At 37.6% G+C, this 72,089-nt stretch overlaps 3 protein-coding genes across 3 annotated transcripts; all 3 read right to left on the reverse strand.

The window, feature by feature from the left end:
* Positions 1–13,450: 13,450 nt before the first annotated feature.
* Positions 13,451–14,760, reverse strand: LOC149834172 (uncharacterized). The gene is made up of 2 exons (XM_090010002.1): positions 14,530–14,760; positions 13,451–13,707 (listed from the first exon to the last, which is right to left on the reverse strand). Exons 1-2 carry the CDS (start codon positions 14,749–14,751, stop codon positions 13,621–13,623), a joined length of 309 nt encoding a protein of 102 aa, XP_089866128.1. The 5' UTR covers positions 14,752–14,760; the 3' UTR covers positions 13,451–13,620.
* Positions 14,761–24,519: 9,759 nt separating this feature from the next.
* Positions 24,520–29,759, reverse strand: LOC149834173 (alpha-xylosidase 1-like). Its single transcript, XM_090009296.1, has 4 exons — positions 29,554–29,759; positions 28,783–29,471; positions 26,942–27,884; positions 24,520–25,480 (listed from the first exon to the last, which is right to left on the reverse strand). The coding sequence occupies exons 1-4, from the start codon at positions 29,757–29,759 to the stop codon at positions 24,520–24,522; spliced, it is 2,799 nt and encodes a 932-aa protein (XP_089865422.1).
* Positions 29,760–53,382: 23,623 nt separating this feature from the next.
* LOC149834174 (uncharacterized) lies at positions 53,383–63,026 on the reverse strand. Its single transcript, XM_090010003.1, has 3 exons — positions 62,869–63,026; positions 53,960–54,162; positions 53,383–53,840 (listed from the first exon to the last, which is right to left on the reverse strand). The coding sequence occupies exons 1-3, from the start codon at positions 62,968–62,970 to the stop codon at positions 53,585–53,587; spliced, it is 561 nt and encodes a 186-aa protein (XP_089866129.1). The 5' UTR covers positions 62,971–63,026; the 3' UTR covers positions 53,383–53,584.
* Between the last annotated feature and the right edge of the window lie 9,063 nt (positions 63,027–72,089).

Below are 72,089 nucleotides of genomic sequence, written 5' to 3' on the forward strand. Positions count from 1 at the left end.
TATGTGCTTATCCCAAAAGAGAGGACAAGGCTCATCGATGAAGAGTTCTGCTTGAAAACTCACATGAGGAGTTTGACTCTGATGGGGATATGCCTCTTTTGAGTCACACTGTTATCTTCGACTGGACGGACAACAAAGCAAATTGTCATCCTGCGAACGGACGGCAAAGTGCTTTGCCATCTTAGGGACTCGACAACAATCTTGTTTGCGATCCAAGGGAGTGGACATCAAGGGACCGGATGACAATCTATTTGTTGTCCCGAAGAGTGGATGACAAACTAGTTTGCTGTCCAAGGGACCGGACGACAAACTTGATTGATGTCCGGCAAACTGCTTTGATGTCCAGAAGATCGGATGACAAACTGGTTTGCCGTCCAAGGGACCGGACGACAAACTTGATTGCTGTCCGGCAAACTGCTTTGCTGTCCCGAAGATCGGATGACAAACTGGTTTGCCGTCCAAGGCACCGGACCACAAACCTACCAAACATCAAAGCCTGAAAATTGAAGAACTTGTTTTATTTTGGGTATTTTTAATATTTTGGTAGGATTTTTCTAAAATTCTAAGGATTATATCTAACTTTTTAGGTTTTTTCCTAAACTAGGGCCGAAAATGACTAGGTTTTGAGATTTCTGCCTTAGAACTTGAAAAAACACTTTCGAACCATGTTTTAGAAAAATTGGGTGTCTACAAAAGCATGTTTTATGAGACATTTCTATGATTGCCACAAAGAGCAAAAAGACGGGGTGTGGGGTAGGGTGAGATGCTGTGCTCATTTCATGATTTTAATAGAAAAAAGCATCCAATAAGTACAAAAATATGTGCTTACAGAAGTTGCTGTGGTGAAAGATTCCACATTCACTTCTGTTTAGACATAATGGATAGAAGGCAGAGTACAGTTAGTTACAGAAACTTTCGATCTGAAGCTGCTAGTGTTTTGTAACCCTGGCCATGTCAGTCCATCATGTGAAAGTTTCACACTTCTGGCATTTGAATCACATTATCCACTGGAGTTTGAGTTGCAGTCATAGGTGAGTTAAAATCAGATGTTTGTGAGGAGGATTGACATATTGTCCAAGATGCTCTGCATAAGCAAGAAGTCACTAGTCATCATTTAGCAATTATAGTGAATTACATTTTCACAACCTTTGTATACCTGATTATCAATGTCTGATTGTTGAAAGAGTGAGATTAGGGAAGTTTGTGCATATTGCGGTTGATTTCTCTGAGCAATAAGATCTAAAGTTACAGAAAACTCGTGAAGTAACGAAATAGTAAAGTTGGACTCGGTCCAACAGATAAGCCATGCTACAAAATGTACTCATAAGTTGATGAAGGTTTTGTATGCTGTCCTCTGTCGTAAGTAAACTTCTGTTTCCCAGGACTGAAAGGAAAAATGATCAGGTTTTATATTCACTGATCTCAACTAAAACCAAACCTAGCTCACTTTAGTATCGACCTGCCTCCCTCAACATTGTCAGGAGTAATATGAGAATGCATAAACATAAAAATATCAAATTAATTACAGGAAAATAGTAAGCAGATCATGAAGTTTCAGATTCTCTTTGAAAAAGCCACATGTGCTCCCAAAAATAGACAAAGGGGAAGATTCATCCGCCAATCATCGCGATCCTTGTAATTGAGATTGGACATTGAGGAATCCAACTTGTAGAAGTGTCAAGTATCTGAGATATTAAAAACAGAATCACCGACCCAGCAATCATAATTGGCTCCTTGAGACAATTTTCAGTAGCAAAAAGTTGGAAGTATGGGACATCAATTCTTTGTTGGGATACTATGGACATAATCGATAAAGATACAGTAAAAATTTTGAAACAGAACCACATACATTATCATGATAGCACCAGAGACACGAGAAATACTGTAGGAACAAACTCAATCAAGGTTTATTAAGATTTCATTCTAGAGTTCACACCATAAAAAAATAGCAAAGAGATCTATCTCCTCAATCATTTCTACTTCTTGATCCAATTTTATTTCAAACATTTAGCAGGCTATCACGGGGCCTGTTTTTTCAAGACAGATACTAGAGGTAGGAATGAAAAGGGACAATTGCGTATACCATAAAAGAAAGAGAAACCGGAATGAGACCTTTCTATAGCTTAATGAGTTGTTTTGGGTTTTAATTCTGAATCCATTACATAGGCATCAGAACCCAGTGGCAGAGAGGAGAGCTGCAACCAAACAATACAACAAAGCTGCTTTTAGAGCTACTTGTTACAAGCTCGTGGTACAGGGGATTTGGATCTCATATGCTAAAACTTTATTTACCTGTAACAAATATGATCTGAATGAAGAAATAATAAACCTCTACTCAAAGTCCACCGGGCTAGAAATTAGTAAGAGAAAAATACAAAATATTTCAGAAAATTGCGAGTAGACTTTTCAATTTAATTTGCTTTCATTAACTTGTAAATCTTGCCTTGTTTGATAGAAACAAAAAAGAACCACTGTATATTTCGGTGGACATATCATTTCTTATATACCATCTGATTCCTAATTAGTGTAGGATACAGTACTAGTTTCAGAACAAATTATGTTCGTTCATATTCAGATAGAGTTTAGGGAATACATCAACTTTGTCTCTTGGAATCAACTTTAAGTTCTACTAGAAATGAGATAAATTCAACTATGTATAATGCTCTCTTTCCAAATCAAAATTATGGTTTGGGCTGGCTAGATTTTCTTAAAGTGCTGACCTAAAATGCCACTAAAGGCCAGAAACATAGACATTAATCTGGTCAGAGTGGAAAGCGAAAAAACAATAAATTAAAATTAGAGAGAAAATTGCTCACTTAAGGACTTGAGATACAAGTTCAATGGTTTATCATAGATCTAACAAGACGAGAAATAATGGGATAATAATGAATGCTCTGCTTGTCGATGACAACAAAAAGGAGAGGTTTGCATACTCTCATTTCTCTGGTGTTCTATCACAACTGATCACTATATCTTTTTTTATAACAATAGAAGTCACATGGAAATCTGTAAATTTGAGCTTCTATGCTCTCAATGGATCAGGGTCGTATCTGAAAAGTTGGAAGCTGCAGCCAAGCAGGTAGAAGTTGTGCATTATTAAACACTATTTGTGAAAGTTGGAGGTAGATTGTGAAAGGGAGGGGCTCACCAATCACACCTATATAACTACAACCCGAAACTCAGCCACTGTTGTCTGATGGGGATAGTATGGCAGTAGATTGGAGCAGTAAGTGGTTACTCTTCATTAGATAACAATTAACAACCTCAAATAATTTTTATAAAAGTCAATGTTATCCAAATCGTCAAATCGAATTGGTCAGTTTTGAATTTGATTCAGACCCCACTGAATGAGCTGATTCAGTCCGGATTTCCGATATATCGGCCTACATTATATTGTTTTTTTCTTTCTTATTTTCTTTGAATTGTAAAAAAAAAAAAATTATTTGTCTAAATATACCAATTCAAAACAATTCGCTTCAAGCGGATTTGGACAGATTCAGGCATTTTTTTTTAATACCCATTTGATTCAGAAACAGATTCTGACAACACAGGATAAAACAGTTCCTAGATAACTAGCCATTTGATGTACTTGGATAAAACGGTTCCTAGAAAACTAGCCATTCGATGTACCGGATAATATATTTTTTTTCGAACTACAAAACTCTCAATTAGATTCTTCCTTCTCATGATCTGTAATTTGACTCATTTTTCTTATAAAATACGAAGGGCTTGAACCAACTGGCCGAAAGGGAAAAAGAGATACTGCGGCACGGCACAATAAAACTCTGAAGCCGTTTGGTACAGCCGAATCAGATGGTTGTACACATGCTCATTTTATTCTAAAAGCAACTTGATTACTTGATTCATTTTTTGGGTACCAAGTTACAGGACAGACCCAGCAAATCTGGTCAAGTTTCTATTATTCTTAAGTAAAGGTAGGCCATGTGAGACTCCGGACAGCAGGGCAGGGCATACATATCATTTCTATTGCGTGAGGTCACTATCCTTATCCAAATTGTGTGAATATCTTTTGTTTGTCCTGACACTCTTTGCCCCCGGTTTACACATATTTTTTTTTTCTCTTCTTTTAGTATAAATGTATAATATAATCATATTTCTCTGTTCTTTATCCCCAAAAGTGCATATCGTTGACCTCTTTCTCTTAGAGATATTTTGAGAACCCTCTATAGCATCCCATGGTCGAACCTGGAACCCTTTTTATTTTTTTGATCACTTTGGGGCCCCCCAATGACGTGACAGCACAGGCCCCCCACACCAAAAGCGCAGCCTCTTGAGGCTCACAAAACCTAAGTGGTATCCTGGTTTGGAGGTGCATGCATCCCGTAGTGACAAGCCGTTTAAAAACCACCAAGTCTTAGCAGCTGAAATATCAGTGAGAAATTAAAAGATTTTATATCTCATATTTCTTTGACGAAATATCAATAAATTAGGTTACAAAACTTAACTTTGTTTTCCTCTTCTAAAAAGGAAGAAATGCTGCCTTAAACTTTAGTAATAAGTTTCAACCCTTTTCCATGTTCATGATTCTACATCATTTGGTTCCATCCCTTCATGGTTGATTTAGTTCTGTATCATTTTCAGTTTCGTCAGACTGGTACTAAGCGAATCTTGGTACGACCCTGGCATACTTATAAGTTATAACACAGAGCTAGAGAGAGAGAGAGAGGTGCCGTTGAAGGTTACAAGAGTTGGGGGTGCCAACTGGTGGGTTTGGTTTCCACTCAGGCAGAATACCTGATTTGAGATGATGGTACAGAGTCCGAACCTAAGTCTAATCGGACTGAACATAAGAGAATCCATACCCAGATCCTATAAGGATTCCATGAACCAAACCCACACCATAACTAGTAAAATAATATTTTTTACACTGAAAAATTGTGGATGTTAGTTGTAATTCGGGTTGAACCCGGGTCTGATACAAAATTTCACATACCATACCGGGTTTCATATATTAATCAGACCGTTCAGGTCCCACTCAAATTCTAATCGAACCTTCTTATTTATCCCCAAACCCTGACCCTGTAGGTATGGTACGAGTTGGGTATGGGTCAAACCTGACCCACACCCCTATTAAGAGAAAATTAAAAACGAGTACCTTAAGGGAGTAGGCGGGCGGTCAGAGTTCCATTGCTTAGGGCAAAAGATAAACGCTTGCTCAGCGAAAGCTTGGTATCCATGAGGACAAGGGATGCGTCACGGGTTTATACGACAGGCTTAGTCAGGGCAACTAGGTCTCTAATTCTGAGGATGGTTTACTGTCCTTGGTGAAAAAAATGCAAAAACCAAGTAACAGATGATGCCGGAATTTCCCATCCCCCATCGACTAAACCACCTTCATCCATATTGGAAGCTCCAGAATGATTAATCATGGAGTACGACAGCTTAGAAGAAGCAATTCTCCGCCATTGAATTAAGATTAAGCAGCATGATTCACCAGCCGATTGCTCTCTCTCTCTCTCTCTCTCTCTCTCTCTCTCTCTCACTTTCGGCTCTCTCTCTCTCTCTCTCTCTCTCTATATATATATATATATATATATAAAACCAACTATTTCTGTTTTGCCAGGCCTAATATAAATATGCAAGAAGGAAGGCGACTATTTTTGCAGCGCATATAACACAATAATACAAAAGATGAAAACATCAAACGAAAAGGAAAACATCTCTGGGCTAACTTTGTATATGGGGGCGATCATTGCAATTCAAATGAGAACAAAAGGATGAAATTGCAAGTCAGGCTTGTCTTATATCAAAAGAGAGAGAGAGAGAGAGAGAGGGAGAAAACAAAGGAGCGCTTTCACTGCTTCGATTTCTCATTGCCAGATTTTTACACTTGTTTCCTTCGTGGTGCCTCATGGATTTGCCTTAGCTGCCAGATATCATCGTCCCACATTCCCATCTGCCCGAAATCACCACCGTCACCGTACTCGGGCTCCGCGTACAAACTCAAGAGATCCGCATCAGAGCAAGGGAACCAGCCCAAGCACAACCGCTCCTCCAACTCGTATTCGAAGAAACCAAGACCAAATGCACCACCATAACCATCCATTGAGAACTCGTCTACGAACCGATCGGCGAAGTCCGATGGTCGCAATTCTGACTCTTTGTCTACAACAAAGGCGTCGTCAGCTCTCTTAATCGTCGCTCTTAGTGCATCTCCATCGCCACCACTCTTTGGTCTGTCGATGGCGTCGATCATAGCCATGAGATCGCCGATGCTGCTGCTTGGCTGGCCGATCATCTGCACGCCTCCATGCTTCCTTTGATTCTTTTTCACCATCTCGGCTGCCATGAACACATCGTCTTCCCTGCTTCTCTTCCTCGAAGAAGCCTCGAAATAGTTCATTCTTGAATGAAAATCTCGGACAAGATCAACAGAGAGAGAGAGAGAGAGAGAGAGAGTACCAAGTGGAGGAAATGAATCATGAATACATAGCAAGAACAAAACTACCCCGAAGGGGATGTAACCGCTAGAAATAGAATCATCCGTTTGAGGGGAATACCGCCAGAGCTGCACCTGGTTTTGGAGGAAAACGGATGACGTTTCAAAGGCTAATTTGTGGTATTTGGGAAAGGGGAACCACCTGGCTTCACGTGGTTTTCTTGTTGGGGTTCCCACCATTTGTGGTGCAAACCAGAGGGAGTTTTTGATCCTTTGACCCGGTCCCCATGCATTAGAAGCGGGTGAGGATTGCTTTTATTAGTGATACCGGCCCGTTCGGTTCTGGTGGGCCTTGAAGTGTCCATAAGGATTGCCTTCAAACTTTTGCATCGGTGGCCCCGCCAGTAGTTCCAGTTACCCTTTGTCTTCTTTTTTGGTTTTAGCCTCATACACACACAAGAGAGAGAGAGAGAGAAACTGAATTTCACTAACCGGACGAAGACTAACTACTCACAGGAAACGATTTGGCGATTCATGTTTGACATGCCAGTTCAGGAGCGATGTGTGGTTGCACAAAAAACATGTACTGCGTCTCCCTAAGTAACACCTGTCTGATGTTTATAATTTATGCGCACATTTGGTCCTACAACGAGTCAGTTGACCGTTGATTTCCCAAATAAGGTTATTGCGGTCATTGATTTTGCTTCACAAAAGAATATAAGACAACATAAAATATTTTTTTAATAAAAAAAATAAGAAAATTTTCAAAAAACATGTTTAAAGTTTTGGCCATAATGGAAAACACTCTTAAGTTTTTTCCATATTGTTGAAAAACAGTTAAATTTATGCTCTGTTCATTAAAAACATACTTCCATTAATTTAACTTGGGTTATGATTAACCACAGTTGAGTAAAGTTACTGAATTATCCTGACAATAATAATACTTTTGAAAACAAACCTACTGTGTCTTGGTGATATATATTCACCCAAGTATTTATAATTATATCCAACATTTGATGGTAAACCATAGGTTATTTTAGTCAACCATAAAAATGTTTAGGCATGTCTTTAAAAATATTGGAAGCTTATGCGTATTATCATAATTAACCAAAGTTTAGGCGCGATAAAAACGTCATTTAATACCTCAGGAGAGAAACACATGCAAAGTTAGCTGTTCAATGTAATAACTCAAATGCTTGGATGCTTTATGTGAATAGTTGGACACGTTAAAGTGCTTTTTAAAAATTATTCTAATTTCTTAATTCACGCCTCTCTAAACCATGAGCCTTAGTCACCGGTAGAGCATATTATAATAAATTCATGGTTCATAGAATCCTTGCCCATCGCACTTCGTAACGGCAGCACCGAAACATGTAGACGTTCGCCGTGCGTTGAGACAAATAAAAGGAAGAAGACATGAGATGGCTATGCCATCAGCTTTGCTTTGGTTTGCTTGGTTTGATTTGAAACCATCGGGTTGGGGGTGGTAAACTTGGTCCTCTCTGTTTTTTCCATGGACATGGAGCACAAGGTAAGGTGGTTGTCTAGGCTTTCAGTGGTTGGATCTGGATCCAGTTTCTGAAAAGCTGATACAGTGTCAGTTCAATCATGTTACCTTTATATCTTTTGAAGATCGAGAGGCTCATAGCTTTGCTCATACATGGTACGTACTTCAGCACTGCTTTGGTTTAGTGCTTTTTGAAAAAATAGGGAAGCATTGGAACCCGTTATTTATTTAATAAGAGCTCAACTATATGTCCCATAAGGCACGGCAAGCCCATCGATATGTACAAAGATTAGAATATCAGATACGGCTCTTTGACACACACACACGCCAAAAGCAAGCCCATGGTGTGATTTTCTCTATAACCAAAAAAAAAAAAAAAGTCATTAGATGATGAATTGATGATGCCAAGATGAACGTATAATATTTATAATCGTAGCTGATCAAAGCATTTTGAAATGAAACATAATTACGTAATGTTTGCGCACAGGTAGCATGGAGACATGAGGAGTGGAGGCCTTGTACTATCTACTCTATAAACGAGGGAAGGGACCTACACTTTTCATGCACAAACATGACCTTTGTGGAAAAGTGTTTGCCACAAAACCAATGGTCTTTCAAATCTGGTGGGGTCATGCCCCTTCATCGTCTCCAACACCAAAAACTTACCTTAGAGCTAGTCAAAAGTATGTCACACCAGTCTCTACTATGGTCAGTCACACTTGGACCCCACTCTCCCAGGAAGCATAAAGCATGCAAACACATGATGCAATGAAAGAATAAGAAAGTAATCCAGCACACAAAACACCAAATTTACGTGGTTGGACAAAATCACTTACATGAACGAAAAAAATACAAGAAAAATCTTTATTTGAAACTAACAAGCATACGATGTTATAGGGCTATCAAGGACAAGAAGAAATATACTAATATGCAGAGAGTATGAAATAAATCTTTATTGAAATCGGCAAGTATGTGATGTTACAGGCCTCTCAAGAACAACAAGAAATACACTAATTAATTTACAGCCAATACGAATTACCTTAACTCTATATGTCGAAACTGAAATCTGCACCACCTTCATTCTCCTCTCTTGTTGCAATCTGAGCAAGCAACTTGTTACCCTTGTGAACAAGAACCCTCCAAGAACCTCTCTTAAAATTTACACACTTATAACCACTCTCTATACTTTTTTATACAGAGGTCTCACACTAAGTTTTTAAAACAAAGAGGGAAACCCCCAATGAGGTTTCCTTGGTAATATAAGAGAAGGATTCTATTTGGAGATTCCTTAGTAATATAGGACAAAGATTCTAAGTGGATTCATGTCTTATGTGGCAAGACAAAGCCACATTGCCCGAACAATCTTCACCTTGAGTTTGACTTGTCATCACCCATGTTAAAAAAAAATCTCTCACCTTCAATGCCCCCTCTCCCTTGGGACCATGCTTCTAACTTGAAACATTAACCAAGTCTAAGCAATGCCATAACTTATCACCTCTAAGACACTTAGTCGATATATCAATTGCATTCCTTCATGTGAACCTTTACCATGTCTAACTCTAAATCTTTTATTATATTTTGAATCGTATAATATTGCACATCAATATACTTTGACCTAGGGTGACTTATTGGATTCTTTACCAAGCGAATCACACTCTTACTATCACAATAAAGATGCACATTCTTTTGCTCAATGCCAAGTTCATTAACTAGACCCTTAAGCTATATGACTTCTTTTGCTACTTCTGAAGCTATATATATTCTACTTTAGTAGTGAACATAGCAGTCATTGATTGAAGCATTGTAACACTCACACTTTTCAAAAAAAAAAAAGTTTTCGGATCCAACCCGAATATGGGTCCATTCCCCCCCCCCCCGTGTTTCCATTTAAACCACTAGTGGGGGGGGGGGGTCCTTTTTAAAACCCTGGCCCTCTGTTGAGATCCCCTCTCGACAATGCCATTGTTGGGATCCCCTCCCAACTCTTGCCCCCTCTCTCTAGACTCACCCCCCTTCGTCAGAGGTCTGGCTCGACCCCTACCCCTTTGGGCATCGATTCCCCCCACCTGCGTTGTACGCCGCCTGAGGCCCGAGCCTCCTCTGAGTCGAGCTCCTTCAGAGGAGTCAAGCACAGATGGAGGCCCAACCCTCACCGGCCACTCTCTTTCTCTCCCTTCTCTTATTTCCCTCACCCGAGCTTCCTGTCTCCCTCTCACTTTGCTAAAACCACTGCCCAGCCTCGCTCTTTCCTACACCTCACCAGAGCTTCTCGTCAAGCCGAAGCTTAGCCAGAGGCGCCGCCTCCCACATGTATGCACCCTCCCTCTCTTCTCCCTCTTTTTTCCCCTTTCTCTCATCCCTTTGTTAATGGCAGGGAGGAGGGCGCCACTTCTTTCCTTCCCTGCCTCTTCTTCTTCTTCTATTTTGCTAGACAGGAGGTAGAACCACCACCTCCTATCGCTCTGCCCTCCCTCTTTTGTTTACGCAAACAGGGGGAGCTCTTGTCCCCCTCTCTTTTTGCGTAGAAAAGAGGGGCAACCCTTCTGCCCTCTCTCGTTTCCCTTGTGCAGCAGGATGCTGCAGCTAAGTTATGTCACTGAGCTGGACTAGGTTTGAACCGATCCCAACTCGGTTCTCTAAACCAGAGGACCGAGCCTAGGCTCGATCCCATCGAATTTGGGGTCCAGGCCAGGCTCGGCCTGACTGTCGAGCCCACCCTCTCCCGTTTGTCACATATCCTATTGAGCTAAGCTCGGCTAGAACCAAGCTAAGCTCGGCTAGAACGGAGCTCAGCTCGATCTTCGCTTCCAGATTGAGTCAGCTCAGCTAGCAAGTCGAGCCTGGTTCAGTCAAGCTTTTCTATCCGCCTTTTGTACTGAGTCGGTTCGAACTAAGTTCAGGCTTGACCCCTGCAATGCAAACATTGCTTACTCGTTAAATTAAAAAGGTTTCATCATTTCTTTCATAGTACAATAAAATACCTTTTAGCGCACCACATCAGCGCAACAGAGAAAACATGTTTACCAAAGCATAAGCCTTTAAAGACCTACACTCTGAATCGTCAGCAAGTTTGACCATTTCTGAGGAAAGGAAAAGTTGCATATAAGACAATAGCAGGACAATTCTAAAATATGTGTATAAGCATATTTAATATATACATATAGGGGTGGCAAAACCTGACATGACCTGCCAACCCGCCTTTTAGGTGGGTTCGGGTTTGGCTTAAACGGGTTCGTGTCATAAATGGGTCGACCCACCTAAACCCTTTATTAAACAGGTCGGGTTCGTGTTAGGGGTATGCCAACCCAGCCGACTCGTTTAATAAACGGATTAGGCGGATGGGTCAACCTGACCCAACCCGTTTATTAAACGGGTTAACCGGGTCGTGTCCGGTTACCCATTTAATAAATGGGTCAGGTTCATGTTTGCCACAGTCGAACCATTTAATAAACGGGTTGGGTTCGTGTTGAGGTATGTTGACCCGCCAACCCGACCCGATTGCCACCCCTATATACATATATGCTTTTAATTTAAGGATATAGTTTTGTGAATCCTTGTCCATTTACCTTTATGTCATTTACTTTGTCATCACGTTGCTATGTGCACAGGCTTCTACTTACGCATTTATTTAGTTAAGGTATGGTTTCGTACTTCATGCACTACTTATACAATTTATTTAACTCGATGTGTGGTTTGGCACATCGAGTCTTGTTTTATATGATTTACTTTTCCATCGTACTATTATGTATATAGGCTACTACTTATGCATTTATTTAGTCCAGGTGTGGTTTCGTACTTCATGCACTGCTTACACAATTCTTTTAACTTGATGTGTAGTTTCGCACATCGAGTCTTGCTTTATGTCATTTACTTTATTGTCATGTTATTACATGCACAAGCTACTGCTTATGCATTTATTTAGCTGAAGTCTGATTTCATACCTCATACATTGCTTACGCATTTATTTAGCCAAGGTACAGTTTCATACCTCATGCATTGCTTATGCATTTATTTAGCAATGTACAGTTTCGTACATCGTGCACTACTTACATAATTTATTTAGCCGATATAAGGTTTCATACTTCGTGCATTGTTTACGCAATTTATTTAGCTCGATGTGTGGTTTCACACATCGAGTATCGCTTTATGTCATTTATATTGTTGCCGAGCAGTAATGTGCACATGCTTATGTTTGACATACATATACTATATTGACAAACTGTAATGTGCATAAGCTTATGTTTTGATATGCATGTACTATGTCGGTACGTTGTAATGTGCACAGACTTACACTTACTTTTAAAGACACTGATTTACGCATGCTCGCTGAGTCTTTTAAAAAAGATATTTCATGCAATTATTCAATGTTTGAAATATTCATTATTTCAAAAAGCAAAAACAAATATTTGGTGGTTGCATATTCGCAACCAGGCCTTTTTCTCAACCCTGTATAGCTCTAAGAGGAACGTACAGTCTTTTGTTATGATATTCGAATGACTAGGATATCCTCGACCTAGAGCACGAGACTTGAGATTTCAAAAGAATGTTGGTGTTTCTTTCTAAGAAACTGATACCCCTCTCATCATAACAACACTATCAGACATGCATGGTATGTTAGTATTACGATGATTGTATGAGATGTTCATGGTAACCTTGTAGCATGCAAATACAAAATGATAAAAAAGAAATCACATAAATAGTGATAAATGGAACATTGAAATTTCTAATGATGTTGGGGTTTCTTGCTGAGAAATTGATACCCCTTTCATCATAGTGATACTATCAAACATGCGCGACATGTTAGTACTATGATGATTGGATGAGAGGTTTATGGTAACCTCATAATGTGCACTGACACAATGATGAAAAAAAATCATATAAATAGTGATCATCACCTCCATAGGCAAGATGATCGAGTTGGTTTGAAAGACTAGAGTATATAGAATGAGTCGTCAGTTAAATATAACCTGACATACCTATTAGTCATTATACTTTCGTCAAAAGAGATGATGGGATGCTACAAAAACTCTGATGGATAGGTTGTTAACAACTATACTCCTCGAGCAAATGACTAGACGTCTCCAGTCATCGGGGTTAGGGAACTGGGCTACCAAAAATTATCTTAGGTGGTAGGTCCCAATGACTTACACTACAACAGAGCAGTAGATTAGCGACGACCACCTTTCGTCGCTAATCCGTCGCTAATCCGTCGCTAACCATGTTAGCGACGGATTAGCGACAACGCGGCGACAGTATGCTTACGTCGCGAATATTTCGACGCTAACTGGCGACGGAATTATTCCGTCGCCAAGTCCGTCGCTAATTGCGACGGAATAACGAGCGCTATATTCCGTCGCCAATCCGCCGGTACTAAACGGCGACCACGGCGTGGCGACGGATTTAATTCCGTCGCTAAGCCGTCGCTAGATTAATATCAATAGCGACGGAATCATCCGTCGCTAATCCGTCGCAAAAACGAAAAAAAATCAAAAAAAATTTATTTAAAAATTAATTACGGAGAACTGTACAATTTATATTTCCTGTACAATTTATATTTCCTGTAAATAAAAAACAAACCACACAAAAAAATTCATATAACAAGTATCTATAATAATTAATCGTTCCACCTTAAAACTAAGAAGTTTAATTATTTACAATTCAACAATTACAATTAGGAAAAATAAAAAAAATAGAACTTCTTCAACACAGTCCTCTAATCATCGCCAAGATTTTGTGCGTCTTCTTGTTCATTGTCTTTATCTGTCCCTTCAGCTCCACTACCCTGATTATCGCTAGCAGCCTACACAAGAAAAGAACAGTCAGTATTGATAAACAAAATATAATGAAATAAATTACACACTATATGTGATTCTATCATGTGCTCATGTGTGATCTAAGGCAATAAAAAAACTCTATATGTGATTCTATCATGCTCATATGTGTGCTAAGGCAGTCAAAAAATTGAATATGTGATTATAGCATGTTCATATGTGTTCTAAGGCATATAAAAAAACTCTATATGTGATTCTACCATGCTCAGATGTGCTTTAAGGCAAGCAAAAAACTATATATGTGATTCGATCATGCTCGTATGTGTGCTAAGGCAGTAAAAAAATTGAATATGTGAATATAGCATGCTCATATGTGCTCTAAGGCAGGCAAAGCCAAAAATTTTATATGTGATTCTATCATAAATGATATATAACATGTTCATATGTGTTCTAAGGCAGTTAAAAAACTCTATATGTTATTATAGCATGTTCATATGTGTGCTAAGGCAGTCAAAAAACAGAATATGTGATTATAATATGCTCATATGTGTTCTTAGGCAGTAAAAAAACTGAATATGTGATTATAGCATGCTTATGTGTTCTAATGCAATCAAAAAAACTTTATATGTGATTCTATCATGCTCATATGTGCTCTAAGACAGACAAAAAGTTAAATATATATATATGTGATTCTATCATGCTCATATGTGTGCTAAGGCAGTAAAAAAATTGAATATGTGATTATAGCATGTTCATATGTGTTCTAAGGCATCTAGAAAAACTCTATATGTGATTCTACCATGCTCAGATGTGCTTTAAGATAGTCAAAAAAACTATATATGTGATTATACCTGAGAGGGACCTGGAATCGAAGATCCCCTATCCTGAACAGCGGCCTTGATCTCATTTCGGAGAAAGGGGGCGACGGTGTATTGGAAGTAGTTATTCAGTGATTCATTAATGATCTCGCGTACATCATCACCGGAAAGAATAGTCGGCTGCTTGGAGCTTATGTCGGCGCAAGAAGTTGGTGAGCCGTAACTGGAAGAACCAATAACTGGTGAAGTGTTCATATTACTCCCAAACCCGAACACGCGACCTTTTTTGGGTTCACCTGCTGCAGTCACCCATGCTATAGGATCTCATGTGTTTAGCTGTCTTTGAAGACATATACAATCGCTGCAATCTAGGAGTGATAGGAAAGTAGCGGAGCGACTTGTATGAAACTTCCTTTGATCTCGTGCTACCATTGCCTCTTGTCTTTGGCTTGAACCGAGGATGCCCACATGACGGGCATGATATGTCGTTTTCCTGCTCCTTGAAATACAACATGCAGTGATTTGGACAAGCATCAATCTTTTTGTAACCCATACCTAGAGCGTTGACCATAACTTTCGCACGATAGAAATTTTGTGGCAATTTCTCATCTTTAGGCAACATACTCTTCACAATCATGCACAAACGGTCAAAACATGATTGACTCAAATTATACTCGGACTTCAAATTCATTAGTTGAAGAACTGCAGACAAGATAGTGTGACTCTCACAACCGTTCCAAAGTGGCTCATCAGCATCTCTAAGTAAATCATAAAATCTACTAGCTGCATCGTTTGGTGATTCTTCATCTACGACAGTTCTTACATCACTAGAACTCATAGCAGAACCCAGTTCTGTTCCTGCAGCATCAAATATCAAATTCATATATGGATTATCGTGCACCACATTCACCCGTGCATCAAAATCGTTTCTAAATTCTTCTCCATGAAACGTCCAGTTCTGATAATCACTCACAAAACCCTTCCTGTATAGGTGATGTCTAACGCCATGAGGTTCTACAAATCGATTATTCTTACAAATCTTGCAGGGACACCTAATCCGACCTGTGGGATCTACCGTACTGACACTTGCCGTTGCAAATTCAATAAAACTGTCGACACCATCCATATATTCATGCGATAACTCATTGTCTACTATCCTACGGTACATCCATTCACGGTTTGCAGTCATTCTGTCGTATGATGTTACGAATAGTATCCTAACCAGTTAAAAGAGAACCATCAGAATACTATGATGAAGAAAATATCAAATTTATCATGCAATATATGATGTCATACAATCACAAGAATTATGATGCATGCATTGATAACTTAATATTTTCATGTGCAAACTATTCATGACACGATACATTCATTTGAAGCATGCTTTCAGTATACAATTTCACATGGAAGACATAATCAAATTGAAAGTAACTACATGTAAGCATGGATACAATCACATCAAACATTGCAATACATCGAAATAATTCATATCAAACAAATATCAAACATGTACCTGCAGCAAACACACTTCAATATCCCACTAACTACTACCATGCATAGCATGGACTCCGTACTCCAAAAATAAGAACACTTCCATATTCATACATTAAAATCATGCTCAGCATGATCTCCGAACTCCAACAAAGTAGTCATAGATATCAACAACTAAGTGAGTGTGTGAACAATAAAGTGTTATATTCAATAAATTAAATAACATGTGATGCGCTTGCATCACTTACTCACCACGGGTATTTACCCGATTTGCATTGTTTTTGTCACTTACTTACCACGGGTGGCGGGGCACAAGCAAGTTCTGTTGAGAAATCTGCAAAAAAAAATGATGTTTTAAAATGAAGTCACCATGAAATTATTCGACCATATTAAATCATAAAACCTTAAAATACAAGAAAATAAATTATAAATAAACCAAAACATCATAACCTATAAGAAAAATAAACCATAAAATTAAATAAAAAAGCCACAATTTAAACCTTAATCAAACAAGGAAAAAACCTGCCCAAATCAAATACAAAAAAATCCTTAATCAAATTAACTAAAAAGTATTAATTAAAAAAATGTGATTTAAATCCCTAATTATAGAAAATAAAAATAAAAACTCTAAATAAATAAAAAAAACCTAATCAAATTAACTATAAAAGCCTTAATTAAAAAATTTTGATTTAAAGTCCTAACCAAATTAACTAAAAATCCTTAATTAAAAAAATTATGATTCAAATCCCTAATCATAGAAAATAAAAATAAAAGCTCTAATCAAATCCAAGAAAAGCCTAATCAAATTAACTATAAAATGCCCTAATTTTTAAATTTTGATTCAAAGCCCTAATAAAACAAAATCAAATAAAAAACCCTAATTAAATTAACTACAAATAGCCTTAATTTAAGAAATTTGATTCAATTGCTTAATAAATGAAAATCAAAATAAAAAATCCTAATCAATGAAAATCAAAGAAAACTAAACAATAAAAATAAAATAAAAACCCTAATTTCTGAAAAAAGAAAAAAAAGAGCAAGAAACCAGGGGGTCGACCCCCGGCCGGACACGGCAGGGGGTCGACCCCCGGCCGGACATCAAAAGGGGTTGACCCCCTGCCGGACAAGGCAGGGGGTTGACCCCTGGCCGGAGACGGCAAGGGGGTCGACCCCGGCCGGACAAGGCAGGGGGTTGACCCCCTGCCGGACATCAAAAGGGGTTGACCCCCTGCCGGGGTTGACCCCCTGCCGGACACGGCGGGGGGTCGACCCCCGGCCGGACATGGCGGGGGGTCGACCCCCCCCCCCCCCGGCCGGACACGGCAGGGGGTCGACCCCCTACCAGGGTTGACCCCCGGCCGGACACGGCAGAGGGTCGACCACCTACCGGGGTCGACCGCCTGGCAGAGTCGACCCCCTGCCGGAAAACGCAGGGGGTCGACCGCCTGGCAGAGTCGACCCCCTGCCGGAAAAAGCAGGGGGTCGACCTCCAATCCATTTACGTACCTGCGGTTGCTCCGGGCAGCGACGGCGGCAGCGGAAGGTTGACGGAAGGAAGAGGGCGGCAGGAGGGAGAGGGCGGCGGGCGGGAGCAGCGAAAGGAGAAAGGAAAAAGAGGGCTGGGATTAGGGGTAATGCGACATATAGCGACGGCTTAGCGACGGATTAATTCCGTCGCTAAGCCATCGTAATTCAAAAAACAAAAAAGGCGACAGAAAATATTTCGTCGCCTAGGCCGTCGCTATGTTGCGACGGAATCTTAGCCGTCGCAATTCCGTCGCTAACTGTCGTATTTATTGCGACAAAACATTCTCTCGCAAAATCCGTCGCTACTTAGCGACGGATTTTGCGAGGGAATAAAATCTGTCGCTAGTTTCGTAAAATTCTACAAATATAGCGATGGATTCATTTCTCTCGTTAATCTGTCGCTAAGTAGCGACGATATAACTCCGTCGCTAATCAACTATTTTTTTGTAGTGTTATGCAAAAGTATGGATGCATCATCTTCAATGAGTGACCTCAAGAGAATTCTCTCTCGGTCATTGGTCATTCCCTTAGAAGCAAACTCAGCTAGTTATTCGGGGTATCAAAATATATAGCACAACAAAACCCCAGACAATCTTAGTTGTTTCTATGTTTCTCCTTTACGTACTCTCAAGACAGTTAATATCAAAACAAAGTTATCATGTTTATTTTACTTATTTTGACTTACACACCGTGAAAAGAACCACATATATGTTAGTTTGCTTTTGAATTTTGTTAGCATGCTCATTATGTACATTTTGCTCACTCTTTAGAGACATCTGATAAAATTGGAACGATACAAAAACAATATTAGCATGCTCATTTTTACTTATGTTAAATTGCATATCATGAATGAAATTACGCATGTGTTAGTCTTATTCTGATTGTTATATCTATACATCTATTAGATTTTTATCGATCTGACCTCATTTTATAGGTATAAGTAATGATTAGGTCGATATGACAAGCGGTGACACAATAGCGTAATGATATCAAGGTGAGACTTCTTCCTTGATGTTTCGCTCTTGATGACATTTTTGGTATAAGAGTTTCTTTGAAGTTTCATCTTTCGTATAAACTGTAAAACCTCATTTTGAATCTATTTGATTTCAATGAATGTATGGAGTTACAAATCCGTTGTGTAATGAAAAAGGTTTACCCGTAATGCGCCCAAGGTCCGTTGACTTATTATTTCAAACACATTTTTTTGCTGAACTGTTATTTTAAACTCTGATAAAGGAATGATTACAAGGCTTTCAAAATTTTCTTAAAAAGTTACAAGTCTAATATTTTGGGGGCATTATATAAGCATATATTTCCGACTCACTAACCCACCAGCTAGAATAAATATATAACCACTATTGGATCTTCTTTTATCTAAGTTCTCTATAAAGTCTGCGTCAATATAATCCACAACATCACATGATGACTTACCTTGCACAAATATGATATCAACATCTATAGTGCTTCATAAATATTGAAAAAACCATTTAATTGTATTACAATGCGTCTTTCTTGGATTTTTCATATAATTACTTACCACACTCACATGTACAAACCTACTACACACTATGGCATACATAAGACAACCCAGTCCATTCGCATATGGTACCTTAGATATGTATGCTTCTTCTTCCTTTGTTTTATGATGCACAAGTTTAGATAGCTTGAAATGTTTAGCAAGAGTACTTTTAGGTTTCACTTTTTTCATGTTGAATCTTTTAAGTACCTTTTAAACATACTTTTTTTGTAAAACTCATAACTTGTCGTCCTTTTTATTTTTATGAATCTCCATGCCAAAGATCTTTGCAGCACCAAGATCCTTTATATCAAACTTCTGACTCAAGGTGGACTTTAACCTCTTAACTTAAATCATGCTTTTGGCAATAATTAGCAGATCATTCACATATAATATCAGAATAATATATAAATCATTATCAAGAAATCAAAAGCAAACATAATTGTTATAATCACTATGGGTATACCCAACCTTAATTATGGAAGAGTCAAAATGCTTATACCACTGTCGAGGAGATTGTTTCAACTCATAAAGCAATTTCTTTAACCTACAAACAAGACTCTCCTCGCCTACTTTCTTAAAATCCGTAGGTTGTTGTATGTAGATTTTCTCATCGAGGTCTCTATGAAGGAATGCAGTCTTCACATCTAGTTGCTCTAACTCAAGATTATGCATGACAACCTTCACCAACAACATCCAAATCAATGTGTGTTTCACAACTGGTGAAAATCTTCGTTATAATTGATTCCTTCTCTCTGCGACAATCCCTTCGCTACAAATTGAGCCTTGAACTTTTTACCTTATTTTTCTAATGCATCTTCTTTCTTCCTGAACACCCACTTGCACCCTATGGCTTTCTTGTCCTTGGGTAACTCCATCAAGTCCTAAGTTTTATTCTTATAGAGTGACTCCATCTTTTTATTATAGCCAACATTCACTTATTGCTATCATTTGAGTTGATAGCATCTTTATAGCATGATCAATCACCTACACCAATAGTTAGATCAAAGAAAATTATATCTTCAAAATCATACCTTACTAGCGCTTTCTAGAACCTTATTTTTCTGTCTTTTGTCGAGCTATAGGGTTGTTCTTGCTTTTGAACCATACTAGGAGCTTCTTGAGAAGAAATCACATATTTCCTTGTTAGTAGATCAATTCCATCAACCCTCGCCTTAATTATCAGTTTTTTTTTCATCATTTTTTGTTGCATATAATTCTTCTTATTTGCTTTCACCATATGCTCTTCATCAAACACAATGTCCCTACTTATGATAACCTTATGAGAATTAGGATCCTATAACTTTTACCACACCACCACCTTCTCATATCTGAGAACTTAGCATCAAAGTTGGAACATTGTCCATTATGCATACGAATATAAGTAGAGCATCCAAAGACTTTCAAAATAGAATAATCAGTTGGCTTTTCGGTTCATATCTTCTCTAAAGTCTTGCAATCAATTCTTTTAGATGATAACCTATTGATAATAAAGCAAGTCATGTTAACTATCTCTAGCCAGAAGCTTTTCTCCAATCCTATATTGAATCTCATACTGCAAGCCCTTTCCATATTTCAGTCTTATATTGTACATGGTTTGAAATGTATATATCCCATATATTTTGATTTGATTGTTATCTTTAGTGTAACCTCACCAAATTTTTAACCATTTTTTAAAATCATTTTCGTATTATAAGATCTGATTTACTTATAAAAAAAATGGTCTTACAATTTTAATATCTAAACAATAATTAAGGTTTAAATTTTGGGGGTGTTACAATGAATGTGAATGATGTTTTTTATTAAGAACAAACATCTAAATCACCAGGTTTTTTTTATGCTGCAAAAATGATGGGTAAATTTTTCTTGACTAAAAAAAATCATGATCTGAGGACATTTTCCCATTGAATCAATCATGTTGACTGCATGTGCATGGTTAAATTTATTCAAACAACTTTCATCTTGAGAATCCAACTAGATTGCACCTATAATAGACTATATTATATATACCTTCAATCAAGAAATTTCATAAACTCAATGAAAATAAGAATTTGCATTCATCCAACTCTCAACTGTCCTTGATCCCTCCCACATAACAAGTATTTATAGAAAAAGATAAAACCCTAATTTTATGATTGATCTTGGATAAGATATGAATACAAAAACAAACTCAAAACAGAAATTCATATCTTAAATACTATGAATCCAATTGAATCCTAGATCACTTATGAACCTGGCTTGCATGCAATTGCACTCCAGTATCAATAGTGGTGTCGTCTCTCTACTTGTTTATCAAGAGTGAAAGCTTTGTACGATTGGGGGCCCGGTGTGGACTCCACCACTACATGCATGATGGAAGAAAGGATTAAGAGCATCTCGAAAAGTCCAATGAACCAGGCCAAGAGTACCTGGGAAAGAAATTATTAGTATTTAGGGATTTGGTTGACTCAATCTTGTTCACTCTTAAAGTCTTTTTTAATAGGATATGATTTGCACCTATATAAATCTCCATGACCAGTTAATTGAGTTGAAACATGAGTTATGTGTGTTGGCCTTGAGCAATGATGTTAAAATCGTTTCGGCATTTGATTGTTCAAACAACAACATATGTGTGCTGCTGTTGTTCATGCGCCCAATATTTGACAAAAATGAGGATGGAGGTTAAAATCAAAACCAATGCGGGGATGAAGGCGGGGATGGACTTACGCTTTCCCCCGCCCCGTCTCACCCCACCCCACCTTGCCCCATTTGGATCAGGGATGGAGGACATGAAACGAGGATGGAGGTTAAAATCAAAACTCGTGCGGGGATAGAGGGGAGAATTTTGAGACAAGGCGGGGGTGGAGACCTTGTCCCTCATGCCCGCCCCCGGCCCAGTCCACTGCCATCCCTAGATTAAAAAAAGAATTATTTTAGCAATTATTTAAGATTAAATTATATTTAATTATTCACTATTTTGCAGGTATTATTAAGGGAAAATAAATAATTTTAAAGGGTAAAAGTAACACAAGCAATTTCTGAAAATGTAAGGTGTTTTTTTTTCTGAAACATGAGGTGGCTAAACACAAATTCAACCATACATTAAGCATATGTAAATTGCCCTTATCACAACTACATTGTAATAAGCCTTTTAGCTTGCGAGATCTCCACAAAATCCTTCACCAATGTTTGGATCACAGTTACCGGGGTGAGGGTGCTTTCGGAGAAAGAAGTACCACGCTTCTCCCATAAGAAGAAAATGTCGGGAAATTAATTCGCTTTCCATTTATGCGGAGTATTTCTCATTTGTTGAAACACACTCGTTTCTCAAATCGCTTTTCTTTCTTTTCCGTTATGTTTTTCACTAGCTTTATCATCATTTCATCTCGTTTTTTCTTTCATGTTAATACTTTTTTTTTTGTTTTTCTTGTTTCTCATTTTCTTCACATTTCCTTTTTTTCTTCTTACACTTTCACAATCGCTTACAAAATGAATTCTGCTATATGCTTTAACCTACTTTTTAACACTGGCTTCTCTACTTTCGCTTCATGCATAGCTTCTCTTAACCATTTTATTTTCTGCTCAGTTTGGCTTGGATGACAATAGCGCCAATAACCTTTGGAATACAAACTTTTCTTTTCGGCCTTGTTTGTTTCATTTGGTGTAAGGTGAATAGAGTGCTACTGTTTGCACTGTAGAGAGAGGATTTTGTCAGACAAAACATATATCCTTTTGAGAGAGAGAGGGAAAGGATCTTGTCACACAAAGCATTGTTCTTCTTTTTATAAATGAAGATAACAAGGTAGATTCTAAATGGTCTAATCAGTCTAGCCATTCAGCTATCAAATTGATTAGAAATCATTTTGTACATGACTCAAATTTTTACATGCAGTCATTAAATTGGTTGTTGGACTGAGATAGGGTCAATTTGACTGCAATGTGATTGCATATATAGTTTTTTGTTTTAAAGGCAAGCTGGGGTTAGGCAGACCCCACCAGTCAACGTAACATACTGCTTCTACCAACCAGGGAGCCCCCCTTGGTTGATTTTATCTTTTTTTTTTTTAAAGCCAAGCTGGGGTTAGGCAGACCTCCACTGGGGTTTTGAGACTGCAATGTCTGACAGCTCCTACCAACCATTGGGGAGACCCATTGGTCTGACAGGCTGTATCTTGAAAATCAAGGGTGATCAAGTGCACCATCACACTAAATGTGCAATCAGGATTGCACACTTTGAATGCACTGCTGCGCGGCTGCGCCTAATCACCCTCTATCATTGCTTGGGCTCCACAGCTGACAGGCGTGCAATCACATTGCACTTTGCAATTGATCCTCCATCTCATTAAGGTGAACATGGTTTCCAGTGAGGGAGGATCCCCTGCAATGTTTTTGCATACTTGTACTGCTGCACCAGATCAACCTCCACCATTGAGATTCAGCCTATCAGCTGTAGAGCCCAAGCAGTAATGGAAGGTGATCTGGTGCAACTGCACGCTAAAAGTATGCAAATACATTGCACCTGATCTTTCCTCGTTTTGAAGAGGTCTATAGTGAAACCAATCAGAGTCTTGGTCCAAAATTTTAAATGTGCATAGACCTAATCTTTCTTCGTCGTACCATTATATCTCAAATTAAATTTTTATTAGACTTTGCCCAACCATGTTCGTTGAGACAAGAGTTACTGCCTTTCCTAGGATTGGCGCCATGTCACATAGGTATCGGTATGACCCAACATGAAACACAAGCTAGAAGTACAAGTTCAAAAATATTAAAAAAGAACTGGTTTGTAAATTTTAATAACAAAAAATTATTTTGTAACCAACAAGGGCAGCAACTTATAAAAGTTGCCAGTTTAAAATATGCATATGTACGGATCACTTCGACCTTACAAGTCCAAATAAAAATTTGCACCACCTTCTTTACCCTTTCTTATTGCAATATGAATAAGTAACCCTCAACTCTTGTGAACAAAAACTCTAAAAAAAACTTTTTTTGAAATTCACTCCTTAGAACCACCCCCTATACCTTTTTTTTTTTTTTTACAGAGGTCTCACACTCAGTTTCCAAAACAAAGAGGAAAACTCCAGTGAAGTTTTCTTAATAATATAAGAGGACTTTATTTGAGGTTTCCTTAGTAATACAGGAGAGACTTTGAGTGGTCCCATGTCTTAAGTGCCAAGACAAAACCCCATTACCCCCAACACATAAAATTGGAATGATGCATCACTGTTGCTAAAACTGCCCCACCAACTGAGTTTGAGGAGTTTTTATTTGAGGTTTTTTAGCACCAGATTCTTTTCCAGCGCTAGACAATTACACCCTTATGGTGGGAATTTTCCATTTCAGTCGGCAGTATGCAGACTGGAATCTTTAGGCAAGCGTAGCGCTCAAGCAAGTGAAACAAAAAGTGCAACTTCCTATAATATATTCAAGAATTCACAGTTCACAGCACCATTTAATTGAGGAATTACATCTTTATTTAAATCGAGAAAAGGGAAGAAGGCAAACTCTTAGGGCCTAGCATCAATATCAACCTCCCATGATATAGAGAACTTCTTTCCCAAAGGCAAAGCCAGTCCCCCAATCTGTACCATCATGCTGTCCTTCTTGCCCAAAGTGCCCTCTCTTTCTCCTCGAGTCATCCCCATATGTTCGATCAGGGTCTCACTGAAAGAGAACTCATTCTTGGATGCCAAAGACAGGGGCTCCCCATCAACCCCTACCTCAAGCCCATGACCACCGCCAGCCACACCAAGGACTACCACCTTCTCAATCACAAGACCCAGTCCCACTGCAAACTCCCCTTGATCAACTTTTGACCAGACCTTCACCTTACCCTTTTCCACACTAGCATGCAAGTCCACATAAGTAGACTTGGCACTTCCCAACTTCATCTCTGGATCCTCATCATCATCTATAAAAACCTTTCCGGTCGCGTCGCCGTCTTCGGTGCCAGAAGGAAAGGCGATGACAAGAGTGAAGGGTGTTGTTCTAGAATCCTTGGAGTGGAGCCCTCCGCGCTGCATGGGAAGGATGGTGTTCTGGTAGAGGTGGACATTGACAACATTCAAGGGGGCATCAAGTGTGAAGTAGTTTCCTTGGGAAACAATTGCCTTGGCGAAGTCAAAGAGACTGTACCATGTGCCCGGAGGGAAGAGGGCCTTGACTGTGGTGGCATTGGGCTCGAGTACAGGTGAGACCAACACACTGCTTCCAAGCAAGAACTGGGTGCTGAGTCCATATGACTCGACAAAATTGGGGAACGAAAAGAACACAGGGCGTGCTATAGGTGCACCAGTAGTGTGTGCCTCGTAGTTTAGAGTGTAGAAGTAAGGGAGCAATTTGTAGCGCAAGCCCAGTGCGTTGCGAGCCGATTCAGCAACCGTGGCCCATTGATAAAGCTCCTGGCGAGGTGAGGCCAAGTTGGCATGGTCCCTAGAGAAGGGGTAGAAAGCACCAAGCTCGATCCACCTGGTTGAAAAGAGTGTTTCTTATATCAATGACTGAATGAGGAGAAATGTTAATAATTGAAGTCAAATACAGATACATGTATTATATTACTTTGGTACCATACAAGCCAAGCTCACTTGATCCAACAGTCTTTAGTAGTGATTCTCATCAGCTATTAGAACATTGCTATCTTAAAAGAAAATAACAGTCAACTTGATTTATAATACTCCACATGAAACACACCTTAATATGTTAAGCGCACCACAATGGAATGTGAATTAAATAAAAGAATGAAAATTTCGGGCATGATTGGTGGAGGAGAATTTATTATGCTGGTTACCTTCCGGAAACTAGGGGAAGTAGATGTCTACCAAATATTCTGATCAAGTAATTAAAATACATACGTGTAGATACGGAATAAAGTTAATATAAAAGAAAAGTAGCCATTAAGAGAAAGAAAGTCATATAAAACTCTAAAAAGGATGTGTAAAACAAACAAGATGGTTTTCAATTGTCAATGTAGAAAATAAAGAAAGTGGTGTTCACAAGGGGATGAACTTGTCCAGTCTAATCAATGAACCTAATAAAAGGCTTCTGATAATGGGAGCCACTCCAGTTTTCTGAAACATACAAAGTTTTACTTTGAAAATTTGCCATGAGTGGGGAAAAACTTGAGAAAGATCAACACCTTTTACTGTTTTATTTTTGACTGGTTTATCTTACATTTTTGAATTATTGGTCTTAATTAATTAAAGTCACTGACATGAGTTTCTTACGATTTGTCCACTGCCGTTTGCATCAAGCCCACACCATCTAAGGCGACAGTTTTCAAAATAATGACATGTTTTTGTCATGATTTTTAATTTTCTACTAAAGAGCGAGCCTACCCCCACCAAGCTGCACGGTTTTATGATATTCTCCACAAGAATTCACAATCGTTCCCAGACAACACGGCTGTCATGCACTTTTTCTGCAAAATATGCCTCTGACACAAAAGGTGGGCCCTGTAGACCCACCTACAAAACCAAGCCAAGCAACACGACACCAAGAAATGTCAATCAGCTAAGTTCCATAAAGACTGAACAAAATTGGTTGGCCTAGTATTATGGATAACCAAGACTCTTCCAGCTAATCATGAAGCCTCTTTCAATCAAGATCTGCTAGACCCAACTTGCCAAAGCAAGTTAGAGAAGTATGATGATTTGGCCTGATGCTTAAGATTCCAGCGGCTCGAATTAAAATTCTGAGCCTTATAAGTCAATACCCTAGTGAAGAACCAGGAGTATGTGTAATCAAGACTTCACCAGCAGCTCGACTGGGTCCACTGATTATGGAAATGGATCCCATTGGAACACGGTCCTTTCAATGTACTCAAAATACAAACATATACTCATAAAAATGTATAAACCTACACAATCACATAGACACATAAATGTACACACAAGAACACATGAGAGTCAATTTAGAGTATCCAAATAATACCTACTGCATAACTCCTCAGTTGGGGCAGGGTAGAAACCGCAAATATCCGATCCAACCATCGGCATTCCGAAAAGTCCGAAATTGAGAATGGTAGAAATGGAGTACCTGAGATTATCCCAGTCCCCCTTATTATCCCCTGTCCAATGGGCCGCATGTGTGCCCGACCCAACAAAAGTCGACCGGGTGAGTACGAAAGGCCGCTTGCCATCCGTCGACTTCATCAATGCCTTGTTTGTGGCTATGGCCTGGGAGAAGCCATACAAGCTATGTGCATTGTACTCTAAGACACCGTTGTAGTGAGTCGCACTAGTAGCAATTGTCTTGAACCCGATGGGTGCACTCATGCCAGATGCATTTATTTTGTAAGGTGGGTTGTCCCACTTTGACTGGGTGAGATTGGTGCAGTCCAAGCAACAAATCCATGGGTAGCTATTTGGATTTGGGCAAGGGTGGTCTTTGGGCATTGTACATTTACCAGTGCAGAAGTTAGATGGCTCGTTCATGTCGATCCACAGGCCATCCACAGGGAGCAATTTCCTAAAAGTGGAGATCTCATTGGACCACCAATTTACAGTCTTTGGGTTAAGGAAATCAGGGAAATAGACCATACCTGGCCAAACTTGGGCCAAGTAGGGCTGACCATCGAGCTTAATAAAGACATCATCAGCCATACCACGAAGGTAGGTTTTGTAGGTTTGGTTAACGTTGATTCCTGGGTCAATAAGGACCACATACTTCAGGCCAAGGCTGTGTAGTTTGGTAAGAAAGGCATCCATCTTTTGGGGAGGGAAGTTGATGGGATCAAGAGTGAAATCTTTTGCGGCATCCATGTGATCATCATCTGTCCACATGACGTCCAAAGGGATTCCAGCGTTGATGTACCCTTCAACCACGCCTGCTACCACCGACACATTACGGTATCCCCATCTACATTGGTGGAATCCTGTAATGATCAATGTACAAATCACATTATAAGAAGAAAAAATTAATAAATAAAGAATTCAAAGTAAACTAGTAAAGTAGTGTTCATTATTGTTTATCAAAAGGTAAAAAGATTTGAAGTGTCCTATACACTGGAGAAAGAGAAACAGACTGAAACAGACTGCACATTTTAGTATAAAGTAAGAAAAAGACTCGCTCGTTTAGGATCTGAAAAGTGGGGCAGTACCAACCAAAAGATATCCTAGAGTAAGAACAAAGCACATGGCATCTTCATCCAACACCATATCACCAGTGCTAGAGCAAGATATAGCACCACAAATCACCTGGTTCATAACAAGAAGAGACTCCTTTACCTGAGGATCTCCCTCAACGCCAGGGCTGAGGGAGGTGGTGATTCAATTACTTTGAAACATGGGACATGATTTGTGTGTACTTAGTGTGTACTACCCAAACATGGGTATTGGACTCGGCTCTCATTGATGAAAAGAAAGAAAAGAACCCTAGTACACCCTTTATACCTTTTTTACAAGCGCGCAATAAATGCCACAGGCGTTCAGGTTGGCTCTGTCCTCTTAAATAAAGCGAATAAAACAGAGACTAGATTGGTGAGGACTCGGGACCGAGGAACACCGTCTCGACATTCTCTATAGAGTTCAAGGAAGTCCAAGTTCCCTGACTAACAAAATCATAAGAGATGCTCAGCCATCTCCTCTTGCAAAAAATTACAGATTCAAATAATAAATATGAAAGGACTAATTTGGTGTCACCCAACATCTAGAATTTCCTGGGTTTTTCAAGCATCCATGGAAAAATGCATCAAGAGTTTCACAAACAATGGAAATGTCTTTTTCTATTTTCCTTTTTTTTTAGGGGAAACGAAGAACTTCATTTCTGCTTACCAAGAGCCCAGTAAGGCATAGGAGCAGGGCGTCCAATAAAAGTGGTATACTGATCCATGAGCCCCAGAGGTGTTGGGCCAGCAAAGAAGTAGAAATCAAACACCCCACCAATAACCTTATACGTCAAAGATGAACCTCCATAGAAGATATCCATTCCATTGCTGTTCAACAACAGGACTCCATGAAAAGACACCTCCCCTCCATTGTTCCTGAGCTCAACGTAGTATGGATGATCCCCATACAAATCTGTATTGAGGTTGATAGCAGAGATGTCTGTGGTGTACAGAGTGTAGGGATCATTGGGCTGAATCCGAATTCCCTTGCCCTGCGTGTTCTCTCCCAGTCCATACAAGGCAGAGTCCTGAGGCAACCTCGTGGAGATCTCAAGATACTGGTCCTTGAACACCATGTTGCCATAAGGGCTGCTCTTATCCACAGTGGAATTGAAAAGAACCTCCCCATTTGATCTTCTTCTCACAGAGAAACCAAATGGGTCGGTGGTGAAAGCAAATCTCAGTTCATTTTTCCCATATTCAGAGGACTTGAGCAAGAAATCTTCCCCTTTGAGTTTCCTGGTGGATGAAAGGGGGGGAGGAGGAGCAGCTCGAGGAAGAAGGTTGTAGGGCACCTCCCATCTTAGGCTTTCTACGTCTGTGATATGCACCCTTAGTCTGTCCTCAGTCTCATGCCTGTATATGATATACAAAACCACGTTAAGATATAAAAAATGCGAAGAGAGAGAGAGAGAGAGAGAGAGAGAGAGAGAGTCACTTGACATAAAGCTGCAACTTGGGAATGTCTGGACCATAAATATTGGTTTTCTTCTTGACCTCTAGGAGACCAATGAGGCCTCCATCGGCTGATTGTTCAAGGGAGACAAGGCGATAGCCTTTTCCGATTTTGGAACTAGAGCCGAGGACAGAGAGAAACAGGAGTGAAGAAAAGAAGAGTATAAGCAGAGGTGGAAGAGGAGACATGGTTGTGTTGAAAGTTGGGATGGACGGCAACTAGGCAGGAAATTTATAGAAATCTAAATGCAAACAAAAATTTATTCAAAAGCTAGAATATGTGGTCAAAAAAACCGTGGACTTTATTTACAGGTGATATTGTCGGGTTTCGGGATATAAAGATAAACTCATGAACTCCACAACGGATAGTCATCATATTCTTTTCCTGTTTTATTTTTTTCCTTTTTTTTTCTTCTCATGATTTATCCATAGTTTTTTGCAAGATCTTGGGCAACCTTTATTATTTTATTCATATTATTCAAGATGAGGACCATTTGTCAGCAAAATATCTCTAGATTTGTTGATTACGAATTTGCTTTTCATTTCATTGCCATTATCCTTGTTTAGATAAAGAACACGTAACATCAGCAACAAATTAACCTCAAAACTGAAAAATACCACATAACAAATGCCTACTACTAGGTTGTCAAGGTGTTGAGTTGAACACCCTGGATCAAACCCCTCTGTGCAAGGGTGTGTCCTTAGCTTTCAGAGGTCGGTCACCTAGGAGAGAGTTGTCGTGAAGACTCTGATTTTTCCTCACTTTGGTGAGGGTTCCTCGTTATAAAAAAATATTTTAATGTTTACTTTAACAAGAAAGAGGAGAGAAGCTCTGCTAGGGTTTCTCCTTCGTGTGCTACCCGTCGATTGTCCCCTCTGTGATCGCCGGCCGGCACCTATCGGTTATCGCAGGCTCCACCTGGGGTCGTCTCCCTCCCACCCAAGCACTGGTGTGCCCAAACTAGGTGGTGCAGCCATTGTTGGACTCTCGTTCTTCCTGTGTCTAGTTCCTAGGGGCAGTTGAGGAATGAGGTCAGAGGACGAGAGACCCGCTCCTCTCCCTCCATCCATGGGGGAGGAGGAATCTGACGTGATGCAACAGCGTGTTGGGCGTGTGTGTGGCGGATGAGGTAACTTTCCAAAGTTTGAAAGAGAAAGGGAATGTGCAGTCGACTGCCTCATTGGGTTTGCAATCTGCATCGCCCTCTTTGGTGGGGCAACAGAGGATGATCACAATCTTTGGGCGTGAGTGTTTCTGGTTCGGGTGGTTCGTCTTTGCGGGTGCATACGACCCTGCATGTTGCCGAGGGTGTGAAAGATGCAGAAGACGTTGCAGGGTCTGTTCCGATCGGTGTCCACGTCGAGGACGCTGGTGCATGCATCGTTTAGGTAGATTTGGGCTTTGTCCACGTTACTGATGTTGGGACTGCTCTCGCTCAAGTGGGTGCTGTGTCGAGGAGCCTCAGACAGCAGGAAGTTGCTGAGAACGTTGTATCGACCATGGGTGGTCATTCTGTGGTGGGGTTGGGTGTTTCCCAGTCGGCTGTGGGTGCAGGTGGCTTGCTGGATCTTGGTGCATATTCCCACATAAATCCTGTTTATTCCAGTGTAGCGGAAGTGTGTGGTGACTCTGATGACATGAGTTCTCTATCGCAGTTCGCTGATCATGTGGTTTCACCAGAAGTTCAGCGCTCTTGGGTGCAAATTATAGGGTGCAAGCCGATTCCTCGCAATTCTGACCTCCCACAGCCTTGTGTCGCAGATGGGAAGAAGATTGTGTATCCCACAGGTCTTTTACGAGCAGAAGATGAAAAGATTTGAGCATCCGCTCGTCTGCAAGTAGGATACTCGTCCCATGAAAAGAGATTTCTATGTCTCGGAACTGTGTAAGAGATCGAAGTTGATCTCCAAGACAGATTTTTCTTCGTTGTCGAATAGTGAGTTCGTCGTTCGTTTCGACAATCGCGAAGATATGTTATCTGTTCTTCATTGAGACCCGTGGGCACTTGCGGGTAGAACGCTGCTGATGGAGCAATGGGATGGTGCTGGTATCTCAAAATTTCATGGGTTGCTGTCGGTTCCTGTTTGGGTTCGTGTTTATGGACAAACGCCGGCTGTTTGGTGTAGCAATGTCTTTGTTATGATTGTCAAAACACTTGATGCGAAGCTGGTGGACATTGATGATCGCATGTCTTCGCAGGTGAGATATCACTTTATTAGAATCTTGCTTGAAGTTTCTGTCAATTCAGATCGGATTTTATCTTTGCCTTTCGAGTTGGGGGATTCCTTTTGCGATGAACTAAAGTTTGAACATGAATCGTCATCGAAGGTGTGAGGAGTGTGTCATTCACGCACGCATGGGACTGACCGCTTTGAGAAGCATCAATCCCAAGATCCCCCCCCCCCCCCCCCCCACCAAGCAGTCAGGAAGAAAAAAATCTCTAAAGTTTGGGTTCCAAAGGAATTTAACAAGGACACGGTTAACTCCTTCGAGGTCCTTAATGAAGTGCAGGAAGATGTTAATGTGGGGAATGATTCTCCATAAGAGGATAGTGTTTCAGTAGTGTTGTGGTGGATGTTCCTAGCCTTGTGAATGAGCCGCCCTCTCCTAGTGTTGATATAGGAGATGCGGCTAGTGCGATCTTGGAAGAGGAGTCAGTCCTGGTGCAATTGGTAGTGCATTTCCTTTGGTTCCTGAAAGAAGACGAGAATGTGGAGAGTTAAATTTTATTCTCTCTATTTGATTCAAAGAATAAAGAAGGAAAATGATGCATATTTATATTACAAAACACAAATTAACTGTTGTACATGAAACGGAAAAACGTGATAGCCGATCCTCTCTCCTTAATCTTAGTAACCGTATACCTGACTCCTTGATTATCGTCTGATATCGTGGGCTTATCTTATTTCATTTGCTCCTTGATATCTGATCTACCCGAGTCCTTGATTATCGTCAGATAACGTGGGCTTATCTGATTTCATTTGCTCCTTGATATCTGATATACCCGACTCCTTGATTATCGTCAGATAACATGGGTTTATCTGTTCTCATTTGATCCCCTTGATTATCGGAAGATACCGTGCCCTTGAATGTAGTAACCGAATACATTAGTTGGAGAGATAATCTTGATAATGATACACGTTTTCCCGATTTTTAGTTCCTTTAACGGTTGTGATGGAGGAGGAGTTATCGCCACCTTTTGGAGTTCTCATGGAGCCACAGGATGTAAATGACCAGCTGGGAAAGGTGTGTGATGATTGTGGTGATTTCTCTATCGCTACTGGTCTGCCCCTGAAGGGACCGGATATGCTGTCTCAAGAAACGAAGAAGAAGGTTGGGAGGCCAAAGAAAGAGGGCTCTTCGAAGCTTGTCGTAGAGAGTACCATTACCCTTCGACTGCGTGGTGGGGTTGGGGGCAAAAAATAGGTTTCTTAACGAAGCTTCTTTCATGGAATGTTCAGGGATTTGCTAAGGCTTTAGCACATGGAAATCCAGAATTTCATGTGTTCTTATCGCCCCGAGATGATGTTTTATTATTGAGCATATGATCTCTTTTCAGAGATTCAACCCTTTTAAATGCAGGTATGCTGATTTTAATGTTATTCAAGATAGAATGTATATTATGTGATTTTGGGATCTTAGGACGGTGGAGTGCATTGATATGAATGTCAACGATAAATTTATATGGTGTTGTTCGATTGTTGGTCGTTTGAATAGTAAGAGGTTTATGGTGGCGGGTTTGTATCAATCACTAAAAGTTTGGTGCGTTATTGGTCACTATAAAAGCTTTTTGTGAACCTTAGGTCATTCTGGGCGACATCAACTGAGCTCTAAATGCTACCCAAAAAACTGGTTTGCCTCTTAATGTTCATTGTACTGTTAATTTTTGTGACTTTATTTCAGCTGGGGGTCTATTTATGATTGGAGACCCAGTGTCAGGTTCGCTTGGACCAATAACTAGAAGGGGAGGTCGAACGTCCAATGCAGAATATGTGATCACAACCTCTGAATATGAGACCCAGTGTCAGCTTTCACAGTTTCACATGCATGATCAACTTTCGCAAGTTAGAGGCTGTATAGAAAAATCACAGGTGAAATCACAATCACAGGTTCCACTTTCACATATTTCTGTTGCCTGAGAAAGTTGTGATTGTGATTAGTACTCACAAGAACTCTATGTCACAAGAATATGGCCACCGTGGTGGTTGTGAGGGTGCTAAGATGAAGGCACCGGATCAAACCACACTGGCACGCGGGTATGTCCTTAGCTTTCAAAGGTGAGCCAGGTAAGGCAGGGTGGTCGTGAAGCCCCCTCGGGTTTTAGCGGGGGTTAAGGATATGCCATTTTTGTAAAATTTGTCATTAAAAACAACATATAAGATGATTCTCCAAAACTTGAAAAAATCCCACTATATCACAAGGAGTTGCTTTCACAATGCGTTGCAGAAGTATGGGCTGGTCATTTGGCAAACCCAACATTTCTAAATCCAGCTCACTTAATTACTGAACCTAATCTAACAATCAACATAGATTGAATAAAATTCTACCCTTCAATTTGATGTAATTCCATGTAGCTTAGACAAAGACAGGATTTACAATCCCTTGAATTTCTTTTTTGAAAAAGCGTAATGTTTGACTTATTTACAAAGACGGCTAAATTTTGGCCTGTTTACAAACAATCCCCTAAACTTTTGAGATATTACGAATACAAGCCTAATTTTAAAATGCAATTCTCAAAAGTTAAACGTGTATTTATAATATTTTAAAAATTAGGTAGTGTTGAAACTAGGCCAAAAGTTAATTGTATTTTTGTAAATTTTCGTTTTTATATGTTTTGCAGTTGTATTATTTTATTAAACTGAGTAGATTTGGCTAGGGATGGCAGTGGGGCGGGTTATCCTCCACCCCCGCATCCATCCCCCGCGGGGATGGATTTTATCCTCCACCCCCGCCTTCATCCCCGTTTCATGTCCTCCATCCCTGGTTCAAACGGGGATGAGGCGGGGCAGGGATATTGCGGGGAAAAGTGGTCCGGGCGGGGATGAGGTGGGGATAGTGGCGGGTCGGGAAAAAGTGCATGTCCATCCCCGCCTCCATCCCCGGACGGGGATGGATTTTAACCTTCATCCCCGCCTCCATCCCCGTTTCATACCCTTCATCCCCGGTCCAAACGGGGCGAGGCAGGGAGGGGCCCCGCTTTCCCCCGGTCCACTGCCATCCCTAGATTTGGCGCCACATGTAACAAAGATTGTACAGGGGTGCGAAGGGTCAGACTTGGATAGTTGTGCCCCATCTTTGCTAGAAGCAAGTGCACCTTCACAGAACCTTTGCGTACAGCAGTCGTAGATCATAAATGGAGGAAAACGACAATTGCACGGGTCGTTAATTTTCAAATTTCTTTAGTTTTTATTGAAAAAATATGAACAACAATAAGTATATTTATCTGAAAATTATACGTAAAACATGAAACGAAAATATAAAAATAACATGCAAATGGCTAATGTTATTTTTTCAAATTTAAGAGCAAAATTGTGTTTGTGAACTCATGTTCATTTGTTGAACAAGATGGCTTAATACGGATCGCCATTATGTCTTCATCATGTTTCTAAAGCTTTGCCTATAAAAAAAAATGTTTCTGAAACTTATCTAAAATAATGCTTAGCTAATTCGATTCGTTATTGACCTAAGATTGAGAGGATCTTATCTAGTTCATAACTGGACTTGTGGCTTTTCTTTTTACTGAAAAAAATCCAAATGCAAAAAGGATGTGTCAGATGTAGTGATTTTGCAAGATCCAAATGCATCGTGTTTTATCATGGTCGCGTTGTCATAATTAGAGATGGACACCTTTGTATGGACTTGCTCAAAATATTGAGAGATTTCTAGCTTCACTAATGAACCACGTCATTTAGCAAATACTATCTTATACATCGTTGACACTTTTCAAGGCCTAAAGCCAAAGGACCATAAAATGGACAATGCTCAGGACTATTTTGGTTGCATATGTATAGTGGAGCATAATTGTCATATTGAATTATTCACTCTTCTCTCCTAACATGCATTTTGAAATAGACTAGTCAAGTTTGATAGATTAAGATAGCAATCAATTAACGGTTATATTGTAAAAGCTGCATTAATTAGAAAACTGATAACCAGTTATTAGTTCTTATTTCTGTGAAACTAATTTGGAGAGCATTGTCAAATCCATGGGTGAAGAAAAATATCCTGAAACGAGGTCACATGCACTAAATTCAGTGTAACTCGGTTCATCTGAGATAAGGTTCAGACTTGGTTTAGATTCAGTTTGGATTCAAGCCAGATTCAATGTGGACTTCTCAGACTGCCTTTGTCGTTGCATCGTTGGCAATCTGTCATTGTGGGGGCCTGTTCTGCACTTGGGTTTTCTGTAATATTTGTGCTGTTTTTCTTTTTGCTCGTTGTGTTCTCTGTTTCTTGCTTTCAGTTTTTAGGGTGACTTTCTCATCACACGGCTCTTTCAACTCTGCTTCACTAATGAGTTTTAAATAAAGAGGTTTAAGATCGGTAGATTTAATGGAGCAAAATGAGCTATATAGTCCAGTATGAGATGCGGGGGAGGGGGCAATATGTCCCCAGATTACCTATTCTAGTTTAGTTAATGCAAACTCGACTCAATAAGAAATCAAAATAACTCATTTAATATATGTTCATCATCAATCATGCTATGGTTCACTCCAAGCTGTTGAAGTTTAGTGATGACTGGGTCTTTGATCAGATTTATTTTTGTCTTAGTTTGAATCCTAAATGGGTTGGGTAGTTTTTAATATTTTTGTTTCTTAACGATAATTTAGTCATTACAAGAGTCCAATGTTACGTAGGAAACTTATGAAGACATGTAAGCATCTTGACATATCTCTTATTGACTTCTGCCTGGTGTAGGAAGCCTTGACTATAAATAGGAGTCCATACATAAGGTGTCAATACTAAGGAATCAGAAGGTTCATGCTAAAATCGTGACTGTCCTTTACACTTTTCGGATGAATGCCACGTGGCATTTAATGGAGTTGCTTTTTCATCAATTTTAAATGAAAAAATATTTAAAAAATAAAATGTTCAAGTCTTCCCTCTCTGCAAACTCTCTCCCTCTATTCAAACTCTCTTTGAATGCTGGGTTGGGAGCTGGTTCTCCTTTAAAATGCACGGGTCTTCTTCTTCCCCCTCTCTACAAACCCTCTTCGAACCAGCAGCATGCCTCCCTCTCTGCAAACTCTTTTTAAGAAAAATCATGGATGGAGAGTCGGGGGAGTCATGTGAATGCTGGTTCTCCTTCCCCCTAGTTCATCGTGCCGTCGATGGTTCTCCCTTGCTCAACTTTCCCTCCATGGATTTCTGAGAGGTCTCCAGCCGATAAACCTCTCTCTTCCTGGCCTGAGTGCCTTGAATCGTCTCTGGGTAAGCTCCTTCCCGCTTGTGAGGTTCACACTGGTGATGTGGACGTCGCTGAGGATGCTCGTGTCCACATCTTGTTGTTGTTGCGCTCCTTCTCCTATTAAAGATCATCAAACCAGCTCCCTGATAGAGCTTTAGCCACCATTCGGTTTGTTACCGGTCACTTTTACCTGGGTCCATCCTTGCGTGGTGGGAGCTTTGTTGGGTTTCTGGACTTCCACTCACAACCCGCAACCGTTGCTCGCTGGAGTAGGAGGGAGGTGGGTCGGTGAAAAGAGAGTTTGCAGATAGAGAAGACCTGTATATTTTACTTTTTTAATATTTTTCATTCAAAATTGACGAAAAAGCAGTTGTTAACGCTTTCGTTAAATGCCACATGGCATTCATCCGAAAAGTGTAAAGGATGGTTACAATTTTAGCATGAGCCTTCTGCTCATTAATTTTCACTTCCCAATATGAATGCAATGAGTCTCTTTATGGTGGTTATAAGTTAATAAAAAATAAATTTTTTGATTGAAGGAGATCTCACTTTTCCTCTTTTCTCTGAAATCTCTCATATTTTGCATATTTGCATTAGAGGTTTTAAGGTATATGGTCTACCCAAATATGGTATGGGGGCCATGAAATCATTGAGTTGAAGGAGTGGCGGCACTTCGATCTACATGCCCTATTGATTTGAGTTTCTATTGTTTGGTAGTTACGATCATGAGCCGATGATTGTGGTGTCTTTGATCAAACAATGATAATCAGTGTTAGGATTGTCACCGTATTAATTCAAGGTTTTGGATAGTGTGAAAACTTTTCTTTTTCATATTAGAGTTATGATGAACATATCAAATAGAAGGATTCTTGAAATCAAAAAGCTTAATAAAAAAAGTATTCATATTGAAAATCTTGCATCAAGTCTTACTTGATTGGGTTAGATTTGTGAGAGGAGGTTAATGGATCCGATACCCTACCACCACCAAATGATGACATACATGCTGAAGCAAGAAAACAATGGAGGATGAAGTGTGAGAAAGCTATGTTTGTGATTCAAACACTCATAAAAACTTCACATCAACGTTGAAGATAAAAAAGACTCCCATAAAAGCTTGGGATATTTTTGCACACTTATGTTTCAAGAAGAACAAAGAAAGGCTATATAATTCATAGAGAACGAGATTGTCACCATAAATCATAGTAGGCTCTCTACTTTTTAATATTTTCAAAAGTCTACAAAGTTTTTTGACGGTTTAGCTTCATTGGATGAAATTTCTAAATATAATAAGGATAATAAATGCCACTTGTTAATTCATGGAGTTAACAAAGAGTACGTTGTTTTTTTAATTGGTTTAGTTGGTTGGCCTAAACAACCAACATTGTTTGAATTGAAAATTTTATTAGTGAATAAAAAATCAATCATGAATCAAATGAATAATGTTGGTGAGCCTTCTAAGAAAGACAATGAAGCTTTGTTTTTGGGGAAAGAAAAGAAGTCTTTCAATAATTAAGTTTTCAAAAAAAAAAGTGAGAAAAGATATACTCAAGATAATAAGTAAAGACATTTTCATCGACCTAATAATAATAATAAAAAATCACAGTTTACAGGAACTTGTTATATAGATGTGAAAACATGGTGAATATTAAATTAGGTAACTATGCTTCTCATAGTATTATTCGAGAGGGGGATAGCGAAGGATGGGCACACACTTTAGTAGTTATTGATGTATGCGCTTTTAGGTTACCGAAGTCATCAGGTATTGACTTCACTTCTGATTAGATCACTTAACTAGCCGATGAGATTTTTTTACACACTTGCATGCATATAAAGTCATTGATGCTATTATTATTGATGATATAATCTATTCAGTTGACAACATATATGACTTGGTTTTGACTATGTATTTAGGTACTTTTTGACCAGTGAATGACGTATGTTATGTACTAGGTATGAAAACAAATCTTGTCTCAGTTCCTCAGATCATCAATCATGGTTTTCATGTTGTATTTGACCATAAGGATATGAAAGTATATGACAATATTAAAGTCTCTAGTGATTTGGTGATATCTAGTAAAAAGATTGATAAGTTATATGTTATGTCTGATGGTAACTTTTATGTGGATTGTACTTTGAAGCATGAGATTACTGACTTATGTCACTATAGACTTAATCATGTGAGTTATGTTATTCTCATATATATGTAGAGGCACGATTTGTTGCACAGATTGCCATTGTTGGAAGCTAAATCATACACAGTTTATACTGGTTGTCAGTATGGAAAGCTACATAGATTTTCTTTCAATGAGAGTAGCACGAGAACTTTTTGGCCACTTGAATTAGTGCACACCAATGTGTTTGGAAAAGTATGCACACATGATTGCAGTATATGGTGGCATCTATTGATGACTTTAGTATATATGCTTGGGTCAAGAATGAGTTGTGTTCTAAGATTGGTTGCTTGAGATCAAATTCTGGTGGTGAATATAAATCTCAATAGTTTGCCACTTTCTTGAAAAAGAATGAGATTTGCATGAAGTTTTCTTGTGCTAATACAGCAGAGCAAAATAGTGTGGTTGAACGCAAGAATAAGCACTTGGGTGAGACTATTCGTAGCATGGTACATGCAAAGAATATGAAACATGAATATTGGGTTGAATACATACAAACTGCAATCTACATCATCAACAAGACACCTCTTAAACCTATTGGTAATATCTCTCCACATAAGAAATTGTATGTATGGTCACAGGTTGGATGTTTCCCACTATCATGTTTTTGGTTATATATGTTTTGTTCATATTCTAGATATTGAGAGACACAAGTTAAATAAGAAGGTTGTCAAGAACATATTTGTTAGCTATAATAAAGAAAAGAAATGTTTGAGATGTATTGATCCTACTACTTGATGTGCCTAAGTGTCAAGACATTAAGTCTTTGATGGGCAGTCTTCTTGGGTGGGATGCAAATGATGTGATAAATTCAAATGATCACCCTTCACCACATTTACTAAAGAAAATGAAGCAGTCGAGCACATCAAACATGAGTTCTCAAGGGTATCTCCTAGCTCTTCTCCTAAGAATAATAAAAGTCCATCAAAGTATAATATGCAAGATTTAGGAGCTAAAGAAAAAGCTAAGGAGAAAGCAATAGTAGAGCAAAAGCATAATGATATAGTTGATGCTTCAACAACCATTTAGCTAAAGAGGTCATTAAGGGTAAAAGCACCAATTGACAGGTATGAAGATTTGGATTATTCTACTTTTTTGCAATCCATTGTTACATGTCTTATACTATAGAAAAAGTTAGGACTTGATTCAAGTAAGGAAGCTAAGGGCATTGATGTTTGAGAAGGTGCTATGTTAGAAAAGATAAAAGCACTTAAGAAGAATACGACTTGGGATCTAGTACCTTTACTAAATGGAGTTGAACTCATCTAAGACAAGTTGGTGTATAAGGTAAAGCGCACTAGTGATGGCTCTATTGACTAATATAAGAAAAGATTAGTTGCTGGAGGATTTTTTTTTAAAATTGGTATTGATTTTGATGAGACTTTTAGTCATGTTGCTAAATTGACTTCTATTAAAATGCTTATATTTTTTGCTGCGAGTTGTGGTTGGTCCCTATAGCTGATAGATTTTAAGAATGTTTTTTTATATGACGATCGTGATAAAGATAATTATATAAAGCAACCAACATGTCTTGTTGATTCTTCTCATCCTAAGTATGTGTAAACTTAAAAAAGCACTCTATGTTCTTAAGCAAGCACTTAGAATGTAGTATGGGAAAATAACAGAATCCTTATTATTTTGTAGTTATGTTATTCCTTATATTGACTTTAGCTTGTTTATGAAAAAAAATCTATGGTACTGCTATAGGTTATGATCTTATTGTGACCAGATGAAACCTAATTTAAAGCTAGGTAAAGATCAAGAAAAGTTGTTAGAAGATCCTACTATGTATAGGCAGATAGTTGAAAAGTTGATATATTTGACTATTACTCGGCCCGACATATCACATGCAGTTGGGATTATGAATCAGTTTATGAAGAATCCAATAGGAGACCTCATTTGGATGCAATTAGAAAGATTAACAGGTATATCTCCAACACGTGATTGTGGTATTATATATACTTATGTTTCTTCTCCCAAGTTAGCAGGCTTTATATATACAGATTGGGAGGGTGATGTTGATACCGGCAGGTTTACTTCAGGTTTTTGTTTGTCTTGGTTTAGGTATTGTCTCATGGTATAGTAAGAAGCAACCTACATTTGCACTTTCTTCTACAAAAGTTGAATACAACGACTATGGCAATGTGGGATTTGACATTGGTTATGCATCTTCTTAGTGATTTTGGACAAAAGACAACTTACTTAGATACGATAACAAGAGTGTTATTCAACCTTCATATAATCATGTATTTCATGCCTAGACAAAACACATTGGGATTGTGCATCATTTCATCAAAGAAAAGGTATTTGTAGAAGAGGTTGATTTGGTTCTAGTTTCTTCAGTTGACCAAGTTGTCGATATCTTGATAAAGCCATTGGTGGTGGCTCAATTTGAGAAGTTGGGTGGTGAACTTGGCATTATGAGTTTAGAGTCAATACTAAGGGAGAGTGTTGAAGTTTAGTGTTGACTAGGTTTATTTTCATCTTAATTTGAATTCTAATTGGGTTGGGTAGTTTTAATATTTTTGTTTCTTAACCGTAGTTGAGTCATTATAGAAATTGTTAGAATAGTGAATAGTCCAATGTTATGTAAAAGTTTTATGGAGACGTAAGTCTCTTCTCGTTGGAGGACATATCTCTTGTTGATTTCTATTTAGTGTATGAAGCCTTGACTATAAATAGAAGCTATACATAGGGTGCCAATATGAATGTGATGAGTGTAAAGCCTTGACTATAGATAGGAGCCTATACATACCAATATGATTGTGATGAGTGTGTTTTTAGTGGTTATGAGTTAATGAAAATTTAATGTCGTCTCTTTTTTCCTTCTCTCATCTTTTCTTTCAAGTCCCTCATATTTGCTTTGGAGGCTTAAGGCACGTTTGGAAGCAAGAAAAACTTTCATAGAAAAAAAATTGCTTATGAAAAGTTTTGATATGATATTTTTTCTAAAATAACAAATTTTTACTTGTTTGGGTAGCATGAGAAACATAAAATAAAAAATCTTAAAAAAAATGAGAGAAAGGAGGATGGGATGGTGGTGGAGCTTCTTCGGTGCAGTTTTTCAGGAGGTGAGGTGGGTGGTTGTGGAGTAACATAGATGGTGGTAGTGAAAAATCATTGTGGGGGTGGTGGTGGTGGTGGAGCTTTTTCGGTGCCATTTTTTTGGTAGGTGGATGATAGTGGGTGGTGGTGGGTGGTGATGGATGGTGGGGAGGGCGGTTTTTCAAGAGGTGGGTGATGGTAGGTGGTTGGTGAAAAATCATCGTGGGAGGTGGTGGAGCTTCTCCAACATCGTTTTTCTGAGAAGTGGGTGATAGTGGTAGTAGTGAGAGGAATGGTGGTGATGGATAGTAGAAAATCGTTGTGGGGAAGAAAGTTTTTCGGGAGGTGGGTGGTGGTGGTGGTGAGCTGGATGGTGGTGATGCTGGTGGGTGGTGGTGGTGGTCATGGTGAAATGTGGTGAGATGGGTTGTAGGGAGTGAACCCCACCATTTTCTCTTGGTAAGAAATATTTCTCCACCTTGCCCCGGGAGGACTCTTAGAGGAAAAGTTTCTAGTTTGGAGCGGTAAGAAAAATCTCGTATCACTTTTCCTACTTTTCTTACATATTTCTCACTTCCAAAAGTGTATGGGATCATCCCAACACAAACGTCCCTCCAAACCTCCTCTTTTGTATTCAATGCTGCACTAGATTCCTCTACTCTTTTGGGTGAAAATGATTTAATTGGAAGATATGATGTAAGGAATTAATAGTTGGCAGAATCCAATTTCTCTTTTTGTGGAAGCTCAACAGACATCCATTAAAATTACACCAAGTTGGTTCCAGGGGAAACCGAGGAAGTTAAGGCTCTGTTTGGGAGCTTTGAATTGTATTAGTGTCCCCGAAACCTATGCTGTTTGGGAGCAGTGTGTCGCACTTTTCCCAACACCTACTTGGTTAGGGAGAAGTGGTGTTACCAAAACACTCTGTTGGACACCAAGACCATTTACAAGAGGATGTTCTTGCCATCCTCAACTCAGCCACATTTTGGCAAGACCATATTATGCAACACCATTTTTTATCAAAGCCATATTTTAGCAATACTTGAAAATAGTGTTTCCATTCCAATGCAAGGCTCCCAAACAGAGCCTAAATACTTAAGAAACGGGCTCACCACAGAGATTAAAATTCGAACATGAAAGCTTAGAGGCAAATCGACCCTGCTGCCGACACCATTTTTAAACTGTTAACAGAGCTCGGTTGAATTCCAGGGAGCGCGTTTTTGATGAATCCAAAACTCACACTAGTGCCAAGTTGTTAGTTCCAACCAAAAAATGGGTTGTGTTAGTATGGGGGACCATGTCAGTTGCGTGCTGCTTCTGCCATCCCAAGAAAAGTAGTATGAACAGATGTATTTATTTTCTTGCTTAAGTCCCAAGCAAGAGCGTGGATGGTTTTTTGCTTGGAACTGACACAGTAGAGCGCTTAATGGTCCTTATTTGGATCTTGTAACAAGTAAAGAAAGATGGATTTGGTGGGATCTGGTGCTGGCATAAATGAATTGGTCCCCAGCACCAGAAGTGACAAGTAAAAAACCAAACACAAATCAGGAGCTAAACGCAGAGTAAGACGATCACATTAAAGAGAAGCCTGTTGGGAGACTGTCTGAAAAGAGTCGCGAGTGACCTACTTTAGAGTGGTGCCATGAAAACGTCACAAGAATATAGCCCACTAGCTCCTAGTTCTGCTCTCTGCAGGAGGGGAGTGCCTCTCTGAGCGGACCACAATAGAACAGAGATGGGGGTACAGAAGATAAGGTTAAGCCTGCTCACGGTTTTAATGGGATGGAGACGTTTGGTTTCTTCCTCCCTAATTCAGGAAACTTACAGGAGGAAGTGTTGTCTTTTCTTCGGCACTTGGAATGCACACTCGGCTCGCCCCACCTTTGTTAGATTATTCTTAGAGATAATATTGTTTGCATTTGAATGTACCGTGCTGTCTAGTACACCAGTTTTTTTGGCGTATTTTTGTGGAAAATATGATCTACACTATTTGTTTAGCCTAAAACTTTCTGACATGGTCCAATTACGTTGCTTAAGTAAGCTTGATTAATGGAACATGTTAAATATTGTCTTACTTATGTTGCATAAGTAGGTTTCTTTAGGAGCTTTAAAATCAATGGCAAACAATGCACTAAACTTTCATGCTGAAGAATCATATTTTACTTGCACCATATCTCTCTCTCTCTCTCTCTCTCTCTCTACATATATATATATATATATATATAATCTAACACTAAACATGTTTAACTTTATTAAAATGACTAAAATACTTTTAAAATATTGGTATTTTTTAAAATATATGATTACTTTTTAAGGTCAAGAAAGTAACTTTGATAAATTTATAAAAATGTTTTAAAAAGGTGTTTGACTTTCCACTTCCTTTTAAATTTAAAAGACCTATAATGCTGAAAATGTTACTGTGTACTTTAAAAATGTCATTCTTTTAAGAATATTTTAATTATTTAAATAGACTTAAATATATCTAATATTAAATATAACTAATTTAATATTAAATTAACCGATATATATATATATATATATATTTAGTTGATTGTGATATGCTGATTCCACGAAATGTGAGAGAGTCAACACGCATTCAGATTGTGCCATGTGTGCAATGAGGGAGAGAACAGGGAAAAGCAAAACTTTTAAATGGATGCTTTTAGGAAGAGTCCAGGAATTGCAAAGGTGATAACCCAATTCATGGTAGCCTTTTCTTTTTTCGTCTTGTCATCGCGAACTCATTTTCCATTTAGGAAAGAACTGTCATTATTATCCTTTTTATGTTTTATACAACTACGAGCATCGGAAACCCAAGAGTTCATCGTATACAAAGTCAAGGGTGTTTTGACCATAATCATAAATATCGCTGGTACTTGAAAAATATAAAATATCATGGTTTTGCTTATCATGGTATCTTTAAAGGTTAATATTATATATACTTAAAAATATGATATTTTCAAAATATTGCTTACTGCAAAAAAAATCACATTTTTATCATGATAACCACACAATGTAAAGCTTTTTTACTGAGCTTTTTTCATTATTCCAGTTATACAACTATACCATTGGGTTTTGAACCTGCTGGGGTTTACCAGATAAGCGAAGTCCCTGTTGGTACTTTTAATTACATATATTAAATCTTTAAAGGCAAAAGCTCGATTTGTGACTGATCCTGACTGACAACAACTGAAGCTGAAAACTGAACTTGGTCAACAAAGTGAATTGGAGAAATAAGCTAATAAATTTAGAGCTGACACATGTGAGGTTCTAATGTAAATGTAATGGCAGAGAGGTTTTCTATAGTATTCCTTTCAGTAAAAAATTTGAGAAGTTAATATAATAATGCTTTTCTCTCGTGCCTTTCTTAATTTATGATAATATATTATGGTGCCCTAAGCATTAGGGGGTGGCAATTTCTGACACGACCCGCCAACCCGTCTCTTAGGCGTGTTCGGGTTGAGCTTAAGCCAACCCGTTTAATAAACGGGTCGACCCGTGTAACCCGTTTATTAAACAGGTCGGGTTCGGGTTGGGGTATGCCAACCCGCCAACCTGGCTGACCCTTTTAATAAATGGGTTAGGCGGGTGGGTCAACCTGACCCGTCAACCTGACCCGCCAACCCGATCCGTCAACCCACCAACCTGACCCGCGAACCTGAAAACCTGTTTACCCGACCCAACCCATTTATTAAATGGGTTGGCGGGTCGTGTCGGGTTACCCGTTTATTAAACGGGTCGGGTTCGTGTTTGCCACAGCCAACCCATTTAATAAACGGGTCGGGTTCGGGTTGAGGTATGCTGACACGCCAACCCGCCAACCCGACCCGATTGCCACCCCTAGGCGTGAAGGAACCACACTAATCCATCGTGAACCTCTTGGTGATTAAACTCTTTTGTGGTGACAATACTATCCAGAATATCGTGCGAAAAAAAAACTTATTAAATGAGAAAAGGCGTCTTAATGAAAACTCTAATTATAACATCCCCTTTATCCCACTTCTTCACATGCGAGAGCCCGAATGAAACACCTTTATTTTTTTCGCACTTTTTTCAGAGTTAGTGCGTGCCACTGGCAAAAAAACAAAATTAAAAATATCCCAGTCCTTTTATATTTGGCATCGGGAAGGGTCCTTTCCTTTGGACAGGTAGCTCTGATATTTGTGATTGTGGACAAAAGTAGAACACGAACATCACTTCATCTCCCCTAACGGCAGTTCTGATATTAATAGAAAAAGGATATTTTGAAAAACAAAAAATAAAAAGTTGTTTAATCAGTTGCAAGTGGCAGCGTTCAAATTGTCAAGGCGTATTTTTAAAAAGTGTACTTTTTTTTTTTTTGCCTTGAGGGCTTATTTTTTAGTCAAGACATATTGTTCCTAAAGTCGAAGTAGTAAAAGTCCACTTAGTTGAATAACAAATGATTAGCTTGAGATATAATTGTTCGAAAAAGTTTTAAAATATTCTTTATTTTGATGATGTGAAAGTTCACATTAGTTATAAAGTTTTGATGCTTTGATTTCTTCTAATCAAAGGTGCTTTGAAAAGTGTTTAGTCACATATTTAAGGAGAGATATTTTTTATGGTTTAAATAGATTCTTTGTTCTTTATTCTATAAGTTCAAAAACCCTTGTATCTTAAAGTGACTTTCAAATGTTGTTGTGTTTTGTGCAAGAATGAAAGTGTCGTTCGCGTGTGTGGGCACAAGGGCGCTCGAGGCACAATGTGGCACTTTGATGGTGCATTTTGCACTAAGGGTGTGCATCGAGCTAGCCCACTACCGGGCTGACCCATTTACTATCGGGTTGTATTTTGGCTTGATTTTTAACAGGCTCGAGTTTGAAGAGAGGCCTAGCCCATTGTGTTGAGAAACAATATTTTGATGATGAATATGTGATATGAGCTAATATGATATGCTTATGCTTAACATGATGATATGTGAAATGTTATATTATGACTTGATATGATTTGTTATGTATCTAACGTGTAATTGATGCAAGGTTTTTTTACTAAAGAATAGTGAAGAGGTTCTTTCACTAAAGAATAATGAAAACTATGTGATCACGTGCAACATTTGAAGCAATCATACTCGGATATTTGAAGGAAAGCTTGATTGGCTCAATCTTCATAAAGTCTCTCTTTAAGATGGAGATGATCGGCCATTTCAAGAATAACATTTTTCATTCTTAAAGTCATATGTAACAGAACCTTAGAAAAGCATGCATAATTCATATTTCTATGTATGTTTCAAAAGTCACACATTAACGTATGAGTCATATAAATTCAAAAAGATAATTTTTAAATATAGTTATTGAGTATGTTATTGAATTATTTCAAAAAGGTTAAATCAAACCTTTTAGAACAATCATTATACTTCCTACAAGCATTTTTGAAAAAGATAACTATTGATAAGATATAATAACTCATGATTTCAAAAGCATTTATGTAAAAGATAACTATTGAAAAGATATAATAGCTCATGATATAAGAGCATTTACTCAAGAAATGATGATTTGTAAAATAATCATTATTTTAAATACTCAAGCATTTATTGTACTTCAAATCATTTAATTAAGAAATGATGATTTGTAGCAAAAGCATTATCTTTAATACACAAACATTCATTGTTTAAACAAAGCATTTATAAAGGTAAAATGGTACACAAATTATTATAGTCTAAAGTACACAACTTTTTTAAAAGAAATGATGTCATGAAGAGACAAGGTGTCTTATATCAAAAAGTACACTCATTTGAAATAGTGTTTCAAAAAGACATGTATTTTTTAAAACCTATATATACAAACAAAAAGGTGTCAAAAGACAGAGAGCGTATTGACAAAAACACGAATTTGTATTGAGAAAAATCAAAAAGAAAAATTTGTTCTCTTGAGTGGTTATTCTTTATACTTTTGAAAAGAGTGCATTCTAAGTGATAGGAAAAGTGTGTAATCTTTCAGTTTTTCAATATTGATCATTCTCGAGATTGAGAAGAAGACCACTACAGGGTTGTTTGTATGAGGGTATTGTAATATTTATCCTTGTTGGGTTTGACAAGGAGGAAATAGTGAAATACTCAAGTGGTAAGACTTGAAGACTAGACGTAGGTCAGGTATTTGACCGAACCAGTATAAATCCTTTGTTCTCTGTATATTGACTACAATTTTTTTTTAATTTCTGATCCGTAATCAAATTCACTATTTACCCACCTTCTAGTGGAATTTTATTTGGTATCAAAGCAGGTTTTGCTGGATCCGACATAACAAGTCCTCTAGCACAAAATGACAACATCTTCCTATGTTCGTGATATTGAAGGTCAACACTCTTCTCGTCCTCTTTTTTTTACTGGCACTAATTATGGATATTGGAAGTGTAGAATAACCATATTTCTCAAGTCTGTAGACTTTGCAGTATGAAAGATTGTAGAATGTCCATATACATCTCCAGCATCAGACTATACTTCATGGTCTGATGAAAAAAAAATGACAAATTTAAATGCAAAAGCTATGAATGCATTATATTGTGCCATCGAACAAAATGAGTTTAACAAAATATCTGTCTGTAATTCTGCGTATGATGTATGGCATTCTCTTGAAGTCATTCATAAAGGAACTAACCGAGTAAAAGAAGCAAATATCTCATCTTTAGTTCAAAAATATGAACTATTTAAAATGAATAAAGATGAATCCATTACAGAGATGTTCACTAGATTCATTAACATCACCAATGATCTAAAATCTTTGGGAGAAACCTATTCCCAGACTGATAGGGTGAAAAAGGTTTTGAGATCTCTCACATCTGATTGAGAGAAGAAGGCCATAGCTATCGAAGAAGCCCAAGATCTATCAAAATTAACCTTGAACGATCTCATAGGCAATCTAATGGCCTATAAAATCCATATGAAGGAAAGAAGAACAATATTCAAAGAAAACTATTGCCTTCTTAGCTCTTCCTGAAGAAGATGATTCAGAAATGATTCTGAAATAGCTCTTCTAACTCAAAGATTCCAACGATTTATGAGAAAGGACAGGCTATTCAAAAAGCATAAGGAAAAGTAGGATCCTAAAAAAGAAATTATCTGCTATTAATGCAAAAAGCCAGGTCATGTAAATGTGACTGTCCTCTTCTAAAAAAGTGATCCAAAGAAAAAATACTTCAAAAAGAAAGATCTCCATGCTCAATGGGATGACTCAGAGTCATTCTCAAGTGAAGATTTAAGTGATGATGAAGCAGAAACAATAAACATGTGCTTCATGGCAGAAGAAAGCCCTGTAAGTCTAAAATCTAACTTTTCTTTTGATAAACTTCTAGATGCTTTTCAAGAACTATTTGAAGAATCTAGAAAAATGAGTCACAAAAATAGAGTTTTAAAATCTGAAAACTTAGATCTTTCTCAGAAAAATAAAAAATTTACTATTGAAATTTTTGATTTAAAGAAGAAAAATCTAAGGCTAGCTTCTGAAATTAATTCTATAAGTGCAAAGACTAAAAGTCTTCAAATAGAAATTTAAGAGTTAAGAATTAAAACTGAAAACCTGATGAAAACAGTTTTTAAATTTACCAAAAGAAAAGAGAACCTAGATAAACTTCTAGCTTCTCAAAGAGTCTCTTTTTACAAGAATGACATTGGTTACTCTCATTTCAATAAACTATCTTGTACTAATCAGAAAACTACTTTTGTTAAAAGTTCTTTCAATTTTAAACTGAGTTATCATTCTTATAAGACAAATACTATGTATTCTTCCTTGATTAAAGAAAAACTCAAATCTAAATGGATCTGGGTTCCTAAATCTAACAAAAAAGGACCCGATTGGGTACCAAAAAAGTCATTCACTTGATTTGTTGTAGGCTTTCAAAAAGAAGAACAGGTGAATATTAGATAGTGGATGTTCAAAGCATATGACAGAACATTCAAATCTATTTGTTGTTCTTCAGTACAAAGAAGGAGGAACTGTCACTTTTGGAGATAACAACAAAGAATTAATAATTGGTATTGGTAATATCGGTAATATCGATCATCCATTTATTAAAGATGTTCTTCTTGTGAAAGGTTTAAAACATAATCTTCTAAGCATCAGTCAAATGTGTGACATGGGATATAATGTCAGTTTTAAACATGATGCATGTCTTATATTTGACTCAAACAAAAATATTATTTTAAAAGGGCTAAAAAGAAATAATGTTTATGAACTATATCTAGATAGTATTTTTGATTTGTCTCATTGCCAATAATGACTCTCAAAATTTGTGGCATATGAGGATGGGACATATCAACTTTAAATATATCTCAAAACTTGCCAAAAATAATTTGGTTCGTGGGTTTCCTAAAATGTGTTTTAAAAAGGATTATTTTTGTGATGCATGTCAATTAGGAAAGCTGTCAAAATCATCGTTTAAATAAAAAAATATGGTGTCAAGTAAAAGACCTTAAGAGCTTCTACATCTGGATCTTTTTTGTCCTTTTAGGGTAGCTAGTCTTAATCGCAGTAGATATTTTTTTGTCATTGTTGATGATTACTCAAGATTCACTTAGGTAATATTTTTGAAAAATAAAAGTGACACATTTTATGAATTTGAGATTTTATGCAAAAAATTATAAAATGAAAAATCCTCTACAATTGTCAAAATTCGAAGTGACCATGAAGGTGAATTTGTTAATGAACTTTTTATTAATTTCTGTAACTTACATAGCATTTCTCATAACTTTGTTTTTCCTAGGGTTGCACCTCAGAATGGTGTAGTAGAAAGAAAGAATATAACTTTACAAGAATCTGCCAGAATAATGCTTCAACATAATAATTTTGCCAAACACTTCTGGGCTGAAGTTGTAAATACTTCATGCTATATCTTAAATAGAATTTTGATCAGGCCTTTATTAAATAAAACTCCCTATGAAATATTCTATGATAGAACTTCAAGAATAGATTATTTCAAAGTTTTTGTCTATAAATGCTTTATCTTGAATACTAAAGATTGTCTTGATAAATTTGATGTTAAATCTGTTGAAGGCATATTCTTAGAATATTCAAGTCATAGTAAAGCATATAGAGTTTTCAATAAAAGTACTAACTCTATTGAAGAATCCCTGCATGTTAGCTTTGATGAATCTATTTGTCAATCTGTTCTTAATGATACTAATAATGATGATTTTATTAGTACAGATTTTCCTATAGATAATGCAGCAAAGCATAATAAAGATGGTCAACAAAGAATATTTGCTGAAATTAAAGATCATCCTCAGAAGCAGATATTGGGAGACCTATCTAAAGGGGTTCAAACAAGGGCCCAACTGAAATGAATTGCAAACATGGCATTCATTTCACAATTAGAGCCTAAATAGATTGATGAAGCCACTTTAGGCGAATTCTGGTTGCTTGCAATGATTGAAGAACTAATTCAGTTCCAAAGGAATGATGTTTGGGATCTTATTCCTAAACCAAAAGATCATTCAATCATTGAGACAAAATGGATTTTGAGAAATAAAATGGATGAGTCAAGTAATGTAATTAGGAATAAAGCAAGACTCGTGGCTCTAGGATACAACCAGGAGGAAGGTATTGACTTTGATGAAATATTTGCTCTTGTTGCTAGACTTGAATTCATTCATATGTTTTTAGCTTATGCTAGCTATATGAATTTTAAATTATATCAAATGGATGTCAAAAGTACTTTTCTAAATGAATTTATAAATGAAGAAGTTTATGTAAAACAACCTCCAAGTTTTGAAAATGAATCATTTTCAGATCATGTATTCAAATTGAATCGTGCTTTATATGGTTTAAAACAATCACCCCGTACTTGGTATGATCGTCTTAAGACTTTTCTGTAATGCACTTTAATTTTCTTATTCCAAAGCTTACATTAAATTGATCCATATTGAATTTTTTCAAACAACCAATCATTTTTCAGAGGCTTTGAAGGAATCAAATATGACATAAATTATTGAACTTTGGTAAATGAAGTGCATGATAATAACAATGACAATAGATGAAATGATAATGGGTTTATTTTTTATTATTTTTTTCAATTTTATGTATCACGAGACTCAAAAGGGATACCAGTGAAGGTTGGACACAATAATTTTTTTTAACATGAAGCTCAAAGAAAAGAAAGTGAGAAAGAAATCTTGGGCATCTCTTACTTCACATCTTCGATTATAGAGGAAGCACTAATTTTTTTTTAAAGCTTTATCACATATTTTTTTTCAATAATGTTCCTTTTTTATTGACTTTTCCTTTGGCATTTTTTTTTTAAGAACTTTTTTTTTGTCTATGCAACCAAACACCCCCTCAATTTTCATTTGTGTCTTGCAAGGGTGAGGTCAGGTCCACAATTAAAAAATCTAAATAAAAAGCTTAAACTAAACTGGATCCAAATGGACCCTTATGCACCTGATCCTTCTGCTATGCTCCTGCATCAGACCTAGACCCATCAGATCTGCTATGCTCCTGCATCAGACCTAGACCCATCAGCTTGTTGAATGTCTGTAAAGTCGAGGGATTCATTTACACTAATGATTTTTCATTGGTGGTGGTGGAAAAGAAGGCACGAGAGTTACCACCCATGAAACCAAGTATAAGATTAGAAAAAAAAGGAAATACTTGGTTTCCATATTGAGAGGGGGATGGGGGGGGGGGGGGGGGGCGGAGATGGGGCGTTATCAACGGTTTCCTATTTTATTGTGATTTCATTATGGCAATTACTGTAAGGGAGATTGGGAATTATAAATCAAAACTCATTAGTCTACGAAAAAATTACAATTTGTTTTTTTTTTAATTATATAAAAAAGAGGCAAGCAAATTCTTAAAGAATTGGCAAAACAAGAGAAAAATGTTATTTTTAAAAAGGTAATGAATTTTTTGCACCTATCATCCTTCTAATTTTATAACATTTACGATTTATGATAGGGTTATACTTAGTCATTGCTCTATTATATATGTTGAGGTTTGGAGAGCAGATCTTGGGGGCAGAACAGTCATAAGAGTGGTTTGGGGAGTAGATGACCAACTGGGAGAAGCCATGTAGTGGGGGCCAACCCTTATTAGAGAGGGGGCCCAGTGTACTGCCCCACCCAACCCCTTATTAGAGAGGGGTCTATCTTTAGCAAATCTCTCTCTCTCTCTCTCTCTCTCTCTCTCTCTCTCTCGTTTTTTTTTTCCTTTTTCATGCTTGATAAGAAGGATAGTATGACAACAATTCAGTATAGCAGTAAACAATAGTTTGACTTAAAAAGACACAAAGGTATTATCTTCCCATATTTCTATGCAATAGTACCTACATCATGCTCTCAGGCTTCTCAAAATCCCAAATTTCCACCTACTTCCAACGTCTGCAAACCTTTTAGAGAAGGAAACTTGTAATATAAAAATCTTTTGCACATAACTTGGCCTCCTTATGCATAGCCACCAGTCATTCCTACGGAAGGCTTTGCATGATTGGTTCGACGAACAGCCTTGCTGAAGTTAGTGTAGTAGAAAACATTGAGAATCATGTTGAATACAACAAATGCAGCACCAGCAGCAAATACTCCCTTGCGCAGAGATTCACAAGGCCAACCATCAGCATAAATCACATGCCTGTATTTAGTATGGTAAGCATTCTGTGTTGCACCAGCGATCAGACAAGCCTCAGCAATCAAGAAAGTCAACCTGCAAAGAACATGGATCAATCTACACAGGCTCAAACTTTTCACTACATCAGGGGAAATGCCAATGAATCATTGATTTCAAACTAGCATCTTCACATCTGACCAAAAGAAAAGTCTTACCAAGAAGATATAAAATATATGATAGCAAAAGCACGGCTTCCACCCGGGGTTAGTGGACTTCCAAAACACATGCACTTTGTGATGCCCATAAGCACTGATTCGCTAGAGAGAAGAAACAAAAAAGAACCCACTCCATAGCCAGTTGCAATATCTGAGTTGTAAACACAGTACGTAGAGTTGTTTTCACCTGACACAATGTGACCCTGCATATGATTGTGACAAAGATCAAAAACCTGATAGAATGCAGTGAACAAAATAATAGGGATTTCTGAGAGAGAGAAAGAGAGGCATTAAACATATAATTTTAACCACAGATTAATTTTGTGTGTGATTTTGACATCAAAACCCTATTTTGTCCTGCACCTTCAGGGATTTGCATAGTCACACGAACTGTTGGCAATGCATATTTTACTGGAATATTTTTCCCCATTAAATCAAGCCAGGAACAAAGCCTCCAACTTTCTTTGATTAATTAATTGCAAAGAATACAGGGAAGCATTTTATCAGGATGCACTTTTCTATTATAGCCTTAAATCTACAGAATTGAACTCTTGTAAAGGAAAAAGGTTGCTTCACAACACAAGCCAGTGGAAGTAAACAATATGAACCTATATCATTTATCAATCCGTACCATGATCTTCCATGGTGATCTGTAACAGATATCCATGTTATATCATTTGAAGCAAACACTATCCCTGAGCGGAAATTCTCCTTATCTATCAATTGCAAGACACCAATTTCAGAAAAAAAAATGTCCAAAGCTTTACCACTAATAAAAATGTCGCCAGGAAAATATGTGATATTTTAGGTCAGCATTTTAAACAACAAAGTATTGTGATATTTTCAAATATCATGATCTTTTCAAAATATCACGACATTTTCATTAAAATGTAAATATCACAATGTTATCACAGTAGAAACATTTTTGCGGCTAATTTCATGAAGGTAATTTTGTTTTTTATTTTCCTTTTTAAATTTTTTATTTTTGTGAGTAAATATGCAAGAAATATGAAAAACTTCAGTTTCTTATGAGAATTTGGCAGTCACTATTTTGCCGTTTTAACACATGTTTCCAGCATGGTTAAGAAACTTCACATTCCATTTTCTGAATTAAGAATTCCTTAGGTACACGACAGATTTTATTCCATATCATCACCTAAAATCCGAAAGGCAATGCGAAAAGGAACAGCCAATCATCTTTAACCAATCAAAATCAACCATATAAATGCCATTTAAGTTATGCACCAACAGTTGAAGAGCAGAAGTAAAATTTTCTAAATCTTCAGAGGTGACTGCTCCATCTGTGCAATTTGCATAGATGCTGCATACTAGGAATATATAACAATAATTTTGGTATCTTGGAAAAGAAGCTGAAGTACAGGCCAAAAGATGTGTCACATAATTGTCAGAGATGGTTTTTTGCATGAATATCCTATGACTATACACAGACACATTACAAGACACCCCAAATGTTCCCAAGAAAACCATCACTAAGATGATCAATCTACACAAACCCACCACTAAAATGATCAATCGACACAACTATCTTCTTCCACCCAAAATAAAGTATTCCATATCTATGTTGGCACAGCATTAAGATATTAAATAATATGATACAATTTATCATTGTGCAGTTCCTCTTACAACAAGACAGACCACCATGTATCATAAGCAAAGATATGTAAATATACAGTTGAAGCAAACTGCACTAGCATCAGCTCTGACAGGTCTAAGCATTTTCAGATATATTGACACTTCATGAGAGAAAGAATTCAAGCCCCAGGAAGCTGAAGCACATTTTATTGGTTTGAGAACCTTAGTTTGCAGGCATGTTCACAAAAGGCTTATCAAGGGAAAGCCACAATGTCTAAATGACAAGCTGCTCATATTTAAACACGATCTATAACTTGAAGGGGTTATATTAAGCAGAACATAGATTTGACATCAGGGGCACTTTGGTCACTCAAGTTAAAAAACATTGATGAATGGTGATATCATAAATTATGTACATTAATACAATTATAATGGGGCATCCCATGTGGTACGTGCTGTAACTTTGTGTTATTTTCATCATTATCTATCAACACCCTAAGTAGGGTATCGATTGTTAATAGAATTCCATAGTGTTGCCTCTCATCATTGTTACGGTCTACAGCTGCTCTTCTATATTCTTTTTGGAAGCAGTTTACACATTTGGAAAAGTTGCAGCTGCCAAATCTTGGATTTAGGAGGTGGTAGTTACCAAATCCAGGATTTGGTGCAAACACAAAGTAGAGACAGTCTCACTTCCTTTCCTAAATGCATAATCCCATGCTAGCTACCAGTTTCCAAACATCCACCACAAAGGTAGTCTGACTATGTCGTAGGACACGCTACATGTTCGCGTGAGCAAGCCCAAATATGAATCTGACAATCACACAAGCACTAGAAAAATAGAGGCAAGCAAATAAAAGCAAAAAAAGAAGCACAAAGAAAGAAGGCATGCCAAGATTTATGTGGAAACCCCTCAAGGTGAGGAAAAAACCAAAGGGCAAATCTGATCCACTATGCAATCAATCAATCAACTACATTGACTTCTTTCTTAGAGAGCAACACGAGAACGTACCTATCTCGGTCAAGAATCAAAACCGAGATTAAAAACCACAAAGAAAAGTACCAAGGAAGCCCAAAAATGCGATCACCCTTCCCCCTTCTCTCTCTCTCGCTTTTTTTTTTTCTTTTGCCAATGCACTCACCAAGAGACCCAACGTGGTCTTTCCTTTATCTTCTCCCTTCACAATAGGGAAAGAGAGAGTGACGTGAGGTGGGAGGAGAGCCCTCCTCCCCACCTTTCCTATTGGGTCACCCACCTCTAGTGGGGCCAGCTAAACCAACAATTTCCCCCTTTGGCCACACGAGAGGGACTTTGCCATGCTAGTAGGTCGTGCCCAACACCAAACTGCTCAAAGCAGTCATCCCCACCAAACTCATGCAGCTGTCATGCTTCTCCTTTGGTAGGGCTTTAGTCATCATATCTAAAGGATTCTTCCTCAATAAATCTTTTCCAGAGCACTCTGGCTATCACTATGAATCACACAAGTTTTATGGTTAAGGCCTGTGTCTTGTAAAAACTTCATCTACAACATCTCTTTGCATGATTCTATCACTGCAATGTACTCAGCTTCTATTGTTGACAATGCAACACAATTTGCAATTTATACTGCCATAACACAGCTCCCCTTGCAAAAGTAAAAATATAACCATAAACAAACTTCCTGTAATCCACATCTCCTGCCATATCTGTCTGTATATTCCACTATCTTTGACTTGGAGCCTCCAAAACACAAGCAATAATTTAAAACACCCCTTAGATAACTAAGGACCCACTTCATTGCAGCTCAATGCTCTCTACCTGGATTAGACAAACACATGCTAACCACACCAAATGCATAAAACAAATCCGGGTGTGTGCATACCATGGCATGTATTCCTACTGCTGAGGCATATGAAACCTGCAACATGCTTATTTGCTCATCCGTACTAGATGGACACTGCTCACTGCTTAGCTTGAAGTGACCTGCAAGTGGGGTTCCAACTGGCTTGGCATCTTTCATGTTGAATTTATCAAGCACCCTTTCAACATATTTTTCTTGAGACAACCACAACTTTTTGGCCTTCCTATCAAGAGTGATTCTCATGCTCAGTATTTGTTGTGTTGCCCCAAATACTTCATGTCAAAGAACTTGCTCATGTCTTCTTTTAGATTGTCAATCATATGAATATCCTGCACAATAATCAACATAGCATTTATATATAACAAAAGAATAATAAAACTACCGTAAAAAAAAATTTAGACACAATGATTTGCTGTTGATCTTTGGTACCCATGACCCATCGTAAACGAATCAAACTTCTTGTACCACTATCACGGGGCCTGTTTCAACTCATACAAACTTTTCTTCAGTATGCAAACCAAGAGTTCTTTCCCTGTAGTTGTAAAACCTTTTGGTTGAGCCATGTAGATTCCTTCCTCCAAGTCGCTATGAAGGAATGTTGTCTTAACATCTAGCTGCTCTAGCTCTAAGTCAAGGCTTGCAACCAAGCCCAATATCACGCGAACTGATGACATCTTAACAAGAGGAGAAAAGATCCCATCAAAATCAATACATTTCTTCTATGTGTAGCCTTCACCACTAATCTAGCACTGTACCTCATTTTCCCTTGACCTTCACTCTTTAGCTTATAAACCCACTTGTTTTGTAATAAGTTTTTACCTTTTGGTAACTCCACCAAGTCATAAGTATGATTCTTATGTAAAGAATCCATCTCACTCATTCTTATGCGTGTCAACCTACATATATGCAAAACTTTCTGGTTCACCACTATCAGTAAGCATAATATATTCATTAGAAGAGTAACTAGTAGAAGGAATACAACCTCTTTTACCTCTCATATATTGATCCTCAAATGGCTCCACATGAAGGGTATGCTCCCCGTCCAACTCATATCCATGATCAACTTGATCATCAATGGGAAAGTTATCTAGTTGTTCCTCTTGTTCAATCCCTTCTTCCTCAGCATGTTCTTCAACTTCTTGTGGTTGTGGCACTGGATGTTGCTCTACTGGATGCAAAGAGATATTACATGCAATTTCTTTAGGATTTTCAGACTTCTTAAAGTCTTCAATTGTCTCATCCACTCTAAACACCACATCATGACTTTTGTGCATAGTGTCTATCTTGGGATCCCAAAGCTTATAGCCAAACTCCTCATCTGAGCCAATAAACATGTGACATTGTTTTATCATCTAGTTTAAATCTCAACTCTTTAGGTACATGCATGAATGCCTTCCAAAAAAAACACGGAGATGATATATGACTCATCCTTTCCTGTCCAAACCCTCCAAGGAATATCTCCCTCTAATGGCATGGAAGGAGACCAATTGATCAGGTACATTGTTGTCCACATGGCTTCAACCCAAAATGACTTTGGCAACTTGGAACTAGAGAGCATACTCCTTATTCTCTCCACAATTGTCATGTTCATCCTCTTTGCAACTCCATTATGTTGTAGAGTGTAGGGAACAGTCTTCTCATGTCAGATACCATGTTTCATGCAATATTTCTTCAATGATCAGGCCCTATATTCACCACCATTGTCTGTGTGCAACCGTTGCTTCCTTATTTCACGCTCAACAACAACATGAAAAGCTTTAAAAATATTGCTAACTTCACTCTTACTTTTCTAGATGCATCATCTATGAAAGTAATAAAATAAGAAGCACCACCCTTGGATTTCACAGTAATGGGACCACATACATCAGAATAAACAAGGTCTAAAATATCAACAGCTCTTTTGAGGCAATTCCTATGAAAAGAAACTCTATGTTGCTTACCAAGTAGTCAATGATCGCATGGATTCAAAAGCATGCCTTTCACCTCAAGAAGGGGAATTCATCCCCCTTCTCGCTTGTGTCCTAATCATCTGTCATAAATCTAACAAAGTACCATTAGCCATAGCGTTCACCTCACTATTGCTGATTTGTGTCTTCATACCATAAAGTGTGCCATACTTGTTGCCTCAAGCCTTTTGTCAATTTTTAACAAGCCTAAATGAAAGTAATGCTATAGCCATCTTCATCTAATCTCAAAGATGAAATTAGATTCATCCTCAAAACTGGTACATGTCTCACATCCTTGAAAACAAAATGGCACCCATGTTGGTTGCCACACTCTCCTATCCATATAATCTTCAAGGTATCCTTGTTACCCATATGCACAACACCATAGCCCCTACAAGGTGTAGCATGATAGAATGCTCATGAGTCCAAGATCCAAAGTGTGCCACCCTTCTCCATTCTGAGACAATTTCCACCACTCGACAAAAGAACCATCACTTTTTCATCTGACACCACTATTATGGTTTCTTTATTTTTTTCATTGCCACCAGTTTTTTCTTTTGTTTTTGTTCTTTAAACTTTCTGCAGTCAACTTTCTTGTAGCCAGCAATACCACAATGATAGCATTTACTAATAATCTGAGATCTGGATTTTGACCTTAATTTGAACTTTCAACGACCCTTTTCTCTATTCTTGGATTTGCCACAGTCTTTTGATACTAAGATCTGTGAACTAGAGACACCCAAAGACTTTCTCCTTGTTTTATTATTCAAGAGACTGCTGGTCACATGCTTCGTGGTAAGCACACCATTAGGGGCAGAATTACTCAAGGAGACTATAAGGGTCTCCCCGCTATTTGGCAAAGAGCTGAGTAACAAGAGAGCCTCCAACTCATCATCAAGACTCCCCTCTTTAAGTTTAAGATTCACCAACTACTGAATTAAGAAGGCATTGTTCCCAGTCGTCTTTCTCACATAGAGATCATGTAACTTCTCTCAGAATCATTTTACAGTCGTTTATGTTGACACATGATAGGATAAACTGTCATCCAACCAGATAGGGACAAGAGCCTTCTAATCTAACAGATTTCAATCATCATCTGTTTTATCCTCTGGCTTCTCAATCCCCTTAATAGGTACAGATCCTTACAATAAAGAATGTCTTCCATCTTTGTCATCCAAATCACCCAATTATCTCTGTTAAGATAGATCATCCTCCCAACCGTCGGATCTATAATCTCCTAACTCTAGCTTTGATACCACCGTGCTATAGGACACACTACCCATTCACGTGAGCAAGCCCGAATATGAATATGACAATCACACAAGTAGGGATGAACATCAAGCTGAGCTTAAACGGGTCGAGCCCGAGCTAGCTCGGCTCGAACTCAACCGAAAAAATAAATGAGTTGCACTTGAACAAGGGTTCAGGCTCGTTACATGTAAACGAGCCGAGCTTGAACAAGCACTTCAGCACAGATAAGCTTGGTAAGCTCGATTAAGCTCGGCTCGAACTCATTCTAAAAAATAAATGAGTCACGCTTGAACAAGGGTTCAGGCTCGATACACGTAAATGAGCCGAGCTTGAACAAGCAGTTCAGCTCGGATAAGCTTGGTAAGCCCGATTAAGCTCATCTCGCATAGTTATATAAAAAATTAGATTATATATATATATATATATTGTTCATAATATAGTCACAAAGAGAGGTCTCACCTTAACGGGTAAGCCATTGTTTTGTTTTTGGAAGTGGTCTGGGTTCAAATCCCACCATCTTCCTCCCTTTCAAAAAGATTTTGACTCGACCTTCAAAAAGTTTTAAAACCTTTTTAAAATAAAGGTGTTCAGCTCGAGCCAAGACAAGCTTTGCTCGAGCTTGACTCGAGCCGATCCAGAGCCATGGTTGTTCAAGCTCGGTTCGAGCTCAAGCCGAGCTTGAACAATCAGATTTTCTGGTCAAGCCGAGCCGAGCCAGCCCAAGCTCGGCTCGAACCCGGCTCGTGTGCATCCCTACACACAAGCATCAGAAAAATAGAGGCAAGAACATAAAAGCAAAACAAGAATCACAAAGAAAGAAGGCACGCCAAGATTTACGCAAAAAACCCTCAAGTTGAGAGAAAACACATGGGACAAATCCGATCCACTATGCAATCAATCAGTTAACAAGTACATCAACTTCTTCCTTAGAGAGCAACATGAGAAACATACATATCTCGGTCAAGAATCAAAACCAAGATTAAAAACCACAAAGAAAAGTACCAACGAAGCTTGAAGACGTGACCGCCCTTCTCTCTCTCTCTCTCATTTTTTTTCTCTTGCCAATGCACTCACCAAGAGAGCCAACGTGGTCTCTTTCCTTTATCTTCTCCCTTCACAATAGGGAAATAGAGAGTGACGTGAGGTGGGAGGAGATCTCTTATCCTCACCTTTCCTATTGGATCACCCACCTCTAGTGGGGCCAGCTAACTCTACAGACTGAATACTTGCTAAATGCATAAGCTCCCATCCCAGATACCAGTTCCGAAACAGACCCTTAGGGCACCGTAAAGCAGCAGCCCCCAATATCATAGCAGCATGGCGAAAAAAAGTAGTCCTACAAAAATGTCTCTATCCCACTAGAAACTAAAAAGAACTATGAAAGGCAATCACGTAAATTTCTTCAAACACAAACCATACTGGTGCTTAATGCATCCCATGTAGAAAACCTAACAATGAAGGGTTAAAGCTTAAATATTTCCACATCCAGCTTATAGATGTATAGAAGCATACCATCCCATCCCATCCCATCCCATCTTTCTGCTTCTGAAACAAAGTGATGGATAGGCCAGCTTCCCAAAACCATTCACAAGGCCTTGAAAGCAGTTTTCTACAAATAGGAAGTTAATGTTAAACCACTTCAAGCCCATAATCCATGATTTGAAATTGAAACTCCAGTTCACGCCATCCAGTTGTGAACACAAGCATCTTAAAATAGTGTACAGATAAAGAGGAACTTGGTGCTCTGAAGCAACATTTGGGAACAAAAGTTCCATCAGAACCACCATTAATCACGCCCAATGTAGTAGAAGAGCAGAAGTAAGCAATTTCAGATTGCATCGATGGGAAGGTTTGGCACCTTGATAGCGGATTATGGAGGGAGTAACCCGCAAAGGTTTGGGCTGTTCAACAATTTTCCCCGTCAATTTATTTCCTCAGAATTTGAAAATGTGACCCATCTCACACTCACAGAGAAGAAACGCAGGCAATCCGTCCGACCCAAGTAAAAGTGGTAGAACTTTCAAGATTCAAGCAAACTAGCTGTAGAAAAAACTGATCTTGGCTTACAGGTTTTCACTCTCGCTTTTAAGATCGATCGAGAAAAACAAAAGATCGAAAAGCATAAAAAGACACCAAAGAAACCATAGAAGGAAACAACACACACCACTATCTGGCAAAACCCCAAACAGCAGGACAAGATGCACATAAAAATGAAACAAATCAAGTGTGCGGCGCTAAGCATATGAGAGAGAGGGAGGGAGGGAAAAGGACTACTCACGACGCTCCGCCTTCTCTCAGCTGCGATGGCGAAGCCGAAAGCTACGAGGCTGAGTATGACGACGAGGATCACCACCAGGCTCGACGCTTTCCCCTCGCCCATCTCCCTCTCTCAGGCCTCTGCTTATTTTCTCGCTTGCTTGTTTATATAATCAGAGTGGGAAAAGAAAAGAAAAGAACAGCAAGTGAAGCAAAAGTTGGCCGACCAGTGCCCCCACCCCGACTTATTATGTTCCTCTCTCTCTCTCCGAGTGTGTCAGCAGAGGAACCGCGGTAATGCCAAATGTGCGCCACTAGTTTTGCTGTTATGTTGAGCAATTGCCCTCGTTGTAACATCTATATTACGAGTAAGCCATCAATCTCATATGTCTGTGGAGTGTAGTGTAGGTGACAAATCCGTAGATAAGCGATGATATACGACCTATAACTAGTTCCTTTACGACTTAAGTTAAAGGAGGAATCCAGAGTCTCATAACAATCTAGTCTAGCTCATCGATCCTCCTTAAACTTAATTAATGAGATTCAGGTTATTTTAATTAAGCTCATGCTTTTATCTCAGTTTTTAACTCTCTCGTGGTTAAAAGTTTTAACTGGGAAAAACTCAAAACCGTGATCTGACCCGATATCAGACCAGGATGGACTTACCTGTTCCAGATAAGTAACTGAATCATGATGGGATACGGGTCCAACTAAACGGTAAATTGGTAATCAACCATTTGAATATCCGAACTAAACTCGGCCCGATGGCTTCCTGATGTGTGGTTCTCAATTCCCAAACCCCAATGAGACCAATAAACCGGTTACAGAGGATAATAAATTATCAAATGAGACTTCCATTAGTATTACTTTTCATTTTGTTGTTGTGCATGCTTGTCATTTCATTTCATCGCACCGCGAATCACGAGTTCCTTGTTATCTTTATATCTGTCGGTGCTCCCAATGTACACACCATCTGAAATTTAATAGGAAATTTCCTGATACTTTTTATCTGAAATTTCATGTCAAGTACCAAACTTTCTGAAATTTCTACTATGAACCTCAATTTTTCCTGACATTGGTCAAATAAAAACCTGGTCTAACCTACCCTTACCTTCACCCAATTAACCTAAGTCAGATATTTTAAAATGCAAAAACTATTCTTATACCCTAATCTTTTTTAATTCATTAATATATTTACTATTGATCTAGCTAGAGGTGTCAACAGGTCTGACCTTCACTGGATCTATGTGGGTCTAGACCCGTATTTGACTTTGTGGTGCTGCTGCTCGGTCTGGACCTGGATCCATCTGAACCTATCTAATCTAACTTGTTGACACCCATTGGCTAACTATTGAAGCACGAATATATTGTTTAACTATCTAAGACACATATGAGTTAGATCCGGTTTTGGATTTGATTTTTATATCTTTGTTCAAGTTTAGACCTATATCTTTGCCCAGGTCTCACTGTAAAGTTTTGAATTCGGTTAAAAAAAGGACTATAATATAAGATCCAGTAAGAAAAAAAATTTACCCATTGATTTTCTTGTGGAAAATTGGTCGCGTTACCCTAAACAATTTTTTGTTGAATCTGACCAACATTAGCCAAATTTTTTTGCAAAATTTAAATATAGGTAAATCTGTTTGGGACCTTGGTCTAAAATGTTTCAATTACTTTTCTTTTTGATATTTACACGAAGAAACCATCCCCAAAATCGTAGACGTAGCCGTGTTGAGTAAGCCTGCCATACGCTCGATGTCCTGAGGGCTTACCCCTTGCCCCCAAGGAGTCGCCACACTTTGGCTTGAGCAAGGGTAATGCCCATGAAATTTGAACATAGACTGCCTACCTAGCAGTCTAGGCCCCATCTCACTATGTCAAACCCCTTTGGGGCTGGTATGTGTAAATCACTTTCAAGTTCCTAAAATATAAGGGCAGGTGGACAAAAGTTCATAACATTTGGAAAGGCCTGTATATGTGTTTTTAGAAGGATAATCATGTTTTATAAGATTTTCAAATCTTATAAAAATCTGCCTGATCGGATGATGCAAGAGTTTATTCTTATAAAATCAAGCATTGTGGATCACATAATCAGATTTTAAGAAAAACATGGCGACACCAATCCCAATAAGCTGACGGTAAGCTAGACAACTGGTGGGCAGCTATCACCAACTATACTATAAATATATATATATATATGTGTGTGAGTAAAGCTTAAGTGTTTGAATATTAGGTGCTTGCTGGGTTTTTAAGGTTTCTTTGTTTTATTTTTAAATTTTAACCGTACAGATGCAATCTATGTACTTGATTTTATAGGGATCAGCTCTTGAAGTAGTTGATCTCAACACATGGGTGGTTTTTATAAGGTTCAAAAAACCAACGGTCCAAAATTTTTGTAAATTTTTGAGGATGCAAATATCATTTTTTCATCGAAAATGCATGATCTAGGTGTGGATTCCTCATAAATCGACCATGCCCAACACATTTATGGGATAAAAAAAATATCCAAAGAGAAGAAAAACACATTAAACATGTACTGCAAACACCTATGCTCTCTCTCTCTCTCTCTCTCTCTCTCTCTCTCTCTATATATATATATATATATATATATATATATATATATATATATAGTGTATTGTCAGGCACCCGTGGCATCAGACGAGGTCGAACGCATAGCCGAAATCCGTGCATAAAAAAAAATCAAAAACAAATCTTTTTACATCGATTCTAGACCACTAGTAATTAAAGACTTGGTTTCTGCTCATGTCTTTACTAAAAATCATTTTTCGCCAAAAAATATTTGCACCACTGATCGCTTTGGTGATCAACAATGCAAATTAGTCTGATATAGCGTTAGACATTTTGGATGTTTGACAATACACACTAATATATATATATATATATATATATATATATATATATATATATATATATATATATATATAGATAGATAGATAGATAGATAGATAGATAGATAGATAGAGTAATAATAGCACCTTCTCCCACATAAAACTAGGATTTTTTAAGTCATGGAATTTTGATACATTGTGGGTCATTGAATTTTAAAGGTCTTAAAATACCCACATTTATGTTATAATTACATGATCAAGAATTTGTTTTCTAAAGGTCTGATAAAAAAAGAGTTCAAGAAATATGAAAATCTAAAACTTCTATTAGGTGGGAGTAGGTGCTCCGTTGGCACCCTGTCATTATATATATATATTTTTTTGTTATCCCTGAACGACCCACCAAAGCGTGAAAGCCAAGATGCATCGAAAATTATGTTGAATTATTTGTTATTTTAAATTTTAACTTGTTTTTCATTTATAATTTTAAATTATTTTCATTTTAAATTGAAATTTTGAATAATTTGTTATCTTAAACTTCATATTTGAAATATTTGCTATTTTAATTTTCAAATTTAGATTGGTTTGTCATTTCCATTTTCAAAATTTGATTGATTGCCATTTTAATTTTCAATTTATTATTTATATGCTATTTTATGTTTTAAATTTTTCAGTTTTATAATTTTGAATGATTTGCAATTAAATTATACACATTTCAAGGCTTATAAAATCGTAGTTTTCATAAAAATACATGATTCAAGAGTTGATTCCTTGCAATAGACCATGTTAAATACATCCTCAGGATTTGATGTCCAAAAAACAACAAAGATCAGCACCATGTGCACCATCCTAATATAAGCAGGAAACACACACATATATACATAAAAATTCCTTTCATGCAAACTGAACATGCATGTAACTCTATCATTTTGAATTTCACATCTTGAATTATTTTTCATTGTAAATTTCAAAAATTATTTTCTATTTAATTTTTCAAAATTTAAATTTCATTTTTTTATTTTTAAAATTTGATTATGGTTAACATTTGGTGTTATTATCTCATGAGTTTAAGCTTTATTGACTTGCTCTAACTACATAGACGTATTTAGCATAGTTGTTTGCTAACGATCAAAACTTGGATCAAGTTATTTGATATAAAAATATGATTTTGAGTCATAGGTTTTTAGTGCATTGTAGGCCATTGATTTTTGAAGCCCTTAAAAACCTGCTTACATGTGACAATTACATTATGCAAAACTCGCTTTCTACTAAACAAACCTTGTAGAACACATTCATAAGGCCCAATCTACAAAACAAAATCTGAAAAATATAAGAAGGCGATTTATACTCAATAGTTTCATGACTTCAATAGCATCAAATATTAACCCTTTAAATTATATGCCTTCTTAACATCTGAATGTTTAATTATATGCCATTTTTAATTCAAAATAATTAGTTACTTGTCATTTAAAATCCAATATTTTGATTGATTTGTTTTATGTAAACTTTTAATTATTTAACATTTGAATTTTGAATAATGAATTAGTTTCCATTTAAAATTATAATTTAAAAATATTTCTCATTCTAAATTTTAGATATTGAATTATTTGCCTTTTAATTTTCAAATTTAAATTATATGTCATTTTAAATTAGAAAGTTGAATTATTTGTAATTTTAAATTCTTGATGTTAAATTATTTTTTGGTTGAATTAGATTTCCAGATGATTTGGTCACACTATGATTCCTAAAGTGTCTAAAGTCCGAACCTTATTGAGGTCCCTCAACTTGTCTAATAAAAAGTCTTAATTATTTGCCATTCTAAATTTCAAATTAAACTATTTGAAATTTGAATTATTTAATTTTTTGTCATTTTTAATTTAAAAAATCAAATTATATGCTATCTTAAATTTTCCATTTTGAATTATTTTTGCTTTCATTTTTTAAAGTTTGAACCTTTTTCCATTTTGAATGACTTTCCAATTAAGATTTCAATTTTTGAATTATTGCCATTTTAAATTACAACATTTTAATTTTTCATATTAAACATCAAATTTTGAATTATTTTCCATTTTACATTTACAAATTTGAACTATTTACCATTGCATATTTTGAAACATGAATTATTGTCAATTCAAATTTCATATTTTAAATGATTTGTCATTTAACTTTTAAATTTTGAATTATATACCATTTTATTTTGTTAAATACAAATTGTTATATCATTTTAAATACTATTGTTGAATTATTGGCCATTGAATATGTTATGTCATAACTAGATATTTGAATAAGCAAATAAATATTACACACACATGAGTGGAAATGAGCAAGTCTAAACAATCTCAAATACGAGCTTATAAGCTTAAGTGAGCTTGCAAACCTTGACGAGTTTGTGAGCTTTATATGAGCTGAACATCTCGTTAATGACTCTTCTAATTGATGAGCCTATATGAGCCAAGCCGAGACAAATGCTCCTTGTTCGTACTCAACTCACTATTCTTGTTGGGCGAGCTTGTGATCTGCTCGCCAGTTAAATGAGCTGATGACGAACCAATCGGACGAGCAACACCGAGCAGAACAATGAGTAGCTCAGTTCGTCTGGCAGCCCTACCCGTACTTGTCTCCAGAAACTATGATATAGAGATCTTATGAGAGAGATAGGGATGTCAACACATCATATTTTATTGATATTCAACCAAATCCTACTCCTGGTCACATTTGGTAAGCAAAACCATGTCCTATTGTATATATGATGGAGTGTAGGTGCTTAAACATTAGGTGCTTGTGATACGTGTTTGATGGATTTTTTAGGTTGTTTTTGTTTTATTTGTAAATTATGACGTGCATATGTGATCTATGTACTTGATTTTATAGGGATCAACTCTTGAAGTGTTCGATTCTAATGCATTGGTGGGTTTTTATAAGGTTCAAAAAATCAATGGTCTAAAATCTTTGTAAATTTTTGAGGTTCCAAATATCATTTTTTTCCATCGAAAACACATGATCCAGGTGTGGATTTCTCGGAAGAAAAAAACACCAGAAGAGCAGAAAAACTCATCAAGCATGTATAGCAAGCACCTAATGTTCAAGCAACTACTCTCTCTCTCTCTCTCTCTCTCTCTATATATATATATATATATATATATATATATATATATATATATATATATATATATATATGGGCTACTCATAAAGGAAATGAACTAATGAGTTGAAATCACTATTTTCTTCAAAAAAATTCAAACTTTTGTAGATCAAATGTTGCGGATGTGATCTACAAGGTTTCTTAGTAGAAAACTTGTTTTGAATTATGTGATTATGACAAGTAATTAGGTTTTTAAAAGGGTCCAAAAATCAATGGCTCATAATGTGCCAAAATTTACATCAGAAAAACATGATCCAATGTTTGATCTTTAGCAAACAATTCATCACCTTTGTGGTTAGATTGAGTCAATACAACTTGCGCATATGATTTCTAACTCATTAGTTCCTTATATTTATTAGTAGTAAAATTTGTTATATATATATATATATATATATATATATATATATATATATATATATATATATATATATATATATATGTGTGTGTGTGTGTGTGAGAGAGAGAGTATAATACTTTCCTTAGGCCTCCTTTTTTGTATGCTCCTTCAAAAATCATAGTTTTAAGTATTTTTTCTCACGTCTAACACCTTAGATGTGATCTATAAGTTTTGTTTAGTGGGAACCAGCTTTTGGATCGCCAGAATCTGACCTGTATACAGGTTTTTCTGATGATCCAAAAGCAATGGCTATGAAGGTATCATCTTTTCTCAGCTCATAAAAACATGTTTTTTCATAAAAAAAACATGATTCAAGAGTCAATTCTCACTAAATCAATCATGCTAAACCCATCTAACGGTTCAGATCTGTCATAAAACACTTAAAACCTATAGGACAGAGCAAAAAATGGGGCCTAATATATTCAGCTCTCTCTCTCTCTCTCTCTCTCTCTCTCTCTATATATATATATATATATATATATATATATATATATATATATATATATATATATATATATATATATATATATATAGCGTGTGTGACCTTGATATGTGAAGCAAGAAACATTATAAGACACAAGGGCATGTAGGTAAAAAGACAACAACATAAGCAAGTACGAAGCACCCAAAAATACTCGTCATATGTAGCTTTTGTAAAAAAATATTAATTTATAAAAATTAAATATAAACTTTTAACATGAAAACTGCATTTTCAACGTCAACAAAAAGCATGATTTTATGTTGGGAAAGTGGGCTTCTCATTAAGTTGTAGAAGCACAAAAAAGATGTACTATTTCATGCTCCTGAGGTTTTGAGAAGCTATGCATACATAGGCTAATTAGAATTATAGTATTCACATTATGTTGCCTGCACACGAAATGGACATTTCTGGCACTGTTTTTACAAATCAGATCCTACAGGTGTGTTGGGCGTAAACCATTTGCTAGGAATTGACACTTGTATTGTGTTTTTTTGATAAATAACTTTGGTTTTTTTTTTGTTCACAGCAGGATCAGCAGAGAACTCAGGGATATGTTAGGGTGTCATCGGGTCGGGTTTGGTTCGGACCCAGGTGAAACCAGACTTGGATCAGATTTTTGGGTATGGTATCAGGTCCAGACCCAGGTCTAATTGGGTCTACTATAAGAAAAACTATACCCGGACCGATAAGAACTACATGAACCAACCCCGATAAAACCATATTTTTTATCATTTTTACATTAAAAAATTATGGGTCTTAATTGGAACTTGGGTCGGGTCCTCTCCTGTATGGTATAAAATTTCACAAACTATACTCGAGTTCATGTATTAATTGGACCTTTGGGTCTGAACTGGGGTCTTAATCACGTCTTCTTATTTATCACCATACCCGGACCCTATAAGGTTTGGTTTGGGTCCGGTCCGGGTAAACCATGCCAGTTGACAACCCTAGGAAGTGTCCACATAGAGGCAGGGCCAATCTGCAGGGTAACAGGGGCATACTGCAGGTAATCAGGTTGTGATTAACGTAACCAAGTGATCAGATGGTAATGGTGTAAACTGGATGAGGAAGACAGCATAACTTTCCTGTTTCCCATGATTTATGGGATGAGAAAGAATAAAAAAAAAATCTTCAAAAAGAAAGAATAAAGAAATTCACAACATAAAAAAAAAACAAATGAGGCTTGCCAAATGCATCTCTCTTGCCAAACGTGTTCACGATAACGTGAACATGATAACCATAACCGTCAAATGTGTTCTCTCTTGCCAAACGTGTTTGCGATACCGTGAACACGATAATGCATGTGAACACTATAATGAATCGTAACACCCCCTCAGATTGGAAAGTGTAAGTCAGAAACACCCCGTCTGGATAGAAGACTTAAGAATTGATCCTTGGCCAGAGCCTTGGTGAATAGGTCAGCTATCCAATTTTTGGAACCCACATATGCAGTGTGAAGAACCCCTGCTGCAATCTTGCAATCTTTTCTAGAATAAGGTGGCAGTCAATGTCAATATGCTTTGTACGCTCATGATAAATCATGTTTGCGGCTATATGAGCTTGATTATAACAATATAAAATAATGGGTTGTGAGAGTTTAACTTGCAAGTCAGATAATAAGAATTTCAACCGCATTAGCATAAGCTGCATTCGCCATTGCACTTCCATGAGATAGGACTATGACCCAAAAATATGCAATATTCAGATATGGATCACCAAGTATCTGAACAGACTACCCAGTCCGAGTCACAAAATGCTTTTAGCTACAGTGATGAAGACGAGTTCATAAGAATACCTTGACACAATTTTTTCTTGAGATAATGCACCACTCTCAAGGCGACCGCCATGTGAGGACATCTGGGTGTTTGCATGAACTGCAAATAATATATCTAGTCTAGTGATGGTTAAATATATCAATTGTCCAACAAGACATCGATACATAGTTGGATTTTCTATAAGGTCTTCATCTAAGACACTTGGATTTAATCTTTGCTTCATAGGAAATTCAGCTGGTTTGGCACCCAAAAGCCTTATTTCATTAATAATTTCTAGAGTGTATTTCTTTTGAGACAAATATAAGTCTTCTTTGGATAGGGCAACTTCAATTCCAAGAAAATACTTGAGAACTCTCAAATTCTTCATATGAAATTTGAGACTCAAGTAGTTCTTGAAATGAGTAATAACATACTCATTATTCTCGACAATAACGAGATCATCAACGTATACTAAGATGGCCAAAAGCTTGTTGCTTTGCTTGTATGTGAACATAGAGTAATTGGCCTTTGATTAAAGAAACCCATATTTAATTAAGGCGCAAGCAAATTTAGCAAACTAGTTTCTCAGGGCTTGCTTAAGTCCATACAAAGACTTGTTTGGT

Source organism: Nuphar pumila, chromosome 6 (assembly GCF_984573655.1).
Source record: "Nuphar pumila chromosome 6, dmNupPumi1.hap1.1, whole genome shotgun sequence".
Lineage (NCBI taxonomy): Eukaryota > Viridiplantae > Streptophyta > Magnoliopsida > Nymphaeales > Nymphaeaceae > Nuphar > Nuphar pumila.

Coding starts and splice junctions, on each gene's coding strand:
- LOC149834172 (XM_090010002.1), bottom strand. CDS start 14,751: ATGAACACTTCACCAGTTATTGGTTCTTCCAGTTACGGCTCACCAACT. Junction 13,708..14,529: donor CGATTCCAGGTCCCTCTCAG/GTATAATCACAT, acceptor TTTCTTGTGTAG/GCTGCTAGCGATAATCAGGG.
- LOC149834173 (XM_090009296.1), bottom strand. CDS start 29,759: ATGTCTCCTCTTCCACCTCTGCTTATACTCTTCTTTTCTTCACTCCTG. Junction 27,885..28,782: donor TATGCCTTACTGGGCTCTTG/GTAAGCAGAAAT, acceptor TGATCATTACAG/GATTCCACCAATGTAGATGG. Junction 25,481..26,941: donor ACTGAGGAGTTATGCAGTAG/GTATTATTTGGA, acceptor CTTTTCAACCAG/GTGGATCGAGCTTGGTGCTT.
- LOC149834174 (XM_090010003.1), bottom strand. CDS start 62,970: ATGGGCGAGGGGAAAGCGTCGAGCCTGGTGGTGATCCTCGTCGTCATA. Junction 54,163..62,868: donor CTGAGAGAAGGCGGAGCGTC/GTGAGTAGTCCT, acceptor AATCATATGCAG/GGTCACATTGTGTCAGGTGA. Junction 53,841..53,959: donor ATATATTTTATATCTTCTTG/GTAAGACTTTTC, acceptor TGTTCTTTGCAG/GTTGACTTTCTTGATTGCTG.